The sequence below is a fragment of the Schistocerca americana genome, chromosome 11, assembly GCF_021461395.2.
Source record: "Schistocerca americana isolate TAMUIC-IGC-003095 chromosome 11, iqSchAmer2.1, whole genome shotgun sequence".
NCBI classification, from domain to species: domain Eukaryota; kingdom Metazoa; phylum Arthropoda; class Insecta; order Orthoptera; family Acrididae; genus Schistocerca; species Schistocerca americana.
The window spans coordinates 112,915,211-112,987,299 of record NC_060129.1 but is presented as its reverse complement, the minus strand read 5'-3'; the positions used below and the strand labels follow the sequence as shown (position 1 = coordinate 112,987,299).

At 41.0% G+C, this 72,089-nt stretch overlaps 1 protein-coding gene and 1 long non-coding RNA gene across 5 annotated transcripts; one reads left to right on the top strand and one right to left on the bottom strand.

The window, feature by feature from the left end:
• Positions 1-14,257: 14,257 nt before the first annotated feature.
• On the bottom strand, positions 14,258-15,633 carry LOC124554196. Its single transcript, XM_047128264.1, has 3 exons — positions 15,429-15,633; positions 15,096-15,239; positions 14,258-14,842 (listed from the first exon to the last, which is right to left on the bottom strand). Exons 1-3 carry the CDS (start codon positions 15,621-15,623, stop codon positions 14,486-14,488), a joined length of 696 nt encoding a protein of 231 aa, XP_046984220.1. The 5' UTR covers positions 15,624-15,633; the 3' UTR covers positions 14,258-14,485.
• A 641-nt stretch (positions 15,634-16,274) lies between these two features.
• On the top strand, positions 16,275-65,656 carry LOC124553630. 4 transcript variants are annotated; one of them, XR_006968088.1, is made up of 6 exons: positions 16,275-17,667; positions 34,730-34,953; positions 42,750-42,896; positions 43,136-43,314; positions 57,599-57,768; positions 64,405-65,656. It is a non-coding gene; the product is annotated as an uncharacterized LOC124553630 (long non-coding RNA). The 4 variants fall into 4 exon arrangements; XR_006968089.1 differs by lacking the exon at positions 42,750-42,896 and having other exon boundaries at positions 16,275-17,048; XR_006968087.1 differs by lacking the exon at positions 42,750-42,896.
• The last annotated feature ends 6,433 nt before the right edge of the window (positions 65,657-72,089 follow it).

Genomic DNA, 72,089 nt, shown 5'->3' with positions numbered 1-72,089 from the left:
TAGATTTATGGCTTTCTGATTATTGTGCTCTGTTTATGGAGTTACCAAAAACAATAGAACCTTGCTCAAAAAAAAACCTACATCAAATACCAGTTCAGCAAAGGAAATGTGAACTTATTCCATCGTAGATTAAATACGATGGAGTGAGCTATAGATCATAGTATTTCATGTTCTGAAAATTTTGCTACTTTCTTGGAAAACTACCTACATGTTTTCAATGAAACTTTCCCCCTTACTGAACATCATAACAAAGTAGGAAATAATGTAAAGTGGATTACTGAAGGAATAAAAATCTCTAGTGCAAGAAAAAAACAGCTACATGGGGAACTAAATTACAACAAAAGTCCTGACTTTGCTATGTATGTAAAAAAATACAAGAATATTTTTAAAAAAGTTGTAAAGGCAGCAAAAGAACTGGTAAATAATACATTTATTTTGGATAGTGAAAACAAATCAAAGGCATTATGGTTATTGATCAAAGCTGAAACAGGTGCCATAGCTACAGAGGCCATGATATTTCTGAAATCAAGACAGAGGATAAATCCTGCTCAAATTTCTGAATCACTTAATGAATTCCTTATAAATCTAAACAAATCAAACATCAATGCAGAAGATTACCACGATAAGGTGAATTTCTTCAACAGTAAACAATTTGAAGGAGAACTTTTCAGTACATTTCCCTAAACTACTGTAAAACACACAGAAAATGTGATACTGTCACTAAATGAAATGGGAGATACGATACTGCATGAAGAGTTTGACAGAGCACTGAAAGACCTGAGTCAAAACAAGGCCCCGGGAGTAGACAACATTCCATTAGAACTACTGACGCCCTTGGGAGAGCCAGTCCTGACAAAACTCTTCCATCTGGTGAGCAAGATGTATAAGACAGGCGAAATACCCTCAGACTTCAAGAAGAATATAATAATTCCAATCCCAAAGAAAGCAGGTGTTGACAGATGTGAAAATTACCAAACTATCAGTTTAATAAGTCACAGCTGCAAAAACTAACGCGAATTCTTTACAGACGAATGGAAAAACTGATAGAAGCCAACCTCGGGGAATCAGTTTGGATTCCGTAGAAATGTTGGAACACGTGAGTCAATACTGACCCTACGACTTATCTTAGAAGAAAGATTAAGGAAAGGCAAAACTACGTTTCTAGCATTTATAGACTTAGAGAAAACTTTTGACAATTTTTTTTTTCCGATTTTGGCCGTCGAGGGACCGCGTTAAACAACTATTTTTCAATGTACATTTCTCCTATTGCGCTCCTCCTCTTTTCTCTTCTGCCAATATGTCTTCATCCTCTCTCTGTGCTGCTCCCTTCGGTCTTCTGTCCACACTGTTCCTCCAGTTCTTCTCTTCTTCACTTCAAATCCTTCAAAATGTTGAATTTTGTCTCTCATTAAGTCTCTGTTGGTTATATCATCTTCTCCTATACCCATCTCCTCTAAGTCTGCTTTGACTTCTTTGAACCAGGTAATTTGGGTTCTGGGGTTCTTGTCAAAAAACATGAATATTTTCTTTGTCAGCCTTTCATCATTCATTCTTTTCAAATGAGCGTAAAAGCTTACTCTTCTCTTCCTCATAGTATCTCCCACTTTCTCAATTTTGTCATACACTTCTCTATTACTTCTAAGCTTCCAAGTCCCATTCTCAAACCTCGGCCCAAGTACTCTTCTAATGATTTTTCGCTCCTTTTTTGCTATAGCTTCCATTTCCTTGTTAGTGTTCATTGCTAAACATTCAGATGCATACAGACACTCTGGCTTAATCACAGTGTTGTAGTGCCTTATTTTTGCATTAATTGATACTGACTTCTTGTTGTACACATTCTTTGTTAGCTGGAATGCCATTTCCATTTTTCTTGTTCTTGTTTTATTTCCTTCTTTATCTGAAGCATTGGGCTGGATGATTTCCCCTAAATATTTGAAATTAGAAACCTTCTTTATCTGGCCATACTTTGTAATCATATTGTTCGGTGCCTCTTTTACATTGGTTAGGTACTGTGTCCTTTCAAAGGAGATTTTCAGTCCTGCTTTTTCTGCTGTTTCATTCAGAATATTGATCTGTTTGACTGCTTCTTCCAAACTTCCTGCCAGAATCGCTAAGTCATGAGCAAAAGCGAGGCAATCTACTTCTAATCCATCCTTTATTCTTCCTAATCTGATTTTTTGTATTCCTTCTTCAGTCGTTTTCTTCCTCCACTCTCTAATAACTTTTTCTAACACACAGTTGAATACGGTAGGTGACAACCCATCTCCTTGTCTTAATCCTGTTCTGATTTTGAATGGTCTGGATACCTCACCACGGAACTTTACTTTTGCATAGGTATCCGTAAGTGTTTCTTTGATGATTGTGACTGTTTTCTTGTCTGCTCCAAACTCACTAAGGATGTTAACCAAGGTTGTTCTGTCAACGGAGTCGTACGCCTTCTTGAAGTCAACAAACGTGATAAAGATGTCTTTTCCTCTTAATCGTCTATATTTAATAATTAACTTCAAGTTTAAAATTTGCTCCACACAAGATCTTCCCTTCCTAAAGCCTGCTTGGTATTCACCAATTTCTTGATCAAGTTGTTTCTCCTATCTGTTTTGTAGGGCCTTAGATAGAATTTTATATGTTACCGGAAGTAAAGATATCCCTCTGTAGTTATTTGCATTGGTTTTATCCCCTTTCTTGAAGATGGGGTGGATTAATGCAGTTTTCCATTCTCCCGGTATACGTTCTGTTCTCCAAATCTCATTGATTATTCCCAGTAGTTTTTCTTGAGTTGTATTATCCACACTTTTCCACATTTCTGCAATAATCATGTCTTCCCCTGGTGCTTTATTGTTCTTAAGGTTTTTAATGATTTCTCTGATTTCTATGAGGCATGGGGGGTTCAGAATTATAGTTTACTGTGTTTGGGGTGTTGGCTGGTAATTTTTCAATAGGTTCCTGACAGTTGAGGAGTTGTTCAAAATATTTTGCTAATATTTCACAATTTTCTTCATTATTCATTGCCAGTTTTCCACTGGTATCTTTAAAACAGATTTGGTGCTACATATTTTTGTAGTTTCTGTCTGAATGTGCTGTAAAAGGATCTGTTATTGTTTCTCTTAAAATCCTTATCCATTTGTATAAGTTGGTTCTTTTCAAATAGTCTTTTTACTGATCTAATGAGTTTTGCTGTAGAAGATCTTTGCTGTTTGAACTCCAGGTAGTCCTTATCACTTTTGGTTGAGTGCCATTTCTTCCATGCCTTCATCCTTTGTTCTATTGCTTCCTCACATATCTCATCCCACCATTCGTGTTTCTTTCTCTTTTTCATTTTTGCGACTTCTTGAGCAGATCTTATCATTCCTTCTTTTATATCTTCCCATTTATCCGAACATATAACTATGTTTTGACAGAATTCTTCTCTTTTCTCTTTCAAGATGTTTGCGTCTATCTTTTGAGTTTTCCTGTTTTGTATTTGTTTCTTTCTTTGTGGTATGAAATTTAATTTGATTGTCGATAAGTAGTGGTCAGTTACAATGTTTGCCCCTTTCTGAACTCTCACATTCATTATTTCTTTTTGATTATAGTGTGTGATGGCTATGTGATCTATCTGGAACTCTCCAATACTTGTGTTTGGTGATTTCCATGTTTTCTGTTTCTTAGGAGGTTTTTTGAAATTTGTAGACATTAATTTTAAGTTATGACCCTTGCATAGTTCTATTAATCTTTCTCCATTTCTGTTTGTCCTTTTGTGAGCCGGGTAGTTTCCTACTGTTTTTTTGTATTTTTTTTTCTTGGCCTATTTGTGCATTGAAGTCCCCAAACAGTATTTTCACATTTGATGTTGGGATTTTGGAAAGTTCGTGGTCTAGAGATTCCCAATATGTATCTACTTTCTGAGGGTTTTTCTTATTGTCATTGTTGATGGGTGCGTGGCAATTAATAAGTGTATAGGTTTTATTTAGGGCGCGGAATGTGAGAAAAGACAAGCGTTCATTAGGTGACTGGAAGTCGATTATTGAGTTTACCCAGTTAGATTTCACGATGAAGCCTGTTCCAAGGTGGGGAAGGCCTCTTCCACATGGGTTCCAGCCTTTCTTTCCTTTAAATATCCTGTATCCTTCATAATCCATTAAATCTTCATCTGTAAATCTGGTTTCCTGCAGCGCACATATTTGGATTTTATATACCTTCAAGACTTTGGTGAGCTGCTTCAGTTTTCCCGGCTTCAAGAGCGAGTTAATATTTAGGGTTCCAAAGAAATGTACATTGTTTTTCTTCAGTTTAGAGGATTTTGAATTTCTTGAACGACATGGTGCTTCAGGCTCTCCAGAATCCTTAGGCCTGATTGCGCTGCTGTTAGCGGCGGAGGATTGGTTACCTCCTGGAGTAGTTCTATCTAGAGAAATTGACATCATGCATAGTTGTTTGAAATTCAGGGGGGAGATGGCTTTTTGGGCCATTCCGAGGTTAAAACTGGGATTGTAAGTTCCAGAGTGTGTGTTCAGCCGCTCCTAACATGGAGAACAGACTCTGTTTGTAGCTGCTCCTCTAGGAGTTCAGACGCTACATTTCGTTAGTTTTTGGTCCGCCCTGGGTATTTGATTTCCCCAGTACCACCTATATCTAGGAGGCATTCCCCTATCCGCCACCTGGGGAGGCGCCCGATGGGGGTACTAACAACCCCACACGGGCGCTTTTGACAATGTTGATTAGAATACTCTCTTTCGAATTCTGAAGGTGGCAGAGGTAAAATACAGGGAGCGAAAGGCTATTTACAATTTGTACAGAAACCAGATGGCAGTTACAAGAGTCGAGGGACATGAAAGGGAAGCTGTGGTTGGCAAGGGAGTGAGATAGGGTTGTAGCCTATCCCCGATGTTATTCAATCTGTATATTGAGCAAGCAATAAAGGAAACAAAAGAAAAGTTTGGAGTAGGTATTAAAATCCATGGAGAAGAAATAAAAGCTTTGAGGTTCGCCGATGACATTGTAATTCTGTCAGAGAGAGCAAAGGACTTGGAAGAGCAGTTGAACAGAATGGACAGTGCCTTGAAAGGAGGGTATAAGATGAACACCAACAAAAGCAAAACGAGGATAATGGAATGTAGTCGAATTAAGTCGGGTGATGCTGAGGGAATTAGATTAGGAAATGAGACACTTAAAGTAGTAAAGGAGTTTTGCTATTTGGGGAGCAAAATAACTGATGATGGTCGAAGTAGAGAGGATATAAAATGTAGACTGGCAATGGCAAGGAAAGCATTTCTGAAGAAGAGAAATTTGTTAACATCGAGTATAGATTTAAGTGTCAGGAAGTTGTTTCTGAAAGTATTACAGGAGAATGCTGAAGATTAGATGGGTAGATCACATAACTAATGAGGAGGCATTGAATAGAATTGGGGAGAAGGGGAGCTTGTGGCACAACTTGACTAGAAGAAGGGATCGGTTGGTAGGACATGTTCTGAGACATCGAGGGATCACCAATTTAGTATTGGAGGGCAGCGTGGGGGGTAAAAATCATAGAAGGAGACCAAGAGATGAATACACTAAGCAGATTCAGAAGGATGTAGGCTGCAGTAGGTACTGGGAGATTAAGAAGCTTGCACAGGATAGAGTAGCATGGAGAGCTGCATCAAACCAGTCTCAGGACTGAAGACCACAACAACAACAACAACAACAACAACATTGTGCATATTTCTAATGATGGTTTTTTTGAAGTTTTAATATTCAACACATATGGTTTGAGCTATCCCAAACTACAATTCCATACCTCATTGCTGACTCAAAGAAGCTGCAGTGTACTACTTTCCTTATGCCCATACTGGTAGCATTGTACAATATATTCCAAATGCTAGGCTATTTAATTTATTTGCAAGGTACTGTATATATGAGCCCCATGATAGATTTTTATCCAGTTGTATTCCTAGGAATTTCATACAGATAGCTTCCTGCAACTCCTGGTTTCTGTGACTGATCTGAATATTATTTAATTTTGCTTGTTTTGTTTTAAACTACATTAACTGAGTGTTTTACATGTTTAATTTTAACCCGATCAAATCAAACCAGGTATCTAGTTTTGCTAATGTATTTAATGCAGTTTAGGGAATTTGGTCAGTACTTTCACTTTCAATGATTACCGATGTGTCACCTGCAAATAAAATCAATGTCCGCAGCTCGTGGTCGTGTGGTAGTGTTCTTGCTTCCCACGCTCGGGTTCCCGGGTTCGATTCCTGGCGGCGTCAGGGATTTTCTCTACCTTCAGATGACTGGGTGTTGTGTGATGTCCTTAGGTTAGTTAGGTTTAAGTAGTTTTAAGTTCTAGGGGACTGATGACCATAGCTGTTAAGTCCCATAGTGCTCAGAGCCAAAAATCAAACACTTTCCAACTTCATTCAGGGCTTACCCAACAAATACCACATAAAACAAAGCTCTGGGTTTGAGTCTGAACATTAAACTCAGCTTTATTGCAGCAAAGTTTCAATAAAGAGTACGCTGTAGAATGAAAAATTTATTCTTAAGACAAGTGCAAAGTGGTTTTAATTAATATCCATCCTCCTGTAGTTCTTAGTCTCCCAAGATACAGGTGAGCCTTTATGAAGTTTGGAAAATATAAGCAAGCTATTGGCAGACTAAGTTTTTGTTTATTTTGCGCCATGAGACATGTTGCAATGACTTAGCTATATGGTATTTTAATTGGTCTAGATTTATCATACAACACAAATTCTACAGGTGATAATGACAGGTAAGGGAGCTACTTGGAAAAGGTGAAGGGTCAATTTCAAGTATACTGCTGACTCAGTTTTTCAGGTGGCTGTGGATCATAGTTGAATGTTTTATTTTATTTATTTATTTATCCTTTGACAAAGTACATTGTATGGATCAAGATATATTTTCATTTCATGCACTGACAGGTACATAGTTTCTACTGTCTACTGTTTAACAAATATATAATTTATTACAAAATTATTCTACGGCTATTTCATATTAAATTAGATTTTGTACAATTTTTCTTTTAATACAATAATGGCATTGTAATTGTTTTGAATGTAGTGCACATAAAGTCACTAACACTGTAATAACAGTTTCATATTAGAAAATTTTTGAGAAATTTTTTGAAAATATTTTTATTGTTTATTTCTCTCAAGAATGGAGTTTTTCAAGGGCTTTTGGACCAGTGTATGATGGCTTTCTTGCATGTTGTTATCTCTAGTATCAGGAGAATATTTGAATTTTGTCCAACAGAGGAGTTCGTATAGGTATATACTGGGTAACGTTAGTATTTTGAGAGCTTTAAATGCTGGTTTACACGAATCTTTCCATTTAAGGTTGGATATCATTCTTATGACTCTTTTTTGTAATTACATACTTTATTAATCTTTGTTTTCAAGGTACCTCCCCACAAAATTATGGCGTGACTTAATGTCATGAATTAATGCACAGTATATTGTTTTCATAATGCCTGTATCTTTTAGGTAGCTGAGTTTGTGCAGCACATATAGGTTTGCACTGAGTTTCCCTCTTATATATTCTACATGCTTATCCAGTTTACATTTTCATCAATAATTATCCCAAGGAATTTTGTATATTTGGTGTTCTCTGCTATGCACTCATCTATGCATACATTGATATCTTCACTGTGAAAGTCTCAAAGACTGAAGTTTACACAAAATATTTTAGTAATATTGGTGTGCAGGTTTAATTCAGTAAATCTTTGGATGGCATTATTTAGTTCTACACTGGCTTTTATTTCTAGCTTTTCTGTGTCTTTATCCTTGAACAGAAGAGTTGTGTCATCTGCATAGGTGCCTATACTACCATACCTAATCATATTTGGGATGTGATTTGTGTATAGAATGAAGAGTATTGGCCCAAGAATGGAGCCTAGTGGCACAGAGAAGTGTAAAATTCTTGCTTCTGATATTATTTTTCACCAGTAGTTTTTGTAATTTCACTATATTGGCTCCTTTTTGTCTGGTATGAGAGAATCCAGACTCCTGCATTTCCTCTTATGTCATATACTCCTAATATTTCTACTAAAGTTTTGTGGTCTACAGTTGAATGCCTTTGTTAGATCCATAAATACTCCTACACATTTATTTTTAGAGTCCAAGTTTGTTATAAGATTTTCGATGAGATCTATTACTGCATCTATCGTGCATTTATCTTTCTGGAATATGGCAGGAGTAGAGTATGGAGCTGATGCAAGGAGCACAGCAGCATCTGCACAATCCAAGGCATCAGCAATCAAAAATGGTGTGTGAATCAAAGAATATTATACTGTAGGGACTTACCGAATAAGGCAGTGTGGCTGCTTGAATACTGACCTCATTTAGAAGTTGCTCTCTCCAGCCATCCTGATTTGGGTTTTTCCATAATACTAAAGCAAATGCCACATTGGTTCCTCAATCGAGTCTATGGCTAACCACCTGTCCTATCCTAATAATGTATATTATCTATGCTGTGTGTTCTATATTTTGCCCAACTTACTTGCACTGTATTACCATGACATCATTGTGAGACAGTCTTTGGATGAATGAAGAAAAATAAATAAATGCATAAATGAATAGTAGTAAATTGCATAAAAAATCAACTGTGCACAGTGGAATTAATTATTGTCCAACTGTTTGAATTATTTAATTGTAGCATATTGTATAAAAAGCCAATGGCCTTGCCGCAGAGGTAGCACCGGTTCCCGTCAGACCACTGAAGGTAAGCACTGTCGGGTTTGGCTGGCACTCGGATGAGTCACTGCCCGGGTCTGCCGAGTGCTGTTTGCAAGCCGGATCCACTCAGCCCTTGTGAGGCCAATTGAGGAACTACTTGATGGAGAAGTAGTGATACCGGTCACGGAAACTGACAATGGCCAGCAGAGTCCCTCTGTATCTGCACCTGGTGACACCTTAGGGCTGAGGATTACTTGTCGGCCAGCTGATACTGTTCGGCCCTCAAGGGCTATTAGCATGGTGTTTGTTTATTTTTTATATTGTACAAAATAATGCTGTAATACATCTTTTGTTAACACTGCCCATGCATGTGAAACTGCATGTTGTGGGCAGAAAATAAATCTGAAATTTGAGTAGCAGTCCAGCACATAACTGAGGATTCAGGGAAGAATGTGCTGACCCTTGATGGTGTCATTTAAATTAATGTGTGTTATATGCTGGTTAAATTCAAAGATAAAAACCTTAATACAACAATAAAAAATCATACATATATTGTGGTATAGTCAATGCCCACACCGTGGCGCCTGCAGCTGCATGGCCGTGGTCTTTACGTCATACAGCCAACGGCCTGGCACGCCCCGCTTATGCGCAGCTCAGCACAGCTGTACAGCGCAGGCCTCACACGCTGAGTGCCTCCGCACTGTCACGGCAACCTCGGCCGGCGTCCTCTCGAGAGACAGTTACGTGAGGCCGCGTCGCCAATTGTAACAGGACATGACAAGTGGACTCGGTTACGGCAGGCACAATCCTCCGCCACTCGCCCTATATAGCCACATACGCTGCAATGCCTGGCAGTCTCGTGTCGGGCTACCTACTTGCTACGTCATCGTCGCACCCAGGAACGACGCTACACTGTGCTACGACTGTTTACCGTACCGGACTTGGACTCTGCAGTCCAGTCGCTGCTCTTGATCGAGCACCAAGTTGTGTTAGTATTGTGGAACTGTTGGCAATAAACAGAATTTGGAACTCACGCCAATCGTTATTTGTTGCTTCTCCAATTACAGATACAACATACACTCCTGGAAATGGCAAAAAGAACACATTGACACCGGTGTGTCAGACCCACCATACTTGCTCCGGACACTGCGAGAGGGCTGTACAAGCAATGATCACACGCACGGCACAGCAAACACACCAGGAACCGTGGTGTTGGCCGTTGAATGGCGCTAGCTGTGCAGCATTTGTGCATCGCCGCCGTCAGTGTCAGCCAGTTTGCCATGGAATACGGAGCTCCATCGCAGTCTTTAACACTGGTAGCATGCCGCGACAGCGTGGACGTGAACCGTATGTGCAGTTGACGGACTTTGAGCGAGGGCATATAGTGGGCACGCGGGAGGCCGGGTGGACGTACCGCCGAATTGCTCAACACGTGGGGCGTGAGGTCTCCACAGTACATCGATGTTGTCGCCAGTGGTCGGCGGAAGGTGCATGTGCCCGTCGACCTGGCACCGGACCGCAGCGACGCACGGATGCACGCCAAGACCGTAGGATACTACGCAGTGCCGTAGGGGACCGCACCGCCACTTCCCAGCAAATAAGGGACACTGTTGCTCCTGGGGTATCGGCGAGGACCATTCGCAACCGTCTCCATGAAGCTGGGCTACGGTCCCGCACACCGTCAGGCCGTCTTCCGCTCACGCCCCAACATCGTGCAGCCCACCTCCAGTGGTGTCGCGACAGGCGTGAATGGAGGGACGAATGGAGACGTGTCGTCTTCAGCGATGAGAGTCGCTTCTGCCTTGGTGCCAATGATGGTCGTATGCGTGTTTGGCGCCGTGCAGGTGAGCGCCACAATCAGGACTGCATACGACCGAGGCACACAGGGCCAACACCCGGCATCATGGTGTGGGGAGCGATCTCCTACACTGGCCGTACACCACTGGTGATCGTCGAGGGGACACTGAATAGTGCACGGTGCATCCAAACCGTCATCGAACCCATCGTTCTACCATTCCTAGACCGGCAAGGGAACTTGCTGTTCCAACAGGACAATGCACGTCCGCATGTATCCCAGGCCACCCAACGTGCTCTAGAAGGTGTAAGTCAACTACCCTGGCCAGCAAGATCTCCGGATCTGTCCCTCATTGAGCATGTTTGGGACTGGATGAAGCGTCGTCTCACGCGGTCTGCACGTCCAGCACGAACGCTGGTCCAACTGAGGCGCCAGGTGGAAATGGCATGGCAAGCCGTTCCACAGGACTACATCCAGCATCTCTACGATCGTCTCCATGGGAGAATAGCAGCCTGCATTGGTGCGAAAGGTGGATATACACTGTACTAGTGCCGACATTGTGCATGCTCTGTTGCCTGTGTCTATGTGCCTGTGGTTCTGTCAGTGTGATCATGTGATGTATCTGACCCCAGGAATGTGTCAATAAAGTTTCCCCTTCCTGGGACAATGAATTCACGGTGTTCTTATTTCAATTTCCAGGAGTGTATATACCGAGCGACGTGGTGCAGTGGTTAGCACACTGGACTGGCATTCGGGAGGACAATGGCTCAATCCCGTGTCCGGCCAGCCTGATTTAGGTTTTCCATGATTTCTCTAAATCGCTCCAGGCAAATACCGGGATGGTTCCTTTTAAAGGGCACGGCCGACTTCCTTCCCCGTCCTTCTCTAATCCGGTGACCTCGATGTTTGGTCTCTTCCCCCAAACAACCCAACCAACCGCACTTTTAACAGACAGTATATCCTAGAAGTACAAAATATGGAACAAGCCTACTTGTTACCATTATATATTAAATTTGAAAACACAACAGACAGTGCCATTTGTCTAATCATAACATTGAGGATTACAATTTTCTTCTGCTGGCCTCTTCAATTTTTAGCTGTTAAGAAGTATTTTTGAAAAAGATCCTCCAGTAATGAATCAAAATGTTTACAGATGCTGTTAGTACTTAGTCGTATGGAAATATACTTGTCAACTGTTGAGCTATAGTGACAATAATTCCCCATGTTTGTGTGAGCTTTATTAGGAGAAGCTGGGGTTAACTGGATCTATTTTTTGTTCCCTTGAAACCTTACTTAAAGAGTGGGTCTTTTTAAAACTTTTATTCCTGACTCTGGAAGATACCATGTACAAAAACTACAGGCATATTCACTTTTGCATTATCTAACATAGATTTTACACAATTGGGGAAGAACTTTGACTCTACTTTTGGACCATTTAACAACAGTGGCTGCATTAAATGGGCCATATGTCAGGGTTAACTGGATCTCTCAATTAAATAAATGAATTACAGGACTGTAAATACAAAAATTTATTGCAACAACATTAGTAACAAAGCTCGACACACTTTTCTGAGTATATTAATGGAAAAAATCGTGGAAATAACAAAACTACCACACAATGAATTTAGCGATATCAGTCTACAACCAGATCACCTTTTCACAGTGAGTTCTGGTTCTGTGCATCTGATTGCGTAGCTTGTCAATTATTTAATTCAAAGCAACAAAGGCATCATCTTCTTCTGCGGCTTCAGATTTTGTAGTAGTAACAACTCTAGTAAAACACTTTACTTCTCAGCTATAACTGTACATTTTAAAGGTTTGAGCACCATAATAGTGATCACCTGTGGTAGTTTTCCCTTCTGCTTCAACTACAATGAAGCCTCCCCCCCCCCCCCCCCCCCCCCCCCCCCGTCTTAACTGTTTCATCATTTTCAGTAACACTTGTGTATAAGCCAGTATCAGAGAAATCAATGTACTGGACATAATCAGCATCTTGAGAGTTGCTGCTGGTCTCTTCCAATATTTGGTGTTTGACTGAAGGCTTTACATACTTGAATGATATTTTTTTGACAACTGCTTTGATCTTCTGTTTTTGCTGCTGCGTCTAATTGGCATTCTGGTAAGGACAGGTGATCAGGTATGCTCGCAACTTCTGCCAGTGTGCCATTGGCTGTTTATTGCTGAATTGATACAGGTCTGGCCGTTGCATTTGATGACAAAAAAAGTTTTGGCCAGTATATATATGAATTGAAAGGTTCATACCCTTAACACTGAAGACTTTCAAGATGCCGGAGACAGTAAAAGCCAAAAAATATGCAACCTCTACAAGGCTGCAATGCCTTATATACTGGGTGATCAAAAAGTCAGTATAAATTTGAAAACTGAATAAATCACTGAATAATGTAGATATAGAGGTACAAATTGACACAGGTGCTTGGAATGACATGGGATTGTATTGGAAACAAAGAAATACAAAGGTTCAAAAAATGTCCGACAGATGGCGCTTCAACTGATCAGAATAGCAATAATTAGCATAACAAAGTAAGACAAAGCGAAGGTGATGTTCTTTACAGGAAATGCTCAATATGTCCACCATCATTCCTCAACAATAGCTGTAGTCGAGGAATAATGTTGTGAACAGAACTGTAAAACATGTCGGGACTTATGGTGAGGCATTGGCATCGGATGTTGTCTTTCAGCATCCCTAGAGATGTCGGTCGATCACGATACACTTGCGACTTCAGGTAAACCCAAAGCCAACAATCACACGGACTGAGGTCTGGGGACCTGGGAGGCCAAGCATGACGAAAGTGGCGACTGAGCACACGATCGTCACCAAACGACGTGCGCAAGAGATCTTTCACGCATCTAGCAATATGGGGTGGAGCGCCATCCTGCATAAACATTGTTCGTTCCAGCAGGTGTTTATCAGCCAGGCTGGGGATGATGCGATTCTGTAACATATTGGCGTACCTCTCACCCTCGCACCCATCACGGTAGCAATTTTGCTGTCCAGCGCCATCTGGGTTCTAATAAAACCACATGTCATTCTACACATGTGTGTCAGTTTTTACCTCTCTATCTACATTATTCCGTGGTTTATTAAGTTTTCAAATTATACGGACTTTATGATCAGCCGGTATTAATTCTGAGGGCACTGGCAGGTAGCTCTTATTATATTCATTCATCAGCAGCTTTCTGGGGTTAACTGAAACTATTCCATCAAATCCCAAATTTTATTGGTCCAGTTGAAGCGCCCCCCCCCCCCCCCCCCCATAAACTTTATCGAGAATCTTCAAAGTAGTGAGAAAATTGCTCCATGTGCAGCTTATATTTCATGGAGTATCATAAAACAATAAACACTGGATTTAATCAAAGAAACGAAACTGTGTACTATTGGTAATTACAATTTTTGGAGAATTGGATAGATGCGAGAAAATTACTCTTACCACTGGATTTCACACACACACACACGCATATATATATATATATATATATATATATATATATATATATATATATATATATATATATATTAGCCAACAGGCAAGCCACGTACGTTCAAATAGTACTTCAAACGTATGGAAACAACTTTATAGTACGAAAAAAATAATTTTCGCTCTTGAATTGTTAGTTAATGTAACAATTCAATTAACTCCAAGGTTCAGTTAATACCTATCTCCCCTGCTATTTTTGTGCAATTAGCTACAATTTTAGCCAGAGGTCTGTGTGTGCGAATGTGTATTACACTTTTTAGAATTATTGGTTACGTGAGGTGTGTGTGTTTGTGTATTACACTTCTTAGAATTGTTGGTTACGCATTATATGAGAAAGACATCTTTATTTATTTACCAGCAGCGAATCTGAAGATTACTACAATACGACCTTAATACCTGATCGTTGCGGGAACTGTTCTATTTTAAAACATTCTGTGGCCTAAGATACTATGGTCACAGACTTAATTTTGTGTCTTAGAATTTAATGCACGAGATGAGGATACATAGTTTGGTGTTCTGCGGTGGTGATGGACACATATTCGGACTCAGGAAGTGCTAGCGCTCGTGTAGGACTCTTCATCGGCGTCAGCTGCACGGATTATAGCTTTCCTAATTTCATTTTTCAGCTTTCTTCTGACACTATCTGAGCGCAGTGAGCGTAATTCAGAGGCTACATACTCTCCAAAAATCTCATATTCGTCAGGTACCCCTTTCGCTAACACCTTGAGTGCAGCTCTTGCCACCAGGTCGTCGCTTTCTTCATGTTTCCTTTTCCTTGAACTTTTCTCGCGGGTCGGGTCTTCAACAATGCCCTGTCTCTCTGTTACGTCCTCGGTAGTCTGTTCCGAAGTGCCAGTGCTTTCGACTTTCCATAATATTACAGGCTGTGAACTTGTTTCCGCCTGAAATTGATCATCATGGTTATGGATGAAAAGAGATGCATTGCTGCGATACTTTGGATCGATTCGATACAACAAATGATACCGGTATGTTGTATCCGGTACCCGACGATGTTGAAGAAACACAATTTTTTTCATTCTGACATAAGAAACGTGGGAGATAAAACTCACAGCTATTACCTTAAATTTAATTTTCATGACAGTACTAACATATCGAAATTTGACAGTAAATTTTGAAGAAAAGATTTCCACATACCAAATTGCTTTGTTTGGAAACACAGGCAGCCAAACCTGGAATTACAAACTTCAGCGCATCGAAATAAGGCCACTTGCTTTTGCAATTGTCACCTGCCCCACTTCGGCTTCTTCTCTGCTTAATTTTCTTCAGCTCTTGTGATACCTTAAAGGATGACAGACTACTGCCAATATTTTCTTTCTGGGTTTACTATTGTCCCAATCATTCATACCACACATTAACAATGCCAGTGACAGTTATTTAATACCGGTATTATATAACCAGCCTGAATTATACAGTGCAATATATACATTTACTTCTAAGGTAATTTCTGCTAGCATTTAATTTTCGTACCTGATTTCTTAAATTGTGAAGTTTCCTCTGAACTTCTTCTTGCGAACACGAAAACTTCAGTCCTATTTCTTCCAAAACCTTATGTTTCTTTGTCCTATCTCTATAACCGGAACATTTTGTGTTCCACAAGCATTCGTTTGCTTCGTAAAGTTGTATTAGTTCCATAATTTCTTCACGTGACCATTGTTTTCGCATATTGTACCTCACTACTGTCAGAAATCGACTCTCGGATTATGAACCCTTCTCGTATTTGGCGAGCTGCTGTCAGACAGTGTATGAGCACCCTGGCCACTACAGATCGACCTGCGATTCGGCCGATCTCGGTCAGCTGCGAGTCAAATTGGGCGAGGTTTTCTCGAGAACGTCTCTCGAGAGTAACTCGCCGAATTTGTCTAAACTCTCAAGCGTCGCTCTCTGGCATATTTACAGTTTGCGCTCATATCGTATGTTGGTATTTGCTCGAAAAGTTCCAAACTTGCTATATTACAAATGAGTGCAATTCCCTTTTTTTATTTTAGCAAGGCGTTCTTCCTACGCTATATAGAGGTTCATTGCCTGTCAATGAACTGTGTGAGTAGTGCGACACATGCAGAATAGTGAATACGTATCTTGTTTCTTCTTTCTCCATTAAAAACAAATGTGATTCAGAATCTGTTGCAACAGTACTGCATTCCATGTTCCCTCTATGTACAAACATTGCTACAAAATAGTCAAAACAAACCGATTAAATTATAGTTTGCGTATGATCTCCAGGATATACGATAATGTTCGCAACTCACACCAACATTAAATTACTCTATCGATAGATCGAAAAACCGCGTTGACGTCACTATAGGTAGCAAACGTGGCGCAGAACTTTTTAGCCGGTTAGCGACGAACCGGCTACAATTTTATAAGTTCTGGTCGTAGGTGTTGTAGTGAGAAGATAGTATTGTGGGAACTTAATCATACGACAAGGAGACATGACGTGACGGTAGCTAAAGAAACTGACAGTAATTAAGAATAAGAAGAATGATCCAAAAAATCTTAAGACCAAACAACATCGCTCCATGACGAGAAATACCTACATTTTTAAATCACAGCATACGTTAGTGATTTAACTCGCTCCGAAAATGTTTACGGAGACTTACAGCTAGTTGGGAAGTGAAGTGCTGAGAGATTACGTTTGGAACTGTCGAAAAAATTAGGTTACATTTAATCTATGGATGATTGTTTCCCGATGTTTGTAAGGCCCCTTTTACACTATAAAAGTACTTTGTCAGATGTCATTTACAAAATATTTGACGACATACTGAGATGTCTTATCATGAATAAAAATCAGAGCGTTGTCATACCTTTTGTAAAAGAATTGTCAAAGACCTTTGACAATGTAATATGGGCCTAATTAATAGCAATGAACATACGAGAATGTCAGTTGGTATTGCAGAAAATGTTCTGCTAAACACGTAGCAGAGTAGGAACTGCCTTGAAAGTGCATTGTTTGGTAGATGTTAAAAAGTTTCTGACATTGTAAGTACAGTTCCTCAACTCTTGTACATATATCAACACTCGGTGCGGTGTTAGCTGCGATGTAAACTGAAGCATTGAAGAAGTTTGGATTCTGCTTTATAGTGCCCCACTGTAAGGATTATCAACTTATCTTTGACCCTTCAAAATTGATTGGGCGTTTATAGTTTGATGTATCACACACACACATTATGGTTGAAGTGTTTAGTTTGAAGACTAGTGTTACGTAACTCCCCATGCATGTCTGTTCTATACAATCCCTGTCATTGCGTTAATACTACTGCATCCTACACCCATTTAAACCTGCTTACTGTGGTCTAGCTTAGTTAAGTGCACTTACGGTGTCGGCGGCTCTTCCGCTGTGTGGTGGAGTTAGCAGTTAGTTTCTGTTAGTCATAGCCAATCGAGTGACAGTATACAGTAGCCAGTGAGAATTGCTGAATCTAGTGACTTGTTTCGGTGGAAGATATAAATTAATTACATTTGCTTTCGTCACGGATAATGTGAGATTGACTGACAGTTCTTGATACGGGTGTTAAGAATTATGAAGTTGGTTACTCGTTTTCGTCTGTATTTCTTGTATTGTGTTTCTCAGAATATGACAGAATTCCTATGAGATATTGTTGCGTATCCCAGTGATCATTTGGGTGATGAGTTGGTGAAGTCAATGCATGTGAATGAAGAAAAACTGACTGTGGTACTGGGCAGATCTGTTGTGTAACCCAAGGACTAGGTTAGTATGAAATGTTACAGTTTGTTTGTGAGTTGGTGAAGTCAATGAATGTAAGAAAACTGGCATGGTCGACTTCTGCAGCATAGCCCAATAACTGTTTTCAAAATCTTTGTGGGGTATTTTCGAAATGTTCTGATTTCCAAGGTTGTGATTATGCAGGATGCTAAGAGTACTGTTTGCTTCATACGACTACATTCTGCACAACATATCCCAACATGCTGTTGCACAATTTAATGGTTCACATCAGGAAGTAGTTTATTGATTACTGTTTTGTCATTGGTTCTACCATCTTGTCTAATCATCACACTCATCATTTGTTGTGTTCATTTCTTATCTTTCACTGTGCAAAATATTACCAACTGTAGCATGCAACGGAAAAGCCACAGACACTGTAAGTGCGCTTTAACTGTCAAGCCTTGGTCTTTCACTATAGCTCTTACCCACTTCCACCCGTTGCCTAACTGATGATTCCTTCATAACTCAGGATATGTCTTTTCACCTGAGCCACATAAATTTAATTTCACCCCAGTTTGATTCAGCATCTCTTCATCTGAGCAAACACAATGTTTTACTTACACTGAAATTATGTTCTTATTCTTCCTCCTGGATCTACAGCTCTTGATGGGCCTTGACCTGCTGTATGACATCATTTCATTTGTCCCTGCCCAATGTCTTGCATCTCCATCCACTGACAGCAATAATTTTTAGATCTTCTTGTACACCATTCAAGTATCAAAGTCTTGGTCTTCCCCTGCTTCTTTGTCTCATTGCGTTTGTTGCAGCACTAGTTTTGTTGTGTTCCCATGTTCCATATGAAAAACATGGCTGACCTATTTCTGGTGGTTTATTGTAATGAACTTTATCATCTCAAGATCTTTATATAATCGGTAAAGCTTAAAATTATGTGGTCTACATTATACCCCATCATCACTGGTTGTCCCATAGATCTTGTGTAATGCCTTTTGTTCAATACGTCCTATTAGCTCTTCACACCGTTGTCAGTGCCCATGTCTCTGAGCCATTTGTTAATACCGGGCATGTTAAAGTTTTATACAGCTGACACTTTGTACTTCTGGATGGATTTCTGGAGATAAGTTTTGGGGTCAGCCCATAATGGCATTTATTAGCTGAGTGGACGCAGCACTTTATTTCCATTATGTTACCAGTGGTCCCAGATAGACAAATTCAGTAACAGAGTCTATTTGTGCCTTGTCAATTTCTAACATTGTACTTGGTTATGGTTGTGTTATATATTTGGTTTTATTGACATTCACTTCCAGTCCCATTTTCATTACTGCTACCATTAGTGCCCTATACATTTCTTTAGCTGTTAGTTTTGTTCTTGCAGTGATATCATCTGCATGGACCAGAAGCTGCAGTACTCTATTTTATATTGTACCTGTTTTGTTGATTTGGGCTGTCCTTGCTACCTTCTCTAGTGCTATGTTAAAAAGCATACATGAGAGTACGTCCGTTTACCTCACACCACAGGTAGTTTCAAAACTTGGTGTTAATTTTCGTTGTATCTGTATTCTACATACTACTATTTCCATAGTCAAACTTGTGAGGCGTATTAAATGTTTTGGTATGTCAAATTCATTCATGGCTTCAACAAGCTTATTTGTTTTTATGGTGTCATATGCTGCTTTAAAATAAAGAAATATATGATGTGTTTTTATATTGTGTATCCTTGTTTTTTCTAGTATCTGTCTAAGAATGAATATTTGATAAATAGTTGGTTTGCCAGAGCTAATACTTGCATGCTATCTTCCAATTGCTTCTTCTGCTGTGATAAACCTGTAGGCTGATTTTCTGTAGGCATTTTCCAACATGTTTATTGTTCTGCTAGTCCTTCAGTTTGCTATTACTTTTATAGCCTTTTATTTTATCAGCTGGTAAATAAGTTGCGTGCTGGGTAACCGTCTGCTGTTTTTTAATTCTAGTGTCGCTTGAAATGTCACAGAAATGAAAATGTGAAGAGTTAATGGAAGGTATCTGGGTTTGAGTGTGTTATGGTATTTGTCCAGTGTGAGATTAAAATTACAGCTAGAATTTGTGTACCATATTGCTCAGAAATATCGTGGCACAAATATGTAACTTTTGTACCGACCAGAGTGTAAACTGCTTGGGGTCTAATAGTATGAAGTATCAGTGAGTGCATTGCTATTTAGTTTTGGGAGAAGCAGTGAATACTTTGTTTTTGCCCAGATGCCATAATCGGATTAATGGTGTTAATGAAGTAGTTAGAATAAATTTATAATGTGATACTTTGAATTATGCTAAAGGTTTTTTTTCCCTGAGAACATAGAGAGTAAAATTTTAGTTAATGAAAATGTAACTGACTGAGTTTGCCCATTATGGCTGTTAATAAGTAATATAAATATACAGGGCTACTATAAATGATTCATTCTTTTCAAAGCTCTATATCTTCTGAAGTCCTACATGTGCAAATATGATTTATGCACAAATGGAACTGTAAACTCACAAAGTTTGACTTTTGTGCTCTACAAATGTTCTCAGAGTGCCCCTCTGGTCACACGGATAAGCGGTAGTAAAATTCCTTCCACATCTAATGTAGCAACATCCTATCAGTGGTCATCACAGTAGTATTCATATGTTCTCGGAGTAGTTTCAGGTTCTTGGCATTGGGGGTTATGCTAACATGGTCGTTAATGTATCACCGAAAAAATAGTCACAATACATTAGGTCATGTGCCCTGGGGGAGCCAAGGGAACAGAGCCACACCACGTTCACCACAATGCCAAATTCAACAATGCAGAAATTCACCATTCAGGGGATGAACATTGATGCTGCAATGAGAATATGTTCTCTCTTGTTGGAAGATGAAATCCTCAGAATCAGCAGTCAGTTGTGGAAGCAACCACAACTGCAACATATCAAGGCAAGAGATACCCATCACAGCCTTTCCACAGAATAAAAATGGCCCCTACAACTTTATCTGTGACATTGTACAGAAAACATTAATCTTCGGTGAATCTCGTTCATGCACCACAATTTTATGAGGCTGTTCAGTGCCCTTACTTTCACATTGTGATGCTTAACCTTTCCAGATAAATAGAGGTTGCTTCATCACTGAATATCTCGCATATTCCAACACACAAAAACTCTTTTCTTGCTGTGGCACCATTTTGTCAAGCCAGTGCAGTGCGCTCGTAACACCAACTAATGGACACAATGCAAACTCTGTGAGTTTATGATCGTAATTGTGTGTCAGTCACATTTGCACTTGTAATACTTTGTAAAGTATAGAGCTTTGAAAATGAATGAATCATTTGAAGTAGTTCTCTATTTTAACATTAAATACTCTGCTTCCACAGACGTTTAAGCTTTTGGAGGCCTGGTTTGTTTATAAATAACTTTCTGCCACCCGTCACGATTTTCTTTTATTTATGTTTCACATGATGCATTTTGGGAAATGGTTCCCATTTTCAAATATGTATTTCTTTGTACTTCCGTATGTCATTTTTTTGTAATGATTTCTATAATTACACACTTGAAAATGGGAATCATTTCCCTTAGTGTGTCGTGTAAAACATAAATAAAAGAAAATCTTGACTGGTAGCGGAAAGTTATTTATAAACAAACCCATTGTTTTAACAGTCGCAGACTTTAAAAAAAAAACATTTATAATGGACAAAATCAGTTTATGGCAGCACTAAATATCATTGTGTGTTGTAACTGGTGGTGAACAACGTTGTAACAGTGTTTGCAACTTTTCATTTACTTATTCATTTACTCTGCTAATTATGTCCTTTCTTAAAGATAAACCTTCAGCAAAGAGGAGTATGCCAAGGTAAACTTTAATGAACTCAAGCATTAGTTTGAAACTGAAATTTTAACTACTTTTAAACTGCAATAAACCTAAATTGAACGTAGTAAAATTTACAATGATGCCACTGCTTTGAAAACAGATGCTACATCATCAGTTATATTAAATAGCAGTTGCTTGTCTCATGTTCTGAGCTTTGTGGCCAAATTGATATTTATCATGGAGAAATGTTATTTATGTGCTGCAGCTCACTGTAGGAATGATTGAACATTGTGATTTGTCATGCACCTAATGCTAATATGTCCTTGAATTTAGAAAATCAGTAAATATATGGAAGCAGAGACTAATAAGTAGGTTTTGAATTTTCTTTTGAACTCATAGGAATTCTCAATTTGTTGTTTTATGTTTAGTGTGAGCTTGTTAAATAACTTTGCACCAGAGTACATAACTCCACTCAGACTCCTGGTCAAAGTAGTAGTCTATGCAGATTTTGTAAAAATACCTTGTTCTGTAATGAATGTTCACTCTACAGTGGAGTGTGCACTGATGTGAAACTTCCTGGCAGATTAAAACTGTGTGCCGGACCGAGACTCGAACTCAGGACCTTTGCCTTTCGTGGGCAAGTGCTCTACCAACTGAGCTACACAAGCACGACTCACGCCCCGCCCTCACAGCTTTAATTCCGCCAGTACCTCGCCTCCTACCTTCCAAACTTCACAGAAGCTCTCCTGCAAAGGTCCCAAGTTCGAGTCTCGGTCCGGCTTACAGTTTTAACCTCCCAGTTAGTTTCATCTTGTTCTGTGATTGTGTAAATCACATTTGAACCAAATAATTTTTATTGTAGTTACAAATGTAGTAAAGGAACTACTTGAAGGTACAGTAAGGAATCAAAGATCTTTGAATCATTCCCTTGACATGTTTGATCCTCCATATTACACAGTATTCTTACAGCTCAGTGCTGTGTAACATACATTTTCTTTACTTAAGTTCCATTGCATTTAATATCAGATTATCCAGCTGGGTGTAATCAGCCCTTGTGAGACCTATTGAGGAGCTACTTGATTGGGAAGTAGTGGCTCTGGTCATGAAAACTGACAACAGCTGGGAGAGCATTGTGCTGTGGGCTATGGATGACATGGCAGTCTGTCGGTACCGTAGGGCCTTCGAGGCCTGTTTGGGCAGAGTTTTTTTTGTTCATCATTGCAGCACAAACTAGGGACATGTGCTGGCGACTTGTGGACCATGAACAAGGGGCTATGCCCTATGCACTCCCTCCAGTCTGTTCAGAAAACTGATTCCAGGCCCATTAAAATCCAACTACAGCCCATGCACATCTTAATAGCCATGTGACAAACAGTGACAAGACATTACTATCACGCACTGTACATATTGGCATATGATTTTCTTGTAAAACCATTACATTGTGATCATGTGTTCTGTAACGTGACAGGCTGTTGTAGTTGTCCTTTTCATTATTAACCACTACCTTGAATCTAAGTAATCTTTGACTGTGTAGTATACATTACTTATGAAGAATGCTATAACTGCCTTTTTGAAGAGATGTATTGTGTAATCTTTTTCACCTCCTTGGGCAGTTTATTGTACACATTTACTCCCTGGTAGAAAATGCTGTTTTGAGTCACACAATGCTAAATTAGTATCATTTGATCTCTGCTGTTGGTTTTCCATCATACCACTAAGGCAATGTGTTGATATTTTGACGGAGACGATCTTTAGGTCTAATGTCAACCATTTGGAATTGAATGACATGAAACAGGGCACTAAGACATGCTTAGCACAAAATTATTTCCAGTGGCAGGGGACTCTGTGTAAACAGATGACATAGCTATGGGGTCCCCTGTTAGTCCACATTTTGGCTGTGAGCAACATTTTTTGAATAAAGAACCTTTGAGTGCAACTATTAACTACCGGTTCAGATATATAGATCATGTGCTGTGTATATAGACAGGCACATTAAGACAGCTTAACAAATTTTTTCGTAACTTAAACAGCCGACATAAAAATATTCAGTTTGCAGTGGAACCAACCCATAAACTTCCTACATCTGACCATTGACACCAGCATACAAATGTGTTTCAAAATTTATAGAAAATTACAGTTACAGACGTAGCAATACCTTCTTGCTCACAACACTCGCAAGGGAACCTCCCCATCGCACTTCCCTCAGATTTAGTTATAAGTTGCCACAGTGGATAGGCCTTGAAAAACTGAACATCGATCAATCGAGAAAAAATGCGCAAGGTAGGCTACATCAAGGATAGTGTGAGCTCAGGACCGCCGTGGTCTCGTGGTTAGTGTGAGCAGCTGCGGAACGAATGGTCCTTGGTTCAAGTCTTCCCTCGAGTGAAAAGTTTAATTTTTTATTTTCGCAAAGTTCTGATCTGTCCATTCATTCATTGATGTCTCTGTTCACTGTAATAAGTTTAGTGTCTGTGTTTTGTGACCACACCACAAAACCGTGCGATTAGTAGACGAAAGGACGTGCCTCTTCAATGGGAACCAAAAACATTTGATCGCAAGGTCATAGGTCAACCAATTCCTCCACAGGAAAACACATCTGATATATTCTATACGACACTGGTGACGGCATGTGCGTCTCATGACAGGAATATGTTGTCGACCCACCTAACTTGTACACTTGGCGAATGGGTAAAAAGATTCTTCTACCTTGCCTGATTTAGCTTTTCTTGTGGATGTGATAATCACTCCCAAAAAAGTGATGGAAATAAGAGAGTTTGTCACATAAACTGCAACAAATGAATGCAACATTTTCACAGTCTCACAGTTTTCCCTGTGCTCTGTCAAAACATATGTTTTTAACATTTTCAAGTTTTTCTGTCTGTAGACCGTCAAATTCTGCATATGTCCAAGCAAATCTGAACATGTCCTGGAATTTTGGAGAGCGAAGCTGATTATGTGTGAGTGCCTGAACTTTGGTAATTGACACACGATCACATGCCGTCACCAGTGTTGTATAGAATATATCAGACGTGTTTTCCTGTGGAGGAATCGGTTAACCTATGACCTTGCGATCAAATGTTTTCGGTTCCCATTGGAGACGCACATCCTTGCGTCTACTAATCGCACGGTTTTGCAGTGCAGTCGCAAAACGCAGACACTAAACTTATTACAGTGAACAGAGACGTCAATGAACGAACGGACAGATCATAACTTTGCGAAAATGAAAAATTAAACTTTTCACTTGAGGGAAGACTTGAACCTCTTGTTCCGCAGCTGCTCACGCTAACCACGAGACCACGGCGCTCCTGAGCTCGCACTATCCTTGATGTTGCCTATCTGCGCATGGACTACTCAGTTTGTATATTTTGCTTATTTTTTTCATAGTTCCACACAACTTCTTCCTGTTTTCTCGATTGATCTGTGTTCAGTTTTTCAAGGCCTATCCACTGTGCCAACTTATAATTAAATCTGAGGGGGGTGCGATGGGGAGGTTCCCTTGTCAGTAACACACGAACATTGATTGATTGATTGATCTGTGTTCAGTTTTTCAAGGCCTATCCACTGTGCCAACTTATAATTAAATCTGAGGGGGGTGCGATGGGGAGGTTCCCTTGTCAGTAACACACGAACATGTAGCTTTCCACTCAGTGGTGCACTGTCTCATATCTGTTCCCTTGCCCAAGAAAGATTTCAAAGCAGACTTACACATAATAAAAATGTATTGCCTCAACGAGTGGCTGCAGTCCTGTCCTCGTTGACCACATCGCGCATGGGAAACAAAAACTGAAAATTATAGCTCCCCTCCACGCATCCTCTCCTGCTCCTACCGCTGTCTGCAGTAAGTGGTATTCAACGCCATACCTAGGATAGAGATCTCAGAGTGTAGCAAAAACACTGAAATCCTGCTACTACAGGATTGTCTATAATTATGTGAGGAACACCACAGCACAGTTTATTTTCAATAGCAAAAATGAGATACAGTTACCAGGCCAACAGTGGGCTGTAAAAAGTTACTTGTCCGGAGTGTCATAAGTTTAATATTGGTCAGTCAGGCAGAGAGACAGCATCTAGGCTGGCTGAAGGTGAATGCAACTGGACGTTGTGGAATCATGACTACATATTTGCTGATCACATGCCGAGTGAGGGTCGCAGGTACCATTCACAGTGGCATGTCCTTCACTTCGCAAGCAGAGGCCAAAAAATCAACGTGTTGGAAGCCCTGGAAATCGACAAAGATTTGGCCCATGGTCCGATTTAATGTCAACTGACCAAACACAGCTCAGTACTTCCCCTCTTCTGAAACTCACTTAATCATCTCAATTTTTCATTACTTCCCACAGTGTCTGTTCCTCCATTTTCCAGTATTTATTTATTGTATTGTAATTGCTTATGTACTTCATATACACTGAGGCAACAAAAGTAATGGAATAGCAATATGCACATTTACAGATGGCGGTAGTATTACATACACAAGATATAAAAGGGCAGTGCACTGGCAGATCTGTCATTTGTGCTCAGGTGATTCACATGGAAAGGCTTCCAATGTGATTATGGCCCCACAGTTGCAATTAACAGACTCTGAATGCAGAATGGTAGTTGGACACGTGGGACATTCCATTTCAGAAATCATTAGGGAATTCAGTATTCCGAATTTCGCAGGATCGAGAGCGTGCCGAGAATACCAAATTTCAGGCCCCTCACGACAGGCTATGCAGTGGTGCAGCATTCACTTTACGACAGAGAGTCAAAATTTGGCATTAATGAGCTGTTAATGCCAAATATCACAATATCGTCTGCAACACCTCTCATGGGCTCATGACCCTATCAATTGGACCCTAGGTCTACATCTACATTTATACTCCGCAAGCCCCCCAATGGTGTGTGGCGGAGGGCACTTTACATCCCACTGTCATTACCTCCCTTTCCTGTTCCAGTCGCGTACGGTTTGCGGGAAGAACGACTGCCGGAAAGCCTTCGTGTGTGCTCGAATCTCTCCAATTTTACATTCGTGATCTCCTCGGGAGGTATAAGTAGGGCGAAGCAATATATATTTGTATACCTCATCCGGAAACGCACCCTCTCGAAAGTTGGACAGCAAGCTACACCGCGATGCAGAGCGCCTCTCTTGCATAGTCTGCCACTCGAGTTTGCTAAACATCTTCGTAACGCTATCACGCTTACCAAATAACCCTGTGATGAAACGCACCACTCTTCTTTGGATCTTCTTTATCTCCTCCGTCAACCTGATCTGGTACGGATCCCACACTGATGAGCAATACTCAATTATAGGTTGAACAAGTGTTTTGTAAGCCACCTCCTTTGTTAATGGACTACATTTTCTAAGGACTCTCCCAATGAATCTCAACTTGGTACCCACCTTACCAACAATTAATTTTATATGGTCATTCCACTTCAAATCGTTCCACATGCATACTCCCAGATATTTTACAGAAGCAACTGCTACCAGTGTTTGTTCCGCAGATGACTGTAATCTGGTCATATAGTAGTGTTACAGTGTGGCGTGACTCTGTGAAGCCTTGGACCCAAGGTGTCAACAAGGCACTGTGAAAGCAGGCGGTGGCTCCATAATGGTGTGGGCCGTGTCAGCACGGAGTGGACTAGATTGTCTGGTCCCACTGAGCCGATCATTGGCTGTAAATGGTTGTTACGTTAATGTTATGTTCATCTACTTGAAGACCATTTGTAGTTATTAGTGGACTTATCTTCCCAAACAACAATGGAATTGTTACAGGGCCACAACCGTTGGTGATTGGTTTGAAGAACATTCTGTACAATTCAAGCAAATGATTTGGTCACCCAGATGGCCCATCGTGAAACCCATCGAACATTTGTGGGACATATTTGAGAGGTCAGTTTGTGCACAGAATCCTGCACTAACAAAAATTTAACAATTATGAATGGCTACAGAGTCACGATTAGTCGCTGCACTGCGGCAGGCAAAATCTCGGTGTATATTTTGTTACAATTGTCAGTTTTATTTTTTGCTCTGTTTGTGTATCGCTTTCCTTATGTAATACCTCTTCAAGTCATTCTTTAGTACTCTTGTCAAGTACTAATTGTATTTTATTGGCCTTGTTAATTTAAACTGTCGTATGGCAATGTTTCTTGAGATTAGTGTTTTTCCTGATTTGCTCTCTTTATACTTACTTAAAATTCAGCTTTTTACCTTTTTAATTTCATTACTGCTGCACTGCCAGAGATGGACTTCACTGTGTGTTTGTGCCTCAGTTAGACGAGTAACATCTTCTTCAATGTTGTTAACAAATTTTGTGCCTTCTTTAATGGTAATAGTTAAAAGTCCAATGATGCCCTTTTAAGCTGAAAACTGGTTACCTGAATAAGTTAGTCATGTGAAACATGCACAGTATTGTGACAGAAGGGGAACACCCCCCTCGCCCCCCCCCCCCCCCCCCCACACACACACAAAAAACACAAAAAAAAAAGGGTTTAACTTTTACAAGCTTTTGGAGCTAGTGGCTCTTCCTTGTGGCAGGAAGGAAAGGTCTTTCCTTCTCATCCTGTCTCGTAAGTCTCTCCAGACCCGGGCTTCTGGGTGACTTTTCTGAGCAGTACCCCTTTCACTAAACCTCTCCAGTCCTTTTCCTTCACCCCTCTTCCTTCCCTTCAACTCTTCTGCCAGAAGGAGAAGCTCCGAAAGCTTGTAAAGGTTAAAACCTTTTGTGCGTGTGTTCCCATGCCACCGCTTGGTGAGTAGATTTTTTATCTATCCATTTACATTATATTTAAAAACAAAGATGATGTGACTTACCATACGAAAGCGCTGGCAGGTCGATAGAAACACAAACAGACACATACATACACACAAAATTCAAGCTTTCGCAACAAACTGTTGCCTCATCAGAAAAGAGGGAAGGAGAGGGAAAGACGGAAGGAAGTGGGTTTTAAGGGAGAGGGTAAGGAGTCATTCCAATCCTGGGAGCGGAAAGACTTACCTTAGGGGGAAAAAAGGACGGGTATACACTTGCGCGCACACACACACATATCCATCCACACATATACAGACACATGCAGACATATTTAAAGACCATATTTACATTATATTGTCAATAATTGATTATTTTCATTGTTATGCACAATATTGTGTTTTTCATCTGTAACTTTTCTGCAGGGCATCCACATTTCTTGCGATTCCCAGTTGTTTCCAGCTAAATGGTCTTAAGTCGTGCACACATGTTTGAACACACTGGAAAGGTCTGTGCCACCTAGCCACTATTCCATATGATGGTACATTGTTGCCATAACATTCTCCAAAGTCAGTGTGGATTGTTGCTACATTGCTCCCCTTCAAATGCAGAAACTGAATTATGGCACCAAATTTCACTTTATTAATGGGGTGCTCTATTTTTGTTTTGGTTATGGTAGTGTGGTGCAGCATGCCATGACCACAGACGTTTATGTCCAAACAAACTAAAAGCTAATTACAAAACTTTTTTTAGGTGACTTTAAGACTCTCTCACATTTGTTTCTTTTCGTCCTCATAATGCTCCATATTGGTTTCACTTTATTCTTTGAGTATTTGCCATTATTGTGTGTTGCACATGTGCTTGCTTTTATGTTGTCAGACTGGAGGATTTATGATAATTGTGCTAGTTAAGTTTTAACGCTTAGTTGCAGTGTTGCTTCTTTGTTGTTGCACACTTCGCCTACACAACATCAAATCATCCTGCAATTTAACGCTACTCTCATTTGTTTCGGGAGGCGAGGAGCGTACGGAAGTTCACCCAATAGGTGAACGTGTTAGAGTGTGTCTGGCAGTGCAATTTCGTCTGAGTAAGCTGCTCCTATAATATGCTGTGGCTACTGTGTTCCACTCCACTTGTTGCCATGTAGTGACCTACTGTACTTGTTGACTTAACATTCATTTTTCACCTTATAACACTAGCTTGTTACAAGTCACTCTTCCCCAACAACCTAACCTTAAGTCCTGTCACGGGAAAAGCCACGTATAACACCAACCTGCCGTGACACAAGCTAATGTTACCCTCTGAGAGGATTTTGAAATTTTGACTGCACTTATAACTAATGGAAGAAAGGTATCAGACTGTAATTTTGAATATATTGCAGTTTTTGGGTTTTAATGAAAGTAGTAAAATCTTATGTGAATGAAAAAGCGAACAGTCGCTAGCCTAATTAGGCTCATTAATTTGGAAATGTAAGTTTAAGAAAATTGAATATCAGTTGTTGAAGTTCCTTTCATTAGTATTCTTGTTGAATAGAACACAGGATACAGACAGACACAGGACACTCTGAACTGTGGGTAGCAGTAGTTACCAATAATGCACAAACCAATAATCATAGAAAGCAAAAAATGTACCAAACTCATACTACTAACAGCTACAATCAAGATCATTACTTGATTCAGTACTGAGATGTTACTGCAGGAAGTACAGAACTAAAGTTGGACGGGGGGGAGGGGGGGGCCTTCTAACTTAACTGACATGTAACAACCACTAATTAAAAAAACAAATAATATCACAATTACACTGTTTATACTCCCATTTAAAGAAATATATCAGATTTCCTTAGTAGCAGTAACATTCCAATTATCTTTCTAATATGAGAAGAATATGGTGGGGAACTGTAAACTGGTACAGTATCACTAGCCAAACCCTACGATCATTTCAGTAGCAAAAATTAATTAAACCAAAGTTAATTCTTAGCTTCACTTGCAACAGTTTACATTTTTACATTTCAAGGCAAATTGTTCAACACTGAGCTCAACTAACTTAATAAAATCAGTCATGATAGTAATCAAGGCTAAACTATGTTTCAAATGAGTTTAACTTATTTGCCTTTTTCATCACCTGTGAAGCAGGTATTTTAGACAGTAACATTTACAAAATCTAGCACTGTATTTTTGCAAAATGATACTTTGCACTAAACTGAGAGTACTTCAGCAAGCTTCTAACTAACTTCACTTTTGTGGTTTTAACTTCAACTTTTGCTAAGGATAGAAGATATGGTTCCAAACACAGATTTATAGCATTTGGATTATTATTAAAATCACTCACACAAATTAACTGGTCCTTGCTCTGATACATATCTGTATGCATGAAGTTAGTGGAGCAGTGGCGAAGTTGTGGTGGCAAGCAACATGGCAGCTAACTGTACTCACAGGTCTCGATGTTGGAATGCTCTATAAAATTTCTTCTTGGAGACATATTTTTAACATGTTAGAGCCATTCCTTGTTGCCGAGAATACCAAGCAACAACCAAATTCACATCCGAGGCAAAATTTCTTGCAGAGCGGCTTCCAATTGCCTCCCTTGGCACCGTCAATGTGTACTGTGCAATGGCGAGCCACTGACTGTGTACCATTCACAACAAGTAGCCACCCATTCGACCACCAAAACCACCTTCTACATTGCGCCATGCCACTTCCGTTGTGGAAGGATTTCACTACATCTTTTACATTTTACAGTACAAGTGCCCTGAGCATGAACCAGCTTCCAGTACACATTGTTTTTCTTGTAAATATACGCATAATATAAAATTTCATTATTTTTATATGTCATTTAGTTTCTTCCGTATATACATTACAGAACTCTAAAAGTTCCTGTCACAAATCAATGACCTGAACTAACAAAAAATAAAGACTTCTTAATTACACATACACAGTTACATAATATAAACCTACTTCTAATCATTGTAAGTGTTACAACCTCTGTACATTAGCAAAAATTAAAATGTGTCACCTTCAGAGTTCATTATTAACAAATTTCATTATTAACAGATTTCATTACTAACAGGATTGCACCTTACAGTACCACATATCGACTATCTTACTGTGGTGCTGTTCCCTCAGAATAGTTCATTATCTCAGCAAATTAATGCCACTGTGAGACATTTAGTGTAGTAGATTAAATTCTTATCCAGCATAAGCAGCCACAGATAGGAATTTCAGGTTTGCCTAGCTTTGACTACTCAGCTAAAGCTATTACATTCCGCTGATTTAATCAGCTGGTGTGCTCTTTCCTGTAACAGCTTTTATCTGTGTTAAGTTAGTTTAAATGCAGACACTTCTCTGGGCTCATCACTGATTGGGTGTTGTTTAATGGCTGTAGTTTCACAATGGTGTGTTTCCTGTCTGTGGTTTTCTGGAAAATTTTGCACAATTCAGCACTGTGTATCCTGTTGTGACCATATTATCATGTTGTTTTCCTCCACCATGTAAGGCTATATGTTTGTGCATACCAACATACATTTGTGCTCAACCAGTTGACGTGTGTGTGTGCTGAAGGTGGAGTTTCATATAGTGTACTGGCATAATTATTTCACAGCTCTGTGTGAGTACAAATTTCCCAGAAATGTAAAATGTATTCTTAGATTCTGTACCGAAAGTGAGCTGTCACACTTCCTGCCATACAGAATGCTCACAGTTTCATTATTCCCCAGTTAGTCGAGCATATCTGCACCTGTGTAGGAAGCTTGAGGGGTCCTGAATGTGTGGGAGCAAATGAGCTGTATAGAGGGCAATTGTGTGACAGGTGACCGTACCAAGTTGCCCACATTTTATTTATTTTCTCAATTTCTGTTAAAATTATTATGATGTTTATAAATTTCTTTTGCTTTTCTGTACAAACATACATGATAATGCATTGTCTTAATAAAATGCTTGTGTCACAAAATTATATTTTGTGGGCTCCATAGTGCAAAGGATGTGCTGCTACAGCTGAGTTATCAGTTCCTCCAAAGCAACAATTACTCCTGTGTTCAGTTAAAAGCGCGTCGATAGCGGTATTTCAGGTAAAGTGCACTTATGGTATCTGTTTCTGTTGCGTCGTGTGCTGCTACGGCAATTTGTCGTCATTAGTTGTAACCGATACAGCGACAGAAGCTGAGGAGTATCACTGAATCTAATGATTTCTTTTGATGGGAGGTACAAACTGATTACATAATAGAATAAAATTTGATGGTCTGACTCACCTGTATTATAGCCCAAGGCCTAGGTTAGACTAGAACGTTACAGTTTGCGGATGAGATGGTGAAGCTACCAAATCTCAACATGAAAATATGTTGGCTGTAATAGATTGATGTGCACCGTAGCCCAAGATATATGTTTGTCATTGCAATAACCTACTCGTATGAATTATTTTTGATTTTGTTGATAATTATAATGATATGGTTAAATTATAACATAATAGAGGAAAATACAACTGCATTTTGTTTACAAACTGTAGTGGGTTATGAACGAGCTTCTTAATAGGCTCCTCAGCCGCCCCCATCGGAGATTAGAGTCCTTCCTCGGGCACGGGTGTGTGTGTCGTCCTTAGCGTAAGTTAGTTTAAGTTAGATTATAGTGTGTGAGCTTAGGGACCAATGATCTCAGTAGTCTGGTGCCATAAGACCTTACCACAAATTTCCAAATTTTCCTAATAGGCTACCGACAACTAACTTGTGATTAATCATGTTCAGTTCTCATTGTTTTTCATGTGAGCATGCAATACGACAGACAGGGATGTTGTAAGTATGCTTTTACCCCTCTTTCTTTATAAAATAATTTGACCTGAAAGGAAGAGGAAATTAAGATACTAATCGTGTACAGTGAAAGTAGTGCTAATGATTAATTACTTGCAATTGAAAATAATTCAACCTGTCGGATACAGTTAAACGAATTTGGCACGAAATGATGAACTGTGGTCATACTGTCACTATAAATTTTGGCCCCCGCCTTTCCGTGCAATTGCCGGTAATTTCCAAGAATGTTTGCCTATCATGACCGCGGGCTCCAAACGAAAGATATCGAACGTGCAATTCTAAATCGATCGTGCGACTGTGGTGGTGGCATTACGATAAATTATTTGAGTTGCTAGGGAAACCTAATGATTTATGTCGGTAGTGAGTTGGGATGTCTGTGGCAATAGACTTTTCTTCGGCCAATTGCCTCACGTCAGAGAATCTATTTCCATGCTTATGTAATTGTTTAATTTTTGTCGGAAATATGGACTAAGACCGGATGAGGGAAGGAGGGGCTGTGTAGACTGCAGTGAGGCGAAGACTATAAAAGTTTGTAAGAAGAGCTCTAATTGTGAAATACTTCTACAATTTCATTGCAGAAACTGTGGTAAATAAGTGGCTATCTGGAAGAATACATGGTTTGACTATTCAAGAATATCAATCCAGAACAGCATAATTCTTGTATCTTGCTGGATTAGAGACCACACCCTGCGAGCAACAGCATCGGAAAATGACTTATCTGCCAATAATGTGTGCGTCTATTTCGGATTTTTGCAGAGAAGTGTGTTGTGTAGTAGTGATGAACGACAGAGTACTGATCGGTGGACCAAATAAAGTTGTTGAAGTGGACTAGTCACACATAGCAAGAAGGAAAAGCCAGAGAGGATGACCTTTCGGTGCTATAGGACGAGAGTACCAGAAGTGCTGTGTGGCAAGAGTGTTTTCCAGAGACAAGGTGAATTTGGCCAGTTTGATAAAGCACTTTATACTGCCCGGTGATTATAGATGAGTTTGTCCTACAAGACTCTGAAAGCAGAAGGATTCAACCACGAGTTTTTGAACCATTGTGTAAAGTTTGTGTCTTCCGATGATCCCAGTGTGCACACCCAGGACATGGAGCGGCTGAGGAAATCGGTGAAATCGTCTATTAAAAGAGAAGGGCGTCCAGGAGGAAGAGAGCAACTCCACTTGTTTCAATATCTGTATTTCCATAAGTTGCGATTGCAAGGAAAAGTTGACGCATGTGACACTTTACACATATTTTTGCGTGACACAGGCAATCTAATCGAGATTAGGGCAAAATGGGAATGCTTCCCGCGGCATACACATCAAATGGACTTTCTCGTGACGACACTGTCGAGGATGAGTAAGGTAAGTAATTTCTTTCATAATTAAAAGTATTTTAGTCAACACTCTCTTTTGTGATTGCTGTGGTGACCACTGTAAACACTGCTCATAATGCCCGCCACCACAGTCGCAGGATCGATTTACAGTCGCACGTTCGATATCTATCGTTAGGAACCTGCAGCTTCGATAGACAAACATTCTTGGAAATTATTCCAATTGTCAGTATTTCGCCTCCCACAGATGGAATCGAAAAGCTAGCAAACAGTTTTATGCTTTGATCACATCCTCTTGGTCCTATTGCTTTAACAGAAGTGAACCCCAGCTGTGACTGTCATCATTGTAGTCTCCTCTGTTTTGTGTTGTCATTGTATGTTTAACATTTCAGACAGAGTCAATTCATTAATTTTTTTTTGGCAAGCACTGCCTCGCACTGTACACTTGCAGCACGTGTTCGTCAGCACAGCACTGAGAACTGGCTCCGAGGAACTTCCTCTAAACTGGAGCTGTCTCGTCCGTCATGTTATGCGGGAGAGCAGCCTTACAATTGAAGCTGAGAAAAAGTCCAAGTACGTTGCAACTGTGCGGCTGCTCTTGTGCATGCATTGTAATCCTCGGGCGCCACCGGCTTCCTAAACTGCTGCCCGAATCTCGTCAGTCCGCACCTTGAGGTATGTGCTTTCTTACATTATTTACTTGATTAATAGAACCATTCTCAGAAAGAATTTCTTTTTGAAGTGATGAGAGAGGCCGAGAAGCAGTTACTCACTGATGATAAAACGTTCCAAGTAGTTTGGCAGAATCATATTCGTCTTAAAACTTTTTCTGTGCTTAACTTTTCCGTGCGGTGAGATCAGCTGCTGGATTCCTTTGCTGTGCCTGGATGGCTGAACACTATCAAAAGCAAGATTGTATTGATTGGCGACTCCTTGGCGTGTCGTGTGCACCACGACCAAATAGTGGATAGAATTGGAAGGAAAATCAGCATTGGCCGTAGTCTGTTGTTTTATTGTCAGCAAAATCAATTTTCGGTCACTTAGTGACCATCCTCAATGCTGTAATATACAATTACAATTGGTAGGCACTGGTATCAAGCTATAACCACAAGCTTAGAGCGATCACATAAACTCATCAAATCATATGTGATCACACTAAGATTGTGGTTATAGCTTGACACCAGTGCTTACCAATTTTAATTGTATATTACAGCACTGAGGATGGTCACTAAGTGACCGAAAATCTATTTTGCTGACAATAAAACATCAAAATACGGCCAATGCTGATTTTCCTTCCATTTCTAACATTTCAAGGTTACAAGTTAATGTAAATGCGAGATATGCCACTGCAAATGTGAAATGCTGGTGCATTAATAACCAGTGTATCTGCCAGAACGTTAAAGGCAGGCACGCAAACGTGCACGCGTCGTGGTGTACAGTTGCCAGATGTCAGTTTGTGGGATAGAGTTCTGTGCCGTGCTCAGTCAATACAGGGACGGTTAATTCCGGTCGTCAGTGACATCGGAGTTGTCCTCCGATGGTGCCCCGTATGTGATGGATCGGACACCGATCTGGCGATCAAACAGGCCGAAGCGACGTGTCGATACTCTGCAGGGAATATTGGGTTACAACAGCAGTATGTGGCCGAGTGTGATCCTACTGGAAAACACTCACTGGAATACTGTTCGTGAGTGACTGCATAACAGGTCAAATTGCCAGATTGATGTACAGATTTGTAGCCAGGGTGTGTGGGATAACCACGATAGTGCTCCACATGTAGGTCCAGTGTATCTAGCATGCAGACTGTCACAGGCTCTCGACTGGCCTGCTCCTAACGAACGCACGACCGTCACTGACACCGAGGTAGATGCAGCTTTTATCAGAAAACACGACAGACCACCACCCTTCCCTCTAGTGGGCTCTCAGTTGACACCACCGAAGTTGCAAATAGCAATGGTTTGGATCAGTGGAAAGCGTACTGCAGGGTGCCTGGCTCGGAGATTTCCCTGAAGTAACAGATTTGTAGCAGTTCGCTGTTCCACTGTGCCAGCTGGTGCTCAAATTGCGGTTTCAGTGGCAATATGGTGCGCCGGAACAATACACCAAACACGAACGCTCTTCCCTCTCGGTAGTGCCAAGTGATCTTCTTTTGACCGTACATTCTCTCGGCCACTGCTGCCGGCATTCGTGTACAGTGGCTGCATTTCTTCCAAGTCTTAAGATATTGCAGTAAGAACATCTACCTCCTCATAACCCTGTTACACAACCTCATCATCTTAAAGACATTTTTGAGCAACATCCAGTGTCAAAGGTGACTAAAACTCCTGACCATTACAGCATGTATTTAAAGCAAATCCGATTTGCGTCCTCATAGTGGTGCCACTGCTGGCACTTTCATGCAACTGGTGTGGAATTTGTCTTTCAGGTGTAAAAACATACATACCAACTTTCGTTTATGTCGCACAACTCCTTATCGGTATTGTGATTTTTTTTTCTGTCAGTGTGTACAAAGGTTACTTTCTTGGGCTTTTCCAGATAAGTAAAAAGTCTCAAGGCTGCTCTTAGTGAGCTGCCTTCATTGGATAAATATTCAAAGCAGATACCAAAACAGAGGAGCACTCCAAAAGCTATATTTGTGCCACCTTGGGTGTTGATGTTCATTGATCACTGTGGCTGGATGTTTACTTCCTCAATATCCAACAAGAACAACGAGGCCCTTCCCATACAGTCTGTAAGGTTACCATTTGTCGTTAGAGTAGCCAGCCGCATATTCAGAATTCTCTGGAAGAGCGGTACAAGATAAAAAGTATTCTTCTGACTTACAACAGACGCTGCTGGCCACCTCCACACTGCGGAAGTACACTATGTGATCAAAAGTATCTGGACACCTCCAAAAACACTCATTGTTCGTGTAAGATGCATTGTGCTACCACCTACTGCCCGGTACTCCATATCAGCGACCTCAGTAGTCATTAGACATCGTGGGAGAACAGAATGGGATGCTCTGCGCAAGTGACGGACTTCGAATGTGGTCAGGTGATTGGGTGTCACTTGCGTCATACATTTGTACGTGAGATTTCCACACGCCTAAACATCCCTAGGTCCACTGCTTCCAATGTGATAGGGAAGTGGAAATGTGAAGGGACACATACAGCACAAAAGTGTACATGCCGACCTCATCGGTTGACTGACAGACTGCCGATAGTTGAAGAGGGTCATAATGTGTAATAGGCAGGCATCTATCCAGACCGTCACACAGGAAGTCCAAACTGCATCAGGATCCACTGCAAGTACTATGACAGTTAGGCAGGAGGTGAGAAAACTTGGATTTCATGGTTGAGTGGCTGCTCATGAGCCACACATCACACCAGTAAATGCCAAAGGGTGTCTCGCTTGGTGTAAGGAGCGTAAACATCAGACGATTGAACAGTGGAAGAACATTGTGTGGAGTGATGAATCATGGTATACAATGTGGCGATCCGATGGCAGGATGTGGGTATGGCGAATGCCCAGTGAACGCCAGTAAAATTCAGAGACAGTGGTGTTATGGTGTGGTCGTGTTTTCCACGAAAGGGGCTTGCACCCCTTGTTGTTTTGCATGGAACTATCACAGCACAGGCCTACATCGATGTTTTAAGCACTTTCTTGCTTTCCACTGTTGAAGAGCAATTCGGGGATGGCGATTGCATCTTTCAACACGATCGAGCGACTGTTCATAATGCACGGCCTGTGCCGGACTGTTAACGTGACAGTAACATCCCTGTAATGGACTGGCCTGCACAGAGTCCTGACCTGAATCCTATAGAACACTTTGGGGATGTTTTGTAATGTCGACTTCATGCCGGGCCTCACCGACTGACATCGATACCTCTCCTCAGTGCAGCACTCTGTGAAGAATGGGCTACCATTACCCAAGAAACCCTGCAGCACCTGATTGAACATATGCTTGCGAGAGTGCAAGCTGTCATCAAGGCTAAGGGTGGGCCGACACCATATTGAATTCCAGCATTACCGATGGAGGGCACCACGAACTTGTAAGTCATTTTCAGCCAGGTCTACAGATACTTCTGATCACATATTGTATATAAAGTTTTGTGTGGTTGTGGAAAATTACATTACAGCGAAATTGGAAGGGCAATAAATTAACACATTAAAGGGCACAAATGCCACACACATAAAAAGGAAGTCATACCAGAGCACCATGAAGAATGTGAGCAGGTTATGCATTTTAAGAACTTCTGTGTGATAGGCAGAGACAGTAATATTTATAGAAGGAAATTCTGTGAAGCAGTCAAAATATTTAAAAAAGTGTACAGTTACAGTAGAGACAATGGCTACAGGCATCCGTCTCCGTAGCTATCTGCTGTCACCGGAGTAAACACACAGGTACAGATAGTGAGGCCACCAGAAAACAATCAAGGTGCCACAGCACCAATAACATTTTGGACTGCCCCTCTCTTTCAGCATCTGCTTTCACTATTTATAAAGTGACCAACAGTAGCCTGAAGATTTTTACACAGTAACTGCTGTTCTCTGGAAAAATGTATGAAAATACCCTTTTGTAAGTGAACACAAAAGCCTTTCGACAGTGTTCAGCCGTCCAGGTACACGAGTGGAATGTTAAAGCCGATGCCAGAGGTATCAAAATGCTGAGCAGTGAAGGAGCTCGAAGAGGAGGGTGACACGGCCTAACAACTCAGATGATTTACCATCAGTGACAGTGGCCTCATAAGCCTGCATAGTTTTATAGCAACAACTCAGTTACGAGGGTTGAATGAAAAGTAATGCTTCCACCTTCATTAATTGGATTTGGACAGGAATATTTTAATAAATCAAACACAGAAATAATCCTTAGAATGTGATCTTTAATTACCAATATTCACTTTGCCATATAATCGCCAGCCAATTGGATACATTTCTGCCAACGACGAACAAGTTTTCTGAAGCCGTCACGGAAGAAGTTGACACTCTGTTTCCTCAACCACAGTCTCACAGTTCTCTCAGTGTCTTCATCAGAAGTATAACAGTGTCCCCACAGATCATCTTTCATTATCGGGAACAGATAGAAGTCAACAGTGCTAAATCTGGACTGTGTGGAGGATGCCGTACGGTGGTGAGATTCAGTCTCTGAAGTTCTGCTGTGGTCGCACGTTAAGTGTGTAGTTTGGCATTGTCATGCTGCAGGAAAACATTTCCCTTTTCCTTTTGGACCCTTGTTAGCTGTAATTTCAGAGTTTGCAGCGTTGTGATGTAACACTCTGAATTTATTGTTGTTCCACGATCGAGGAAATCGACACGGGTAACACCATCTGCGTTCCAGAACACTCTGGTCGCGGTGCGTCTTGAATTTCTTTTTCTGGAGCGAGTCTTTTTGTCGGTATTCCGTAGACTGATGTTTTGTCTCCGGGCTGTAATGGGATACCCACATTTTGTGTCCTGTCACAATTGAATGGAGAAAGGCATAACCTTCATTCTCGTAATGCGACAGGAATTCCTGGCAAATTTCAAGTCTGTGCGCTTTCATTTCAGGAGTCAGCATCCGGGCTACCCATCGTGCACAGATCTTCCGATAGCCAAGCAAAGCAATAATCTGACCCACACGTTCTTGTGAAATGCTGATTGTGCTTGCAATTTCTGAGTGATACGACGATCGTATTGAATCAGTCTGTCAACATTTTGCTAGTGAAACTCGGTGGTTGCTGTCACACGACATCCAACTCCTTGTTTGTCATGCAGGTCAGATGTTACCGCCTCATCATCTTTGAACTTACTCGCCCAATGAGGCGCAGTACTCACATTGACACAATCATCATAAACTGCTTTCATTCTCTGATGAATCTTTTTTGGGGTGACACCCTCTGCTGTCAAGAATTCAATGACTGCACGTTTCTTAAATCGCACTGACCAACCGTTTCTGCAGGGTTCCATACTTTACATTGTAACAACACAACTGTTCAATGCTAAGGCTTCCCGCTGACTGGAGCTGTAGAAAAGAGGCTTCGGAACAAACCAGTACCTGCCGCATACCAATGCTGCCAACTGTTGAAGAGTTACAAAGGTGGAGGCATTACTTTTCAGTCAACCCTCGTACTATCTAATGCCGTTGCATTTTGGGGGTGCTGACAGTGATGGTTTTAATGTCACTGGGTATGGTTTTCTCTTTGTAGGTTGTTTTTTTGAGCATAAAAGGAATTTATGTCACAATTTGATTAAAAGAAGGGGTCTATTGATAGGACACAACAAGAGGCATCGAGGAATCACCAGTTTAGTAATGGAGGAAAGTTCGGGGGGGGGGGGGGGGGGGGGTAAACGCTGTAGAGGGAGAGCAAGGGTTGAATACAGTAAGCAGGTTCGAGTGGGTGTAGGCTGCAGTAGCTATCCAGAGATGAAGGGACTTGCACAAGATAGATTAATACGGAGAGCTGCATCAAACCAGCCCCAGCCTTCGGACTGAAGACAACGACAGCAGTCTTTTTTATGCTCTGTTCCACGTTGGAGAGCTGACTGCTTTGATTCACTCTGCAACAACTTCCTTTCTTGAGTCAACCTGTCTTCATCTCAGAGTAGACTTATACTCAACATCTTCAATTATTTGTGGGATGTATTTCAATGTGTGTTTGCCTACAGTTTTTACTCTCTGCAACTCCTTCTAGTATCACAGAGGCTATTAGCTGATATCTTGACGCATGCCCTATCATCCTGTCCGTTCTTCTTGGTTTTTTCATATGATTCTTTCTCCACCAGTTCTGTGGAGGACAGCTTCTTTTCTTATCATTTCAGTCCAGCCAATTTTCAACATCCTACTGTAACACCACATCTAAAATGCTTTAGTCCTCTTCCCTTAGTCCCAAGATTCACACCCGTATAATACTGCACTTCAGGCTTCCATTCCCAGAGATTTCTTCCTCAAATTATGGCCTGTGTTTGATACCAGTAGACTTCTTTTGGCCAGAAGCGCCCTCTTGCCTGTGCTAGTTTGCTTCTTGCATCCACAGCTCCTTCAAATTTCTTTGAAGAAGTAATTATTCTTCACTGGGCTGGTTTATACTAGAAACCATAGTTTTATTTCATTGGCAGTTATCTAATTTTGTATTTTAATTTTAATTATAAATCAAGCTGTTGCTAAACTGAATTATGGAAGTTATGTGCAGGTTCAGACAAACAAGAAATAGTAAAACACCATCCCCAGTTAGTTACATCACACAAAATTTGTTTTATATGCTTCTGTTTGTCAGCATGGCATGGTCTGCTTTGCTTAATATATTTTTTATTACTTACAAATAGTGGGAAGTCCAGGATGGAATAACAACAGTATTACAGAGAGGACACATTGCTGCTTACCATATAGAGGAGGCAGTGATTTGCAAGCAGGCACAGTGAAATGACCGCTATATATTTAACTGTCTGGCCAAAAGGCCTTCATCTTTTTGGCCAAAAGCGTAAATGTACTGCTGTCTTTTTGTTCCGCCTATCTGCAACTCAGAGTTACCTCTATATGGTAAGTAGCGATCTGTCCTGTTCATAATATTGTTGTTATTACTTGCACTAAGTGCTTATGACACACTATGTGTGTTCTCAATATTTTGTTGGCAAAGATTTTTTTCGTTTTCCAATGCTGCAGTCACTTGTTTGCACACCACATGAGCTGTATAAGCATCTTTATTTCCTACTATTGTCAGCTTTGTTATGCATTTATATGTTGTTTGTGGTCGGTGACTATTTTTGACTGTGTGTTAATAATTATTTCCTGTCTGTGGCCAAATTTAATGAGTTGTTGCTTATATATGTTTGGTATTTGCAAGTGGTTTACTGTCTGCTATGCCATTTTGGGTACTATAATCCTCTTGCATTATCGTAAATATTTCTTCTGATAGTTTTCATGTCATTGTTCTGTTTCGAATTATGGTATTTATTGTTTGTTATTCTTCATAGAGGCCTTGTTTCGCTAGAATGTTTGTTACTCCATGTGTGAGTTTATGTGTGTAATGTCACTGTGTATTGTGTTCCTTTTTGTGGGAGTTTTTATTGTGTGCCTCCAGGAAAATTGTTGTAGTTGTGGCTCCAAGAGACTGGACCGAGGCTTGTTCAGGTCAGTGATAGCGGACAACAAGCAGGACTTAAGCCAGAAACATTAGACCCAACTAATAGAGTTTGCAGAGACCTGAGGGAACTGTTAGTGAACTATTTTTCTGGAATGTTTATGGAAGAAACTTCTTTTGTCAGATGTACAATTTTTAGGAGTGGAAATGAGGGTGTGACTCAAGAGTGACACGAATTGCTAACTAATAATTTGATTGGCCAGACAAAGAACCTGAAATGCCGAATAAAACATAAGGACAGACCAAGTTGAAATTTTTGCAGAATTGCAGGGCAGAGGTTAGACTTGGGTATACTCCTCCTGTGGCGCACTTTGCTGGTATGACTGAAGGGAGGTTGCAGAAGGTTGCTCAGCACTTGGGTTGTGGGTGTAGGTGACCGTCGGCTGGAGTCACTGCTGCTACTGCTCGGACCAGCCCTGCCTGGTAGCAGCCATCATCTTCCATCACACGTGTGCAGTCTCATCAGCCACGCACCTCCTCGTAATATTCACAAAATCATTCCAGATTATCGTTTATACAGTGGGGACCTAATTGTTTGTTTTTTCCATTTGTATTTTTTAATATTAGTGTGTGATAAAGTGAGATGAGTAAGTTGTTCAGTAACTTCAATCAGTTTAGATGTGGACCAGAATTAATGCATTTTGTGGGTCTAGAAGCAAATGTAAGTCTAGAAGCAAATGTAACATAATTCAATCAAATTCTATAATTCCCCTCTCTCTTTCACAAATAATTTAATGTTATTTGTTTTACATGATTAGCAAGAAGAGGAGACGGAATTATCTTAATGACAGGAGTGGCTTCAAAAATTTCAACATTGGATCATCTACTGTTTAGAAAGATTTACAGTGTTTTGTTTTAAAACAACTGATATGTCCAGCTCAGTTCCACTTGGATCACTTACTTCCTGGTCCTCTCCTGTCTTCAGGAAAAGCAGAAGGTAATACATGACAACAGAAAACAAAGAAAGTACAAAAATTTTTTTTTCAATTTATTGTCTGTTGGGCTCTACCCATTCAGCCATCTCAATAGACATGCTAATTGTGACGATATGAAAGCAAGCACAACACAACAATCACTCTCTATGTGGGGAAAAAATCTTCGATCCAGCAGGGAATCAAACTTGCGCCTCTTTGTTTCCCAATCCACTGCGCTGACCGTGCTCAAACGATACACGAGCTCTCCAGTACAATACATTAAGGCAGAAAACACTTCCGGCATCATGTTTCTGCTCTCGATTTCAAAAGAATATCTCAAATTTCAGAAGCTCAATAAACGTTTACATACTTTTGAGTGAGCTGTTTCTCATCCTTTGACTTAGCATGACACTCGGAATCTTTTGCCAGTGATCGTAAAAGCTGCAGCCTTCAGCCACTGCACAGTGAGGCTTCACTCCCCTCCCCCACAGCTCGGCGCTCCCCATCACTCTCACCAATCGGATCGTAGGCTGTCTCACTAGCTCACTGCTCCCCACCACTCTCAGGGATCAGATTGCAAGGTAACTCACTAGGTCACTGCTCCCCACCACTCTTATGGATCAGATAGCAAGCTAGCTCACTGCTCCCCACCACTCTCAGGGATCAGATTGCAAGGTAGCTCACTAAGTCACTGCTCCCCACCACTCTTATGGATCAGACTGCAAGCTAGCTCACTGCTCCCCACCATTCTCAGGTAGCTCACTAGGTCACTGCTCCCCACCACTCTTATGGATCAGATTGCAAGCTAGCTCACTGGTCCCCACCTCTCTAAGGGATCAGATTGCAAGCTAGCTCACTGCTCCCCACCTCTCTCAGGGATCAGATTGCAAGGTAGCTCACTAGGTCACTGCTCCCCACCACTCTTATGGATTGGATTGCAAGCTACCTCACTGGTCCCCACCACTCTCAGGGATCAGATTGCAAGGTAGCTCACTAGGTCACTGCTCCCCAACACTCATATGGATCGGATTGCAAGCTAGCTCACTGCTCCCCACCTCTCTCAGGGATCAGATTGCAAGCTAGCTCACTGCTCCCCACCTCTCTCAGGGATCAGATTGCAAGGTAGCTCACTGCTCCCCACCTCTCTCAGGGATCAGATTGCAAGCTAGTTCACTGCTCCCCACCTCTCTCAGGGATCAGATTGCAAGGTAGCTCACTGCTCCCCACCTCTCTCAGGGATCAGATTGCAAGGTAGCTCACTTGGTCACTGCTCCCCACCACTCTTATGGATCGGATTGCAAGCTAGCTCACTGGTCCCCACCTCTCTCAGGGATCAGATTGCAAGCTAGCTCACTGCTCCCCACCTCTCTCAGGGATCAGATTGCAAGGTAGCTCACTAGGTCACTGCTCCCCACCACTCTTATGGATTGGATTGCAAGCTACCTCACTGGTCCCCACCACTCTCAGGGATCAGATTGCAAGGTAGCTCACTGGGTCACTGCTCCCCACCACTCATATGGATCGGATTGCAAGCTAGCTCACTGCTCCCCACCACTCTCAGGTAGCTCACTAGGTCACTGCTCCCCACCACTCTTATGGATCAGATTGCAAGCTAGCTCACTGCTCCCCACCTCTCTCAGGGATCAGATTGCAAGTTAGCTCACCGCTCCCCACCACTCTCAGGGATCAGATTGCAAGGTAGCTCACTAGGTCACTGCTCCCCACCACTCTTATGGATCGGATTGCAAGCTAGCTCACTGCTCCCCACCTCTCTCAGGGATCAGATTGCAAGCTAGCTCACTGCTCCCCACCTCTCTCAGGGATCAGATTGCAAGCTAGCTCACTGCTCCCCACCTCTATCAGGGATCAGATTGCAAGCTAGCTCACTGCTCCCCACCTCTCTCAGGGATCAGATTGCAAGCTAGCTCACTGCTCCCCACCTCTCTCAGGGATCAGATTGCAAGCTAGCTCATTGCTCACCACCACTCTCAGGGATCAGATTGCAAGGTGGCTCACTAGGTCACTGCTCCCCACCACTCTTATGGATCAGATTGCAAGCTAGCTCACTGCTCCCCACCACTCTCAGGGATCAGATTACAAGGTAGCTCACTTGTCACCGCTCCCCACCACTCTTATGGATCAGATTGCAAGCTAGCTCACTGCTCCCCACCTCTCTCAGGGATCAGATTGCAAGTTAGCTCACCGCTCCCCACCACTCTCAGGGATCAGATTGCAAGGTAGCTCACTAGGTCACTGCTCCCCACCTCTCTCAGGGATCGGATTGCAAGCTAGCTCACTGCTCCCCACCTCTCTCAGGGATCAGATTGCAAGCTAGCTCACTGCTCCCCACCTCTCTCAGGGATCAGATTGCAAGCTAGCTCACTGCTCCCCACCTCTCTCAGGGATCAGATTGCAAGGTAGCTCACTAGGTCACTGCTTCCCACTACTCTTAAGGAGCGGATTGCAAGCTAGCTCACTGCTCCCCACCACTCCCAGGGATCAGATTGAAAGGTGGCTCACTAGGTAACTGCTCCCCACCACTCTTTTGGGTCAGATTGCATGCTAGCTCATTGCTCACCACCACTCTCAGGGATCAGATTGCAAGGTGGCTAACTAGGTCACTGCTCCCCACCACTCTTATGGATCAGATTGCAAGGTAGCTCACTAGTCACCGCTCCCCACCACTCTTATGGATCAGATTGCAAGCTAGCTCACTGGTCCCCACCACTCCCAGGGATCAGATTGAAAGGTGGCTCACTAGGTAACTGCTCCCCACCACTCATATGGATCGGATTGCAAGCTAGCTCACTGCTCCCCACCACTCTCAGGTAGCTCACTAGGTCACTGCTCCCCACCACTCTTATGGATCAGATTGCAAGCTAGCTCACTGCTCCCGACCACTCTCAGGTAGCTCACTAGGTCACTGCTTCCCACTACTCTTAAGGAGCGTATTGCAAGCTAGCTGACTGCTACCCACCACTCCCAGGGATCAGATTGAAAGGTGGCTCACTAGGTAACTGCTCCCCACCACTCATATGGATCGGATTGCAAGCTAGCTCACTGCTCCCCACCTCTCTCAGGGATCAGATTGCAAGCTAGCTCACTGCTCCCCACCTCTCTCAGGGATCAGATTGCAAGCTAGCTCACTGCTCCCCACCTCTCTCAGGGATCAGATTGCAAGCTAGCTCACTGCTCCCCACCTCTCTGAGGGATCAGATTGCAAGGTAGCTCACTAGGTCACTGCTTCCCACTACTCTTAAGGAGCGGATTGCAAGCTAGCTCACTGCTCCCCACCACTCCCAGGGATCAGATTGAAAGGTGGCTCACTAGGTAACTGCTCCCCACCACTCTTTTGGGTCAGATTGCATGCTAGCTCATTGCTCACCACCACTCTCAGGGATCAGATTACAAGGTAGCTCACTAGTCACCGCTCCCCACCACTCTTATGGATCAGATTGCAAGCTAGCTCACTGGTCCCCACCACTCCCAGGGATCAGATTGAAAGGTGGCTCACTAGGTAACTGCTCCCCACCACTCATATGGATCGGATTGCAAGCTAGCTCACTGCTCCCCACCACTCTCAGGTAGCTCACTAGGTCACTGCTTCCCACTACTCTTAAGGAGCGTATTGCAAGCTAGCTGACTGCTACCCACCACTCCCAGGGATCAGATTGAAAGGTGGCTCACTAGGTAACTGCTCCCCACCACTCATATGGATCGGATTGCAAGCTAGCTCACTGCTCCCCACCTCTCTCAGGGATCAGATTGCAAGCTAGCTCACTGCTCCCCACCTCTCTCAGGGATCAGATTGCAAGTTAGCTCACCGCTCCCCACCACTCTCAGGGATCAGATTGCAAGGTAGCTCACTAGGTCACTGCTCCCCACCTCTCTCAGGGATCGGATTGCAAGCTAGCTCACTGCTCCCCACCTCTCTCAGGGATCGGATTGCAAGCTAGCTCACTGGTCCCCACCTCTCTCAGGGATCAGATTGCAAGCTAGCTCACTGCTCCCCACCTCTCTCAGGGATCAGATTGCAAGGTAGCTCACTAGGTCACTGCTTCCCACTACTCTTAAGGAGCGGATTGCAAGCTAGCTCACTGCTCCCCACCACTCCCAGGGATCAGATTGAAAGGTGGCTCACTAGGTAACTGCTCCCCACCACTCTTTTGGGTCAGATTGCAAGCTAGCTCATTGCTCACCACCACTCTCAGGGATCAGATTGCAAGGTAGCTCACTAGTCACCGCTCCCCACCACTCTTATGGATCAGATTGCAAGCTAGCTCACTGCTCCCCACCACTCCCAGGGATCAGATTGCAAGCTAGCTCACTGCTCCCCACCACTCCCAGGGATCAATTGAAAGGTGGCTCACTAGGTAACTGCTCCCCACCACTCATATGGATCGGATTGCAAGCTAGCTCACTGCTCCCCACCACTCTCAGGTAGCTCACTAGGTCACTGCTCCCCACCACTCTTATGGATCAGATTGCAAGCTAGCTCACTGCTCCCGACCACTCTCAGGTAGCTCACTAGGTCACTGCTTCCCACTACTCTTACGGAGCGGATTGCAAGCTAGCTGACTGCTACCCACCACTCCCAGGGATCAGATTGAAAGGTGGCTCACTAGGTAACTGCTCCCCACCACTCTTTTGGGTCAGATTGCAAACTAGCTCATTGCTCACCACCACTCTCAGGGATCAGATTGCAAGGTAGCTCACTAGGTCACTGCTCCCCACCACTCTTATGGATTGGATTGCAAGCTACCTCACTGGTACCCACCACTCTCAGGGATCAGATTGGAAGGTAGCTCACTAGGTCACTGCTCCCCACCACTCTTATGGATCAGATTGCAAGCTAGCTCACTAGTCCCCACCTCTCTCAGGGATCAGATTGCAAGGTAGCTCACTAGGTCACTGCTCCCCACCACTCATATGGATCGGATTGCAAGCTAGCTCACTGCTCCCCACCACTCTCAGGGATCAGATTACAAGGCAGCTCACTAGGTCACTGCTCCCCACCACTCTTATGGACCAGATTGCGAGCTAGGTCACTAGTCCCTACCTCTCTCAGGGATCAGATTGCAAGTTAGCTCACTGCCCCCCACCTCTCTCAGGGATCAGATTGCAAGCTAGCTCACTGCTCCCCACCTCTCTCAGGGGTCAGATTGCAAGCTAGCTCACTGCTCCCCACCTGTCTCAGGGATCAGATTGCAAGCTAGCTCACTAGGTCACTGCTTCCCACTACTCTTAAGGAGCGGATTGCAAGCTAGCTCACTGCTCCCCACCACTCCCAGGGATCAGATTGAAAGGTGGCTCACTAGGTAACTGCTCCCCACCACTGTTTTGGGTGAGACTGCAAGCTAGCTCATTGCTCACCACCACTCTCAGGGATCAGATTGCAAGGTAGCTCACTAGGTCACTGCTCCCCACCACTCTTATGGATTGGATTGCATGCTAGCTCACTGCTCCCCACCTCTCTCGGGGATCAGATTGCAAGGCAGTTCATTAGGTTACTGCTCCCCACCACTCTTACAGATCGGATTGCAAGCTAGCTCACTGCTCTCCGCCACACTCACAGACGAGATCACATGGAACACACCACACGGCAGTTTGAGGCGTCTTTCTTTCTCTGCACTTCTGGAACAGTGATACAGAGCTTGCAATTCACTGTCTCGACTGAGCACCTCTCAGTCTGAGTTCAGCTCTTTATTCTATGTAATTTGCTCTTTATTCTTTGTAATTTGATTTGATCTAGTCATTGTTTTCTTGTGTTGTAGTGGTTCTGTTTTCTTGTTGTGTGAGTGTTCTTGTTAGGTGTACTGTTATGTCTTCTTCTATGTCTGTTTCATTCATAGTTGCTGTTGTTGGTGTGTCAGTAGCCTTTATGCACATTTTAATTACTTTGGCTGGACAGGATGCTAAATATAATTGTATGTATAACACACAATAATTTTAACACACATGATAGTCTGTGTATAAAGACTCTCTCAGGAGGAATAGTCAATATTCAGAGATATGGCAGGAATAATCATCTGAAGCAAACAAACTCAATATGGAAATATGCCCTATTCCAAATGGTTTCTGAGAGACAGAACATATTTAAAGTTACTTTTGGATGTTTTTCTTGAATAACACGAAATCTGTGATATCTAGTGAAAACTTTTTGTGGTACAAAATTAAACTTCGTTAAATTTCCTTTAAAAAGGTCCTATTCTTTTTTTCTTGAGGACTTATAGGTTGCATGAAGAGAGTGAGAGAATATGGAAAATCCTGCACAATGCGCATGACTTGAGGTGTAGGTAAACCAGTTTGAGGTCGTTTCCTGATTTGATAGACTACGTGCCCTATATAAAATTATTCATCTTGACTTTGCCAGCACTACTATGGTACAGTGCCACCAATGACAGAGTACTGAATAATAAAGAAAATAAGTAACAATGTCCATTAAATATGTTCTATCTCGGAAACCATTCAGAGTAGTGCATATGTTCACATGAAATGTTTTACTTTTTTGCTTCAAATGATCCTTCCTGTCACATCCCTGAACACTGACCATTCATCTGGGACAATCTGTGTATTATATTTAATGTTTTATTTCTTCATTTAATCTGAACAGATTATTGCCTTCAGGAGTCCTCTTACATCAGACCAGAGTTTTACATGTAATTACAAAACTTACTAAAATTGCAGTTACATAAAAAGTCATAATGTTTTTAATATGTCATCTCCTTCTCTCTACATGTATTAGGCATTTGCCTATATCGCCCTCTTGGTTGAAATTGTTGATTTTCCTCAGCCTTCCGAAATATCTTCTACCCAATAGGTTATGATTATCACCAATTTTGGTAACCTGTCCTCTTCCATTATTCTGAGGTAATCCTTTCAGTTGTTTCTGTATTCTTTAATCTGCTCATTTAAAATTTTCACTCTCACTTTTTTCTGATGTCTCCATTCACTCTTCCATCGGACAGAATGATCCAGCTACTCTTGATAGCAGTCGAATCTGTATTGCTTATATTCTGATGGGAATGAGTGTTTCTGGTCTGTTGTCTGGGCAAGAGCTTAAAGGTATAAGGAGCAGTAGTTATTATGAGCAGTAGTGGTTGTACAATAAGCTTGATCATTTGGACTGCAATGCCGTCCTGTGCAGTAAATGCTGAGCTGAAGGATTTTTCAACAGCATTGTCAGCTCAAGAAAGAATTTGTCATGATTACCACCATTTACCTCCACAAAATAATCAGTAAGATTAGATTAGTACTTCTTCCAGAGATCATGAATATGACACTTCGTAATGATGTGGAACGTTTCAGGTTAGTAAAAGGTGTCTATACAAGATGCTACATTACACAAAATATTACATGACATATATATATATATATATATATATATATATATTTTGTGTGTGTGTGTGTGTGTGTGTGTGTGTGTGTGTGTGTGTGTGTGTGTGTGTGTGTGTGTGTGTGTGTGTGAGGGGGGGGGGGGGATTTACCCACTTACAACATCCAAAAATTCATCTAATGTTTAGAAGGAGTTGCCATTAAGAAATTCTTTTAATTTCCTTTTAAATGCTATATGGCTATCTGTCAGACTTTTAATACTATTAGGTAAGTGACCAAAGACTTTTGTGGCAGCATAATTTACCCCCTTCTGAGCCAAAGTTAGATTTAACCTTGAGTAGTGAAGATCATCCTTTCCCCTAGTGTTGTCGCCATGTACACTGCTATTACTTTTGAATTCGTTCGGATTGTTAATAACAAATTCCATAAGTGAATATATATATATTGTGAGGCTACAGTGGAGATCTCTAGATCTTTAAATAAGTGTCTGCAGGATGATCTTGGATGAGCTCCAGCAATTATTCTAATTACATTGCTTTTGTGCAATGAACACTCTTTTAACAATGATGAGTTACCCCAGAATATGATGCCATACAAAATGAGATAATGAAAATAGGTGTGGTAAGTTAATTTACTCAGTTGTGTATCACCAAAGTTTGCAATCACCCTAATAGCATAAGTAGCTGAATTCAAACGTTTCAGCAGATCCTCAGTGTGTTTTTTCCAGTTCGACCCATCATCAATGCATACACCTAGAAATTTTGAATATTCTACCTTAGCGACCGATTTCTGATCGAAGTATATGTTTATTAATGGTGTCAGTCCATTTACTGTGTGGAACTGTATATACTGTGTTTTGTCAAAGTTTAATGAGAGTCCATTTGCAGAGAACCACTTAATGATTTTTTGAAAAACATCATTTACAATTTTGCCAGTTAATTCTTGTCCGTTGGGTGTGATAGCTATACTTGTATCATCGGCAAAAAATAGCAGCTTTGCATCTTTGTGAATATAGAATGGAAAATCTCATATGAGATGTGAAACAAATACTAACAAAGAGATAGAGGGGCTGGCCAGTACTTACCTCAGCTCAGTACAGCCGATAGATACACATAAAACAGAACCGAAAATTTACGCTCCTAGCTTTCAGAACAAATGTTCCTTTATCGGGGAGGAGAGAAGGGAAAGGAGATTCATAACCTGGGTTGTGAGTAACTGAATCTCCTTTCCCTTCTTCCCTTTCTTTCCCCTCTCTCCTCCCCGATGAAGGAACATTTGTTCCGAAAGCTAGGAACGTAAATTTTCGGTTCTGTTTTATGTGTATCTATCGGCTGTACTGAGCTAAGTACTGGCCGGCCCCTCTCTCTCTTTGTTAGTATTTGAATATAGAATGGCAAGTCATTAATATATATTAAGAACAGCAGAGGACCCAAGACCGAACCTTGCGGCACCCTATTCTTGATTGTTCCCCAGTTTGAGAAATCACCAGTTTTTTGCATATTATGTGAACTGCTTACTTCAACTTTCTGCACTCTTCCAGTTAGGTATGATTTAAACCATTCGAGCACTGTCCCATTCATACCACAATACTTGAGCTTATCTAGAAGCATTCCATGATTTACACAATCAAGTCTGTGTTTTGTTTACGGTTCAATGACTGGTTTAGTTCTTTTGTTGGGACAATGGGATCAGCTGCAGCTTCTACTTTGCCTACTCTTATCCTAGAACACAAAAGCTTTCTCATAAAGCATTTGATCTTTATGTTCGAGATAAATGTTTTGGTATGTCTTAGTCATTGTTTCTCTCAGATTGACTGCTATGTTTGGTCTCTGCTTGTAATAAATTTTATTTTCAAGGGTAGGACATTGTTTGTAAGTCCGATGTGCAGTGTCTCCGAGATTCATGAATGCCTAATTTGCATAATGAATTATTTGATAAAATAAAAAAAATGATTTGGGCCCCGCAAAGGCAGTCTGCCTTACATATGATGTGTGGATGAGTGTAAATAACATTAGTTTCAATGCACTCGCTGTACATTTCATAGGTGTGAGGAGTGAACTAAAGTCATACCTTTTAGATTCCTCACAATTCGAAGACAGACACAATGCACAAAACGTCTCAAACTGGGTAAAGTCTGTTATCCCAAATACAATATCAATTTTAAAATAATTTCCATAATAAGAGAAAAATGTGTCAAACATGAAATTACCTGCTACGCTTCTAAAATTTCCCCATATTATCCCAAGCTTCTTTAAACCTCACTGTGCGACATACAATTCAGAATTCCATAAAGAAAACCATTGACAATGCTAAATACGTTGCTAGTTGCTACGTTTCTTAAGCAGAGACCCTTTGCTTTAAGCAAACTGTTGCATAGATTTGTTTCTTGTAAAGATCACATAATTTCGTGTCTTGCTATTTTAGTTGGAAAATTGATCACCTTAAACTTAAGATACAGACTGGGAGATAATGGTGTAGTGTTTACAGATTTTGAAAGTTTTTGATAAGGTAACCAAAGGAGGCATCCTTGGAGAAAACAGTCTCACTTTCAGAAATGAAAATTGTGCCAAGATTAGTGAAATGGCAACTAAAATCTTTTAAAGACAAAAATAAAGAATAGCCTAAAGAAATAGTCATTGGTTGATAATTTGCTTAAATGGTTATCAGATTGGTTTGGTGTTATATTCCAGCAACGAGTTGATAACTTGGGCAATGTTACTGGACTCTCGATTCAAAGGCAAGGATTTTCTTACAACAAAACATTTCAGGACTGCTAAGAGCAGCCTGTTACAGAAATTAAAGCATTGGTAAAAAAAAAAAAAAAAAGGTAAATAAAATCTCATTTCTCAAACAGTTACCACTGTGACACGTGAGTTTTCTTCAATCTGGGAGGAGCTGAATGAAACTGTTAGTCAGCTTCAAGCAAGTCATGACCTGTAAACTGCAGTAATTGTCAGTTTGAACAAATATTTAGTGGAGGGATATTTGCCTAGAAACACTGATGCCTTAAACTGGCAGGAAACAAGAAAAAGTCTGTGGCCAGTGCTGTATCAATTGGCTCTAAAAGTAGTATGTATCACAGCAACAGCAGTGGTCTGTGAACGAATATTTTCAAAACCAGGACAGAATGCTCTGAGAAGAGAAATAGGCTCACATCAACTAAAATGGATCAATTTTTATTTATGAATGACAGTATTGATTAATTTTTTCATTGTGGGAACCCATATGGTAATACTGACGGTGAATGATGACTGCCGATACACTTCAGTTACAGTTGTTATAGTTTTTATACTGTATTTTTTCCAACAAAAGTATCAAAATATAACAAGAATGAATTTTTCCACTAGATAAAAAATATTTAGGGTTTTGTTGTAATATTTTCAATTTTTACAGCAGACAAAATTTAAAACTGTTGTATCTGAAAATTACTGGGGACATAACCCTACCATTCTTTCAAGATAGGACCAAATCGGATAAAAATTTCAATTTTTACAGCAGACAGAATTTAAAACTTTTGTATCTGAAAATTACTAGGCACATAACACTACCATTCTTTCAACATAGGACCAGATCAGATAAAAATACAGGTTTAATGACCTGAATTTTAGGCAGTGTACCTTCCTTTTACTTATTTTTGTGAGTGAATGGTGAGTCATGGAAAAGAACTAGTTCCTTCCAGTTTGTGACGATCACCTGCTTTATTTCTTCATTGATTGTCCTCGGTGTCGAGGTACTGCGTTGCTACACTGGCTGAAAAATGGGGTTTGTAATATCGGCACTGATTATTGTAAATGATGTAGCCGGTAGTTGTACAGTTGCGTTTCATGGTTATTTACTTTCACTGTTCACAAACCCTCAATATCACACAGTTATATGGCCAGTGTACTATTGTTTAACTTTCGATAAGCCTCATTAATAGTTTGCAGGCAAACCTCCACATACTGCTACAATAGTTTTCTGTTGAACATCTAGGAGCAGTAACAACCTAACCACACAATCACAGTCTTTCAGATAAATTTAACAGACACTGTCATTGCTTTAACGCATGGCCTATTGGTGTAACACTTATTTCACGGTTAAGTTGATGCATTGTTGTTGTGGTGTAACACTTATTTTATGGTTAAGTTGATGCATTGTTCTTGTTCTAACCAACACAGGTTTCTTGTCTGAAACTCAGCTGTGGACTGACTGCCTCAATACCAAAAATCGGGCCCTTATATATCCTCACAATAATAGGTATTGAAACTATACGTTGTTCAATGTTTAATTTACAGAAATTACAATTGAAACTTAACACATTCTATTAACTGAATACATCGAAAAATTTGTTTTTTTTAACAGTTTCTTCTGTTACAAGAGTTAGGCCAAATTATTTGTTTAAATGATGAAATTAACAGACATCGTTACGCAAACAGTACTTTTGACAAAACTGTTGATTACTTTGGAACTAATTAAGGACTGGCTTTGCTAACATGTTTTCGAATAAAGCCAAATAGATCCCTTAAGCGTACTGTTAGTTGTTCCTCCAAATGTTTATAATTAGTACAGAAATTATATTTGTTTGTAAGTCAAAAATAGAATTTAAGTTACGAAACAATTACTAATTTCACCCTATAACAAAAGATATTAACTAGGGATAATCGAAATAGATTAGAAAATCAATTACGTACATAAAACTAAGCACAAAATTGTGTTACATTCTTTAAAACTCAGGGTCAACCTTTCTCTTTTTTGGAAATGCAGATTATACTCACAATTGTTAATGGTAATTAGTGAGACATGAAAAAAAAAATGAATTTTAAGGAGGCAGATGACAAAACAAGAAGGGTAGTAAAAATATCCGAGCTTGTTTCGTGACAAGTTCTGATTAGATTTCTGAAAAGAACAGTTGTGGCTGTCTCACCCAGAACCACACATGTGCAGTTATCTCACAGATGGCTCGTTTGTGGACCTAGGTTTATTGTAACATTTCTACTCCTATTGCTGAACAGTTGCAGTTTTTGCCACTAATAGTAATACACTCTGTACACACACACAAAGCAGGATGGTGTATAAGGCATAACATCCCCTTTTATTTCCTGAACAGTTCATGATATCAAAACAAGGTTTGTGGTAGATGATAATGTCCAGAAGGGCATGTAATTCTGTTAGGTGTGTAAGTTGCCATTCCTTTTATTTAAGCTAACTCACCTACATTGTCTGTCTGATTTTTAATAGGTAATCGGACTTGACAGTTGCAACAGCGTGGAGGATACACACATCATTTCGATAAAGTTCTTAACTGTGTGCCTGATGACATGTGCCCCCTATATTCCCCACAGTTTTCATCAAAACACTGACCAAAATACTGTCATTAACATGGCCAGGTTAAATGAAGTTCACATTGATTTGACTGTACGTGCTTTATTGTGCTCAAATCACAAGCAAGGTTATCTCTTTGAGCATAACCGCACTCACTCTGCAGTTGCATTTATGCGTTTAGCACTTTTTAATCGATGTTCCCATTGCTGGTAAGTTCTTTACAGTTGGTCATAATTTAAAACCATCTCCTGACTATTCAAATAATTTCAGTTCCTCATAATAATACCTTTTATTCCTGATCGCATACTGTGTGCACACTCATTGTCCTCTCTTTAAGAAGGCTCAGATGAGACTACATCACTTACATGCCAAAGCAAATGGTGGGTGTCGAGCAGTACCCTGCTAGTACAAAGGGGCTTGCCCGTCAGTGATGCTAACTCACTGGATCAAAGATGTGTAAGGGCAGATTCAGTATCTCTCTGGGACAGGATCAATATCAGTACCCTTGCAGGTGATAAATGCTATTAATTCTTCTACTGACTGATATACTGAAGCAAACTTTTTTTAGTACAATAATATACTTTTTTAAAAATAACATTCAAAAGCACTTAAAGTACATGTATTAGTCTCTGAGTCATGCTAAGCAACAGGGTTCCTGTGTCCCTAGCACAAATGGTTATTCTACCCCATCTGTCCAAAATGTTTTGAAAGTGGATTAATAAAAAATAGTGGAAAGTTATTACGGTTTGTTTTAATGTTTCAGGTATTGTATTCTACATAGTTTCCCCCTCCATCTGCCCCACTTAAGTACAACATGCACAATGTTCATACAACTACGACGCTGTCAAGAAAGTACCTCTTTGGGATGTCATTCAGTTCGCACATCACTTTGGCTCAAGTGTTGGTTACATTGTCAAAGTGCTAACCCTTCATGCAGATACCTGCATCTTGTCATTTTGTGCTAGGTCTGTATTGATAACACCAAGTCTCATAACCCGTGATGATTATTTTTAGAAAAGAATTGTCTGCGATTTGCAATTCAATTGAGTTGGTGCAGTCATTCGTGTGTCATTGTTTTTGTTTGTGAATCAGGGTGTGTGGGACAAAATTTGCACGTACTTTTCTCTTTTTCAAAACATTCTGAAAAAGTCTAGAACACTTGGTTTAGAGATGTTGCTCCGTGTCGGTTTGTGACAAGTGACGTCGACACACTGTGGCCACATGCTGACCATTTAACACTGGCTTCTCGCAATTGACTGGTTGAGTGCATATGTGTTGTTATAGTTGCTAGTTGGAGCTGCCACCGTAGTTACTGCACTGACATTGCTCGTACACTAGGAATAACATCAGTATCGGAACTTTTTGAATGAACCATGTAGAATCTCTATTGTTTACCAGCTAATGTGTGTTCACTGCACAGCTTCTTACATAGAAATGACTGGCAGTAAGCTGGCTCAGTGAATGGATGGGCACAGAAGAATTGTCTGCCTCGGGTATTGTAAGGGTACAGAATTATTTTATAATTGCAGAATGGATAGGGAGCGTGCTTTTACCTTGACCTTTTAAATAACTGAGTAATTGTGCTCATTTACATATAGGATTTGTTAAAGTGAATTAGTTATGTGTTTAATACTATTCTAGCTTTGGTCTGTGTGTTCTTTTATGTTCGAGGTGCTAGAAAGTCGTCGTGCAGCAGTGTGAGATGGCCACCCGACACACTTATGTACATTATCACAAGTATACGTCTCGGAGCCTGCAGTGATCTGTGCTGCACCTTGGAGTTCCTTCTGTGTTGAAGTTTCACGGTATTGGGCTTCTGAAGAATGGGACACACTGAAGAAGTGAGTGTTGTTAGTCAGACTTTGAACAGCAAGCTCGTAATTGCACAGTTGTTAAACTGGACAGTTGTTAATATGGACAATTGTTAAATCTGGCTACACAGTTTATAAATTCATTGCTTGTGTGAAGTGTTTTCCTTCTTATTTATTTCAATAGTGATCGATTACTGTGAGGTAAGACTGACTTCAGAGTGAGATTCCAATCAACGAATTTCAACTCCACTGTCAAGAAATTTGACAGAAACCCTTGCAAGTCGCGACAGTCAGTTTCAAGCCTGTAAGCAGTATGGAAGTAGTAGTTTGGTGGAAGAGGGCATAATATAATTATTGCAAGAAACTAGATACTCGAGACTACAAGGTACCGGCACCTTGCAAGCAGCGACCACATTATGTAAGTATAATACCAGTGAATTTATTAAAATATATGGACACTCTTCAAGTGAAGAACCTGACAGCTGCAAGCAGTTTCAATAAAGTAATTGTTTTACTGCAGAGCAGTATTAGCAACTGTGAAACATAAACGTCCATTCATTTAACACATGTAATGACAGAATTTATAGTCTACATTACCATAAAGGACAGATATTCTCAAGTTGTGAATTGATTTTTTAACAAAAATATAAAAATCTAACATTAGCGACCATATTCAACAAGATGTGGCTAGGCGAATCAACAAGAGCTTGTACATAACAGTACTGAAGCTTTTATATAAAGGACTTTTTGTAAACAACAGTATTAGCTACTGGCAATGGGAAGGGTGAAAGGCAAGTATAGTACGGCCCTAATCAACACTATTCATGAATTAAGAAATTTAAAGTAAAGGAATGTCCAGTAGGACATCCAAACTGATCCAGGGAACAAGAGGAGTACGAGTAATACTTAGCCTAATTTATACCAGAAATATACACTGAAGAGCCAAAGAAACTGGTACATGAGCCTAATATTTTGTAGGGTCCCCGCAAGCACACAGAAGAGCCGCAACACGATGTGGCATGGGCTCAACTAATGTCTGAAGTGTTGCTGGAGGGAGTTGACACCATGAATCCAGCAGGGCTGAACATAAATCCATAGGAGTACAAGGGGGTGGAGATCTCTTCTGAACAGCACGTTGCAAGGCATCCCAGGGTATGCTCAATAATTTTCATGTCTGGGGAGTTTGGTGGCAAACGGAAGCGTTTAAACTCGGAAGAGTGTTCCTGGAGCCACTCTGTTGCAATTCCGGTGTATGGTATGTAGCATTGTACTGCTGGAATTGCCCAAGTCTGTCAGAATCCACATTGGACATGAATGGATGCAGGTTATCAGATAGGATACTTAAGTATGCGTCACCTGTCAGAGTAGTATCTAGACATATCAGGGGCCATATCATTCCAACTGCATATGCCCCACACCATTACAGATCCTCCACCAGCTTGAACAGTCCCCTGCTGACATGCAGGCTTCATGGGTTCAAGAGGTTGTCTCCATACCCATACACGCCCATCTGCTCGATGCAATTTGAAAGGAGACTCGTCTGACCAGGCAACACGTTTTCGGTCATCAACAGTCCAATGTCGGTGTCGAACAGGCCCAGGCGAGGCATAAAGCTTTGTGTTGTGCAGTAATCAAGGGTACACGAGTGGGTCTCCAGCTCCAGAGTCCATATCGACGATGTTTCATTGAATGGTTAACTTGCTGACACTTGTTGACGGCCCAGCATTGAAATCTGCAGCGATTTTTGGGAAGGTTGCACTTCTGTCATGTTGAACGATTCTCTTCAGTTATCATTGGTCCCGTTCTTGCAGGATCTTTTTCCGGTAGCAGTGATGTCAGAGATTTGGTGTTTTACCCGATTCCTGATATTCACGGTACACTCGTGAAATAATCATACGGGAAAATCCCAACTTCATTGCTACCTCGGAGATGCTGTGTCCCATCACTCGTGCACCGACTATAACACCACATTCAAACTCACTTAAATGTTGATAACCTGCCATTGTAGCAGCAGTAACCGATCTAACAACTGTGGCAGACACTTGTCGTATATAGGTGTTGCGATCACAGTGCCGTATTTGCCTGTTTGCATATCTCCGCATTTGAATATGCATGCCTATACCATTTTTTTAGCATGTCAGTGTATAAATATATGCTGCTGGAAAAACCATTAGTATACCTAGAAAGACAACGTCAATTTTGATCCGAAGACAACTAATTCCACCTGGAAGATTATCGGTGTACTGATAATGGTTTCAACACCGTCTGCCGACAGATAACATAATGGCATAGCTACCAGAGTGCCATCCGTGGCTACCTTTCTAATAGCGAATGCTCGCAGCCAAAAGGCTCAGTGTGGTGCAAACTGCAACTGTGCCATGGAGATGCATTCATGCTTCCTGTGGCCAACTGGATGAGTTTGAAAGGGGCGAAATTGTGACCTTCCAAATGGCAGGATGGTCCTTTTGGAGAATTGCCATACATTTTGGATGTGCTATATTGGTTGTGCAGTGATGATGGTGTCAATCGTCATGTCAACATCCTGAATAAAATTATCTTGGTCTTCAAGCCACAATAATTTGAATAAAATTATCCCCTTTCGAGAAGATTTTATTCAGATATGAATCTGAGGACACGTGTGAAGATTCTCACAGCCATAGATGAGATTCTGTATGTCCACAAAGCACAGACATCACCAGGATTGTCATATTTTAAGGGGGGGTAGGACGACGATCAAGTATCACGGTCGTGGAACCCTTGTCCGCCGGAAGAATGACGATGGATCGGTCAGCCTTCAGATCATGGACACTTTCCGACACTTCAGATCACGGACACTTTCCAGACACTTTCTCGAACGCCTGGAATCCTTGCCCAGTCTGTTACCCCCGGAAACCATCCTTGTAACCATTGATGCCACTTCCTTGTACACAAATATTCCGCACGTCCAGGGCCTCGCTGCGATGGAGCACTTTCTTTCACGCTGATCACCTGCCACCCTACATGAAACCTCTTTCCTCATTCCCTCAGCCAGCTTCATCCTGACCCACAACTTCTTCACTTTCGAAGGCCAGACATACCAACAATTAAAGGGAACAGCCATGGGTACCAGGATGGCCCCCTCATATGCCAACCTATTCATGGGTCGCTTAGAGGGAGCCTTCTTGGTTACCCAGGCCTGCCAACCCAAAGTTTGGTACAGATTTATTGATGACATTTTCATGATCTGGACTGACAGTGAAGAAGAACTCCAGCATTTTCTCTCCAACCTCAACTCCTTTGGTTCCATCAGATTCACCTGGTCATACTCCAAATCCCATGCCACTTTCCTTGATGTTGACCTCCACCTGTCCAATGGCCAGCTTCACACGTCCGTCCACATCAAACCCACCAACAAGCATACCTCCATTATGACAGCTGCCACCCATTCCACATCAAATGGTCCCTTCCCTACAGCCTAGGTCTTCGTGGCAAACGAATCTGCTCCAGTCCGGAATCCCTGAACCATTACACCAACAACCTGAAAACAGCTTTCGCATCCCACAACTACCCTCCCGACCTGGTACAGAAGCAGATAACCAGAGCCACTTCCTCATCTCCTCAAACCCAGAACCTCCCACAGAAGAACCCCAAAAGTGCCCCACTTGTGACAGGATACTTTCCGGGACTGGATCAGACTCTGAATGTGGCTCTCCAGCAGGGATACGACTTCCTCAAATCCTGCCCTGAAATTAGATCCATCATCCTTCATGAAATCCTCCCCACTCCACCAAGAGTGTCTTTCCGCCGTCCACCTAATCTTCGTAACCTATGAAATCCCCAAACCACCTTCCCTACCCTCTGGCTCCTACCCTTGTAACCGCCCCCGGTGTAAAACCTGTCCCGTGCACCCTCCCACCGCCACCTACTCCAGTCCTGTAACCCGGAAGGTGTACACGATCAAAGACAGAGCCACGTGTGAAAGCACCCACGTGATTTACCAACTGACCTGCCTACACTGTGAAGCTTTCTATGTGGGAATGACCAGCAACAAACTGCCCATTCGCATGAATGGATACAGGCAGACAGTGTTTGTCGGTAATGAGGATCACCCTGTGGCTAAACATGCCTTGGTGCACGGCCAGCACATCTTGGCACAGTGTTACACCATCCGGGTTATCTGGATACTTCCCACTAACACCAACCTGTCAGAACTCCGGAGATGGGAACTTGCCCTTCAGTATATCCTCTCTTCTCGTTATCCACCAGGCCTCAATCTCCGCTAATTTCTAATTTCAATTTGCCGCCGCTCATACCTCACCTGTCTTTCAACATCTTTGCCTCTGTACTTCTGCCTCGACTGACATCTCTGCCCAAACTCTTTGCCTTTACAAATGTCTGCTTGTGTCTGTGTATGTGCAGATGGATATGTATGTGTGTGTGACTGTGTGTGTGTGTGTGTGTGTGTGTGTGTGTGTGTGTGTGTGTGTGTGTGTGTGTGTGTGTGTGTGAGTGTATAACTGTCCTTTTTTCCCCCTAAGGTAAGTCTATCCTCTCCCTTAAAACCTACATCCTTTCGTCTTGCCCTCTCCTTCCCTCTTTCCTGACGAAGCAACAGATGGTTGCGAAAGCTTGAATTTTATGTGTATGTTTGTGTTTGTTTGTGTGTCTATCGACCTGCCAGCACTTTCGTTTGGCAAGTCACATCATCTTTGTTTTTAGATATATTTTTCCCATGTGGAATGTTTCTCTCTATTATATTCATATAAGTAATAGGTGACTTTGAAAAGAATTCCGGGAGCACCAATTTGGTATGGCCCATACAATGAGTTTGTAATTCTGGATCTTGTGGTTCACAGAGACCATAGGATTAACACTATTGTATCAGCTGTGTTTGTTATTATGTTACCAAGTTCCTGAGTGTAGCCCTAAGCTTTGGGTGTGAAACAGTATGGCAAATTATAAAAATATAAAGCACTACAGTTATTATGTGTTTATTATTATGGGGTAAGGTATCTATAACCTATTGGAGAAGTTAAAAAATTACTATGGTGGATTTCTGTAGTTTTCAACGTGAAGATACCTGTAAGTACAATAAGTACGTTGAGACTTTGACGTCAATAGCTGCCCAGAAAGTGGCAACTAATGTTATTGCAGACATATTAAATGGGTTAATTTGGGTAATTTTTCTCAAAACAATAATTGGAATACTGATAACACGTGGAGAATTTGGAAATTTTTGAAGTGCGAAGGCCTAGAGCATCATTATTTGATAATGATGACTCACTGGATGGTACGTATTCACAATTATTTAAACTGATACAACTATACATTTTACTTGAGTGTGTGGCAAACTGCACTGGATGGGGTAACTGTTCTAGAGTTTGGGGTAGTAACGGCTGACTAGCTTCCATACTCAGAGCAGCGTTGCAGTGTAGGACAATATTTTGGTTAGAAGCTAAGTTTTGCCCTATAAAAGTACAAGGGACCATATAATTATAAGAATATCACAACTCATACTAAGTAGGTACAACTAACTAGAACAAGGAGGTTAATAGCATCAGTCATTGCAAAGCTATGATGGAGAGAAATTGATAACTGGATTGAGGTCATGTGTAAGATACGTAAGCTCATTTAATGAGCACAAATTGGATGCTGGACATGAAGTAGTTATAAATATACAGTATAACCACAGAAATACATTATTCAGATGAGATTTACTGACTACACAAAATACGAGGGTAATCCCTAAACTAAGGTCTCCTATTTTTTTATAAGTACGTAGACCTGTTTATTTCTACAATGGTTTACATCAGTTTATGAACCTCTTCTTTCATCTCGTCGTCGGAGCTGAACCGCTTTCCAACCAAATGTTGTTTTAACCTAGGGACAGGTGATAGTCACTGGGCGCCAAGTCAGGACTATAGGGTGGCTGGGTGATTATGTTCCACTGAAACTGTTGCAGGAGAGCAACGGTTTGCCGAGCGATGTGTGGGCGAGCGTTGTCACGAAGAATGTGTACACCCTTGCTCAACATTCCTCTTCTCCAGTTCTGAATTGCCCGTTTGAGTTTCTTCAGAGGATCTCAGTACCTGTCAGCGTTAATTGTGGTCCCAGTGATTCAGCTCCGACGACAAGGTGCAAGAAGAGGTCCGTAACTTTCTGAACAGCATGGCGGCGAGCTGGTATGACATGGGCATACAAAAACTGCCACAGCGTCTACAAAAGTGCATCGACAGAAATGGTGATTATGTTGAAAAATAGCTAAATGTTCCAGCTGTAAACTGATGTAAACAATTGTAGAAAGAAACAGGTCTATGTACTTATAAAAAAAATAGGAGACCTTAGTTTTGGGATTATTCTCGTAGATAGTTGTTTAAGAATGATTTATATGTGGTTCGTGTAGATTTTCAAAATGTGTGTTGTATTATTAAGACTCAGTGTAGGAATAAGGAACAATATATTCTTTTGTTGTAATAAATAGTCTACGAAAATAGAAGTATTATGAACTGTGACACAATTACTTAATTGTAGGGGTGCAGATGTATGGGTACAGAATTATGTTATAATTTTGGAATGTATAGGTAGAGTATGTGAATCCTTGACATTTTAAATAATTGAGTAATTGTGCTCAGTGACATGTATTAATTCTATTCTGCGTTTGGCTTGTGCACTCTTTTTTTGTTTAAGGTGCTACAGGGGCATTGCGTGGCGACACGAGACTGCCACCCGACGTGCTTATGACATCACAAGTGTATGTCTCGGAATCTGCAGTGCCGTGTGCTGCACCATTGGGTTCTTCAGTGGAAAGTACTGTGGTTTGGGCTTCCCAAGAATGTAGAGCTTCTCTGAGGCATTATGAAACACAGAAGCAGCGAGCAATGTTAATCAGACTTTGAATCGCAAGCACATAACTGGGAATTGTAAAAGGATTTGTTGCTTGTGAGAAATGAATTCCTCTGTACTTATCCCAACAGTAATTGACTACTTCAACTGATTGGAAATAACAGACAACCATTTGCGAAATATAGGTTTATTACATCTTGACCATAGTTTTGACAACTTTAAAACTGTCCTCTTCAGGAGATATTGTACCTATTAACAAATATTGCAACAGTGTGTGTAGAACAGTTGCGGTATCATTATGATAAAAAAAATTACAGGAAATGTTTACAAATAATTTTAGTGAAGCATACTCATGTAGAATCGTATATTATCTATAATCAATGTGGGAACTGTTGGCTTTGTCTAGCACGTGTGTGTCCTTCTCTTAATCACGATTTAAAGTACATGATATAAAAGTAGTAGCTGTCTACTTTAGAGATTTGTCTGAAAACTTTTTAAATTACCACACATTTCACAGTGGATCAAACGTGCAGTATGTCAGTTGAAACGTGTGTGTGCGTGTGTGTGTGTGTGTGTGTGTGTGTGTGTGTGACATTTAAATATAAAACGTGGCATTGGAGCCTACAGTGCGTATGTATGTCATGTGCAGAGCTGATGACATGTGCTGACTGGCTGAAGAGTAGTGGCACTGGCCTTAAGTTGCCTCTGGTAGGTAGTATAGCCACAACAAGTAGGTGTGTGGTTTCACAAGTGCAAGTTAATTACTAGAATTAACATTTTACTAAAATGTTGATAGCGGGAGAGGAGAGGGGAGGAGGGGTAAGAAAGTGTGCCAGTGAAGCCATGTGGCTTATAAAGAGCTTGCAGGCTCTGGCAAACATAGCAAACTCTTTACAATACCACAAAAAGGCATGAAAAGCACTTGCGTTTGAATCTGCAATTGTAACGAGCATGAGTATCAAAGCAAAAACGCTTCAAGAAAATATTATCGGTGTATAAGGGGCCCAATACTTGATAGTTGAGTTGACCCCTGACATGAAGGAATACTGCAAAAGGATGCACCATGATGGAGAACCTGCAGATATTAAAAGACAAATGGAAATTGGGGAAAGAGAATGGGGAGGGGGGGGGGGGGGGATTGATCAATTGTGAAACATCATGCTAAAGAAAGTGATTGTACTGATAAAGCATGCTATATGAACAAATTATTAGAAGGGGGTGGGGTTATAAAACACCCACTAAAATAATGAATAAACAAAGGCACACTAAGCAGTGTATATATGCTTGGAAATCTCAATGTTAAAGGGAGAATAAAACACACTAAAAATGGGGGGGAGGGGGTGTCTAAGGTGATTCATTACTAAAATATTATGTTGAATATCCACTTAACTGCGGATAATGAAGTGTGCATTGTAAAATAACAAAATAAAGGACGCAGAATTTTAAGGAAAACAAACAAACATGTGGCTTCATGTATTCATTATTTTACTGTGTATTTTATAATACCCCATCACAAGTCCCATACTACCGGCATGCTGGTTGTGTGATGTTTTTGGGATGATTTTTAACATTACTTGGGTCTACTCATCTGCGCTTCAGTGGACATGAACAAGGATGCTGATTTCAACATTCTGGTAAATCAGTGTTGGCCTCTCTTCTGTATCTTGATGATGAGTATGCTCCAGACACTCCTGTCTTCTAAGATGACAACAGCGAAGTTCACAGGGCTGCATGCATACATGCAGTCTCCCACAGAAAATGTTTGGGATATTTGGAACAGCGAATGAAACATTGCGATTAACATCCTCACAGATTGGTAGCTCTGTGGAATCTAATCACCAATGAGTGGCTTCAGCTGGATATGGATTCTCCATCGTGCTATTTTTAAGCCATTATCAATACTAGAGGCAGTGTTGCAAAGTATGTCTTCAGGAAAGACTAACTGTTTCTCCAGTGAGCTCATAAACAGTAGATCAGAATATCACTTGCAAATACCAAGAGAAATAGTCACATTCCAAATGACTTCATATGGAGTCTTGAGAGTTAGTGAAAAGTGTTGTATTTTCTTGAGGATGCACACAAATCACAATTGGCTCATGAACTGAGGTGGTTTGGTTTTTGATTGGACAGATTTTCAGTTAACCTCTGATGAGATGTGTCTGCTTTAAAAACTAATGTGTACAAGACTGTATATTCAGCAAGAAAAGCAGTGTATGAGTGGCAGTCATCAAGTTTCAGTTAGCGCCTTGAAACATGAATCTTGGTGCTTGTTTCAGTTCTTCTCCTACATATTCACCTTTCTATGGGACAATTTTTTCCCCAATATTGGATGCCTTGACAGATACTTTGCTTGTAGAAGACTGCATTTTGTCTCTTCGGGAAATGTTTGCCACACAATGCTTCCTTCATCAGGGAAAAGAAAAAGAATGTTACGAGAATATAGGATGTGAGGCAAAATTTGATGGCTCAAAGAAGCAGCACATGTGGCTGTCCTATGCAGAATGAGCTGGGGCATTGTTGTGGGGCATAGACGTCCCACTCAGACAGCTTCCATGATGTTTTTTCATGAAAGCCTTCAACTGACCTCATCAAGAGATTTCGGTAGTATGCTCCTGCCGCGGTTTGCCCATTACGAGCATAGTCTGTTAGCACCACACTGTGGCAGTAAAAAAAAGAAACAGTTAGCCTTACCGTGGCTGATGGTGGTCGAGTCTTTACCTCTTTCAGCAGTGGTGAACCCACAAGTTTCCACTGCTTGCTTTGCTTCTTTGTTTGGGGTCATAGTGCTGTACACTGGGTAGGTGGGTAAAGAGGTCATCTGGATTTGCCTCACACAGCTGCAGTGGAGAAGCACAGCACTTCATTTTATCGAAGGACTGCATTATTTTGTTTTGACTCCTGTAGTGGAGTGCTACAGGACTGTGGCATGAGAATTTTAGCATGTGGCAGGACTGGAAATGTGTGTCTGCAACCAGACAAATTTATTTTCTTGTAGTATGAGTCCACATCTTCTATAAATCTTTTAAAGGATTTCTTCTTGCTTTCAGCTCTTAGGATTTTATTCTGTGACAAAATTATGACATTAAGCCATTTTCAAGCATGTACAAAATGTAATACAATAATGAGAACAATTTACAGTAGGATTGACAGTAGGTACAATCATTTTTTGACACTCATATGCTGTACATACAACGTTTTGACATACAGGCAGAGATAACAACATAATATGTGCTATTGCACATCAGAGATCAACTAGTCAGTGATACTGGTTAATATTCCATATTATGTACTGCAATATTAAGTGGACTATAGACACAGGGTGCACATAAAGCCAGGAATACTTTCGTTTATTTATTGCACAGGAACCAAACATTGTACAGATATCATACATGTCATTTTGAAGAGAGATACTGATTTATTTTTATTTATTTATTTTTTTTTTCTCCATGTATACTGCCACAGCGTAGTTTGATAATTTGCTGATAGTCAGCTGCTGCATCGATGAATCGGCCGTACTACAGAAGAGGACAGCTGTTTCATGAAATTGTCTCCCCGATCACCAGATCTCACTCCATGTGACTTTTTTCTATGGTGTCACATTAAAGATCTGGTGTATGTACCACCTCTACCAAATGATGTAGCAGAGGTCTGGGAGAGAATGTGGGAAGCAACTGCCACAGTCGACGATGCCATGCTGGGACAGGTATGGCAACAACTCTATTACCGTTCTGACGTCTGCCGGGTCACTCATGGTTTGCATATCGAATGTTTGTGAAAAAAAAAACTTTCAGAGTTTCTCTTCAAAATGCAATATGTATGACATCTGTACAATGTTTAGTTCTTGTGCAATAAATAATTGAAAGTGTTCCCGGACTTTATGTACACCCTGTATATATATATATATATATACAGGGTAATAGAGGGAAACATTCCACGTAGGAAATATATATGTAAAAACAAAGATGATGTGACTTACCAAATGAAAGTGCTGGCAGGTCGACAGACACACAAACAAACACAAACATACACACAAAATTCAAGCTTTCACAACAAACTGTTGCCTCATCAGGAAGGAGGGAAGGAGAGGGAAAGACGAAAGGATGTGGGTTTTAAGGGAGAGGGTAAGGAGTCATTCCAATCCCGGGAGCGGAAAGACTTACCTTAGGGGGACATATTTAAATATGTCTGCTTCTGTCTGTATATGTGTGGATGGATATGTGTGTGTGTGCGCGAGTGTATACCCGTCCTTTTTTCCCCCTAAGGTAAGTCTTTCCGCTCCCGGGATTGGAATGACTCCTTACCCTCTCCCTTAAAACCCACATCCTTTCGTCTTTCCCTCTCCTTCCCTCTTTCCTGATGAGGCAACAGTTTGTTGCGAAAGCTTGAATTTTGTGTGTATGTTTGTGTTTGTTTGTGTGTCTGTCGACCTGCCAGCACTTTCATTTGGTAAGTCACATCATCTTTGTTTTTAGATATATATAATCTCACACATCTAAAAATGGCCACTTACAGTACATCAAAGTAAATGCCTAAAACAACCAATGAAATTTTTATTTCTGAGTGCTGTTTGTTCAGTGAATACGTATTGTGGTTGTTCTTTGAAGGCAAAGTAAATTTCGATTTTTTTTCTAGAGCATCCATTAATCTGCCTTTCTCTACCCTGTATAGTACCTTAGATGATTCCTCAATGCTGTTGGTGTTAAGATTATAGATTCATAGATGTGCACTAAATGAAGATTAACAGTTCTCACTCATGTTCGTGTGCTCTCTGAATCCGGTGGAGAAACACCCACCTGTTTGCTCCACATGTAAATTTTTACATTCACCACACTTGATTTTCTAAATCCCTGATTCTGTAAATTTATAGTGCCTTCGGAGAACAACCACAGTACATGGCTCCGTGAACAAACAGACCTCAGAAATAAAAATTTTCTTGTTTATTTTAGATATTTACTGTAACGTAGTGTAAGTGCATACGTTTTAGTCTTGTGACATGTGTAATCTGAGCACATAAAATGGAATATTGACTAGCATCAGTGACTAGTTGTGCAATTGTGCATATTATGTTGTTATCTCCATCTATATGCCAGTTTCTTGTAGTACAGTATATAAATGTTACGTATGGTATATGAATGTCAAAAAACTACAAAATTGGTTGTACCTTTTGTTAATCCCACTGTAAATTGTTCTCATTACATTGTATTGTGTTCTGTAGATGCTTGAAAATGGATTAATGTCGAAACTGCAGTTGCAAAATAAAATTGTAAGAGTTGAAAGCAAGATGAAATCCTCTAAAAAATAATTATGTGATGTGGTCTTTATGAGATGATAATTAAATATGGTTATTCATTGTATTGTATTTACCTTTCCATTATTTTGTGGTCTTTTGTCACCATTCTAAGGTTTTCATTGACATGTTTGCTACCGACTTAAGTATGAGCCATTAACCTACATATGGAAACTCGTAAGTGTGTGTGTATTTTATGAGACAAAATTATGAGCACACAAAACCTTGAACTTTGTCTTCTATAGTTAGGTAATAGTGAGAGAAATTTAACATGTGTCAGTCACATTTGGATTGTGATAAGCATGTGTCATAAGAATTATTTCAGACAATCTTGATAGAATATCAGTTTTAATGTCAGCATAAAGAAACTAACATTCAAACAACAGACAAATGTACATCTTTGGCAAAGAAGAAAAAATATGGATTTGAAAGATTTAAAAAAATTATAAAACATTAAACAGAAGATATTCAGACATTATTCATATAAAAATCAGATCTCTATGGAAATTCAGGGCTATTACAAATGATTGAAGCGATTTCATAAATTCACTGTAGCTCCATTCATTGACATATGGTCACGACACACTACAGATACGTAGAAAAACTCAAAGTTTTGTTCAGCTGAAGCCGCACTTCAGGTTTCTGCCGCCAGAGTGCTCAAGAGCGCAGTGAGCAAAATGGCGACAGGAGCCGAGAAAGCATATGTCGTGCTTGAAATGCACTCGCATCAGTCAGTCATAACAGTGCAACGACACTTCAGGATGAAGTTCAACAAAGATCCACCAACTGCAAACTCCATTCGGCGATGGTATGCGCAGTTTAAAGCTTCTGGATGCCTCTGTAAGGGGAAATCAACGGGTCGGCCTGCAGTGAGCGAAGAAACGGTTGAACGCGTGCGGACAAGTTTCACGCGTAGCCCGCGGAAGTCGACGAATAAAGCAAGCAGGGAGCTAAACAGGAAAGGCTAAAGCAGAAGCCTTACTTTACAATTGCTACAAGCCCTGACACCCGATGACAAAGTCAAACGCTTTGAATTTTCGGCGCGGTTGCAACAGCTCATGGAAGAGGATGCGTTCAGTGCGAAACTTGTTTTCAGTTATGAAGCAACATTTTTTTCTTAATGGTGAAGTGAACAGACACCATGTGCGAATCTGGGCGGTAGAGAATCCTCATGCATTCGTGCAGCAAATTCGCAATTCACCAAAAGTTAACGTGTTTTGTGCAATCTCACGGTTTAAAGTTTACGGCCCCTTTTTCTTCTGCGAAAAAAACGTTACAGGACACGTGTATCTGAACATGCTGGAAAATTGGCTCATGCCACAACTGGAGACCGACAGTGCCAACTTTATCTTTCAACAGGATGGTGCTCCACTGCACTTCCATCATGATGTTCGGCATTTCTTAAACAGGAGATTGGAAAACCGATCGATCGGTCGTGGTGGAGATCATGATCACCAATTCATGTCATGGCCTCCACGCTCTCCCGACTTAACCCCATGCGATTTCTTTCTGTGGGGTTATGTGAAAGATTCAGTGTTTAAACCTCCTCTACCAAGAAACGTGCCAGAACGGCGAGCTCGCATCAACGATGCTTTCGAATTCATTGATGGGGACATGCTGCGCCAAGTGTGGGAGGAACTTGATTATCGGCTTGATGTCTGCCGAGTCACTAAAGGGGCACATATCGAACATTTGTGAATGCCTAAAAAAACTTTTTGAGTTTTTGTATGTGTGTGTGCAAAGCATTGTGAAAATATCTCAAATAATAAAGTTATTGTAGAGCTGTGAAATCGCTTCAATCATTTGTAATAACCCTGTATTACATCAAAACCGCTAAAAAAATGCACAGTTTTGACAGTCTGTACACTCATATATTGTGTCAGCACATTGGCTGTGTTCATTGCACTTTTTACTCATCTGCCTCACGACCTGCTTTTTACCTTCAGTTGCTTTCCACTTTTATGCAATGTATGTTTTGTTATGAGGTCTCTTTCCTATACCTCTTGGAGGAAATAGTTCCTTTATTATTTTTACTCTGTAATCATATAACATCATTTTACTCCCTGAATATTTGTCGTACAGGTAATTCGAACTGAAAAGTAGCATGCCATTAAGGTGGAAGATTAATTTTTAATGGCAGCAGGCAGTCCTCCATTCACATAAATAATATGACGTCATTTAGTCCTGCCTATCAATCCCCTGCATATTAGCTTTGTATTTGACAATTGTCTAACTTTTGAGA

Bases quoted from the DNA above. Each gene is read 5' to 3' on its own strand.
- LOC124554196 (XM_047128264.1), bottom strand. From the start codon at position 15,623: ATGCGAAAACAATGGTCACGTGAAGAAATTATGGAACTAATACAACTT. The intron at 15,240-15,428 runs GTACGAAAATTA...TCATCCTTTAAG, and splicing joins TTCACAATTTAAGAAATCAG to GTATCACAAGAGCTGAAGAA. The intron at 14,843-15,095 runs GTATGTGGAAAT...GATCAATTTCAG, and splicing joins TTTCCAAACAAAGCAATTTG to GCGGAAACAAGTTCACAGCC.